The sequence below is a fragment of the Lotus japonicus genome, chromosome 3 (assembly GCF_012489685.1).
Source record: "Lotus japonicus ecotype B-129 chromosome 3, LjGifu_v1.2".
NCBI classification, from domain to species: domain Eukaryota; kingdom Viridiplantae; phylum Streptophyta; class Magnoliopsida; order Fabales; family Fabaceae; genus Lotus; species Lotus japonicus.
This window is the reverse complement of record NC_080043.1, coordinates 22,768,673-22,838,749: the sequence shown is the minus strand read 5'-3', so window position 1 is coordinate 22,838,749 and position 70,077 is coordinate 22,768,673. Positions and strand designations below refer to the sequence as shown.

The 70,077-nt window shown below is 37.6% G+C and overlaps 2 protein-coding genes across 3 annotated transcripts; both read right to left on the bottom strand.

Moving 5' to 3' along the window:
• Positions 1 to 32,853: 32,853 nt before the first annotated feature.
• On the bottom strand, positions 32,854 to 39,599 carry LOC130746953 (dolichol kinase EVAN). 2 transcript variants are annotated; one of them, XR_009022266.1, is made up of 14 exons: positions 39,146 to 39,599; positions 38,841 to 39,014; positions 38,643 to 38,747; positions 38,177 to 38,247; positions 38,013 to 38,093; positions 37,716 to 37,930; positions 36,851 to 37,040; positions 35,867 to 35,932; positions 35,116 to 35,204; positions 34,900 to 35,014; positions 34,236 to 34,287; positions 34,054 to 34,154; positions 33,408 to 33,610; positions 32,854 to 33,217 (listed from the first exon to the last, which is right to left on the bottom strand). XR_009022266.1 is itself a non-coding variant. In XM_057599758.1 (13 exons), exons 1-13 carry the CDS (start codon positions 39,438 to 39,440, stop codon positions 33,497 to 33,499), a joined length of 1,668 nt encoding a protein of 555 aa, XP_057455741.1. In that variant the 5' UTR covers positions 39,441 to 39,599; the 3' UTR covers positions 32,854 to 33,496. The 2 variants fall into 2 exon arrangements, 1 of the variants encoding a protein (XP_057455741.1); XM_057599758.1 differs by having other exon boundaries at positions 32,854 to 33,610.
• Positions 39,600 to 41,495: 1,896 nt separating this feature from the next.
• Positions 41,496 to 47,519, bottom strand: LOC130748203 (ABC transporter G family member 3). Its single transcript, XM_057601370.1, has 12 exons — positions 47,341 to 47,519; positions 45,957 to 46,586; positions 45,785 to 45,864; positions 45,101 to 45,387; positions 44,797 to 44,968; positions 44,425 to 44,538; positions 44,199 to 44,327; positions 43,643 to 43,834; positions 43,424 to 43,510; positions 42,627 to 42,899; positions 42,371 to 42,478; positions 41,496 to 41,863 (listed from the first exon to the last, which is right to left on the bottom strand). Exons 2-12 carry the CDS (start codon positions 46,432 to 46,434, stop codon positions 41,603 to 41,605), a joined length of 2,181 nt encoding a protein of 726 aa, XP_057457353.1. The 5' UTR covers positions 46,435 to 46,586; positions 47,341 to 47,519; the 3' UTR covers positions 41,496 to 41,602.
• Positions 47,520 to 70,077: the final 22,558 nt, after the last annotated feature.

Sequence of the window (70,077 nt, the reverse complement as noted above, 5' to 3'; positions counted from 1 at the left end):
GAAAAGGTCAAGATTGAACCTTCCTCTTCTAATCTTGATATCCCTAAAGGATGTCAACTTGAAAAAACCTCTTTTCAAACCTTTTTCAAAATCAGTAGCCGTTCCAGACACTCGGCTCAAACTCTTCGAGCAAAAAAGGAATCTGACAATGAGCTCCTCCAAAAGGTGGTAGAGCAACTTCAGCTTCTCAAACAAGTTATTCCTGAGACTCCGGAACCTCTGAGACTCCGGAACCTACTCCGGAAGCAGTTTCTAATCCCACTATTATTGCTCCCTCCTCTCCAAAAACTCGTACTTCTACTCGTAATACCTCTACTTCTTTAAATAATATTGAAGATGGTAAGGTTGAGTCTGATTCTGATATTCAATCTATGAAGTCTGACGTTCAATCTATCAAGAGTATTCCGGTCAATACTGTCATTCACAATTCTAAGAATCAGTGGAGAAAAGAAACCAAGCTCTACTATCCTAGAGCTACTGCTCCTGATCTTCTTTTAGAAGAATCTTCAAACTTCAAAAGCTTCAGTGCCAACAATGTCTATGAATGGAATATTGATGGTGGAAAACGAGTATGGCATCACCAAAATCCTCCAAAATATGACTATGGTAGCCACTGCCTATGTTACCGCCAACAATTGTCCTGAATCTCTTATCGTTGAAGTCTTGGTTGCTGGTTTCTGTGGCCAGCTCAAAGGTTGGTGGGATAATTATCTCACTCAAGATGAGAAGGATCAGATCTTGACCGCTGTCAAGACTGATGAAGAAGGTAATCCTATCATGGAAGATGGCAAATTCATCTCTGATGCTGTCAACTCCTTAATCTTTACCATAGCCCAACATTTTGTTGGAGATCCTTCCCTCATCAAGGACAGATCTGGTGATCTTTTGTCCAATCTGAAGTGCAAATCTTTGGGTGATTTCAGATGGTATAAGGATACCTTCCTGACCAGGGTTTACACCCGTGAAGACAGCCAACAAGCCTTCTGGAAAGAGAAATTCCTGGCCGGTCTTCCTAAATCTTTTGGCGACAAAGTTCGTGAGAAACTTAGAAGCCAAAATCCGGGGGGAGAAATCCCATATCACACCCTTAGTTATGGACAGCTCATAGCTATCATTCAAAGAGTTGCTCTCAAAATCTGTCAGGATGACAAAATCCAACAGCAACTCACTAAGGAGAAGTCTCAGAATCGCAGGGATTTGGGTACTTTCTGCGAACAATTCGGAATTCAAGGTTGTCCCAAGAAACCTAAACCCAGAAAGCAAGATCCTCCTCCCAAACAACAATGGAGAAAGAGATCTAGCAGGAATGATCATAGGAAACCCAAGCCTAGATCAAAACCCCAATCTTCGCAAATTCCAAAGAACCCTCCTGAGACTAGACCCTCTCAAGGAAAAGATGTTACCTGCTACAACTGCGGCAAGCCGGGCCATATTAGCAGGTATTGCAGACTCAAAAGGAGAATCTCTGAGCTTCATCTTGAACCTGAGATCGAGGACAAGATCAACAATCTCCTCATTCAAACTTCTGATGAAGAAGAATCTAATCCTTCGGATTCTGAGGTCTCTGAAGACCTAAATCAAATTCAGAATGATGATTCTCAATCATCATCTTCCGTCAATACCTTGTCCATCAACACTTTGACCAATGAACAAGATCTTCTCTTCAGGGCCATTAATTCTATCCCTGATCCTGAGGAAAAGAAAATCTATTTGGAACGCCTCAGGTCTACTCTTGAAGATAGGCCTCCCAAAAGTCCTATAACCACCAATAAATTCAATCTTAGAGATACTTTCAAGCGTCTTGAGAAATCTACGGTCAAACCCGTCACTATTCAAGACCTTCAATCTGAAGTCAATTCCCTCAAGACTGAGGTTAAAAGTCTCAAACAAATCCAAAATAGTCAGCAGCTTATCTTAGAAAAACTGACTAGAAATTATGAGGAAGATGATTCTTCTGTACCTGATTCCAATCCTGCTCCTAACAACAATTGCGAAGACTTTCTGGAGAATATTAACCAGGTCACCATTCAGAAATTCTTCATCCATGTCAAAATCCTCATAGGAGATTTTATTCTCGAAATCCCTGCCCTCTTTGACACAGGGGCAGATTCCAGTTGTATCTCGGAGGGACTCATTCCCACCAGATATTTTGAGAAAACTACTGAGAAGCTCAGCGCTGCTGAAGGATCTAGACTAAAGATCAAGTATAAAATCCCCTCAGCTATCATAAAAAATGGTAGTCTTGAAATCGAAACTCCATTTCTGTTAGTCAGAAATTTGAGTCAAAAAATCATTATAGGGACCCCTTTCATTAAGAAGCTCTTCCCCTATAATACTGACGAAAACGGCATCACTGTTCAGCATCTTGGACAGCCTATCTTGTTCAAATTCTCTGAACCTCCCATAGATAAGACTTTGAACGTTATATCCTACAAGGAGAAGCAGATCAACTTCCTCAGGGAAGAAATCTCTTACAGAACCATTGAGGATCAATTGCAACAACCTTCTGTTAAATCAAGGATTGAGAATATTTTGGAAAATATTCAATCCAGCATCTGTTCTGATCTACCCAACGCTTTTTGGGAAAGAAGAAGCCATATGGTGGAACTTCCTTATGAAAAAGATTTTTCAGACAAACAGATTCCAACCAAGGCTAGGCCTATTCAAATGAATGAAGAACTTCTTCATTTCTGCCAAAAGGAAATCAATGATCTCCTTGAAAAGAAACTTATTCGCAGGAGTAAGAGCCCTTGGTCCTGTGCAGCCTTCTATGTCAACAAACAAGCTGAGATAGAACGGGGAACCCCTAGGCTGGTTATTAACTACAAACCTCTCAATCAAGCCCTTTGTTGGATTAGATATCCTATCCCCAACAAGAAAGATCTCTTAGCCAGACTGCATGATGCTAAGGTCTTTTCAAAATTCGACATGAAATCTGGATTCTGGCAAATCCAATTGCAAGAGAAGGATAGGTATAAAACTGCTTTTACTGTTCCTTTTGGGCAGTATGAGTGGAACGTTATGCCTTTTGGGCTAAAGAACGCCCCATATGAATTCCAAAGGATTATGAACGAAATCTTCAATCCTTATTCCAAATTCACTATTGTCTACATTGACGATGTTCTAATCTTTTCCCAAACTTTAGATCAACATTTCAAACATCTCAATACGTTCATCTCTGTAATCAAAAGGAATGGCTTGGCTGTATCCAAGACAAAGGTCAGTTTGTTCCAAACCAAAATCAGATTTCTTGGTCACAACATCCACCAAGGAACCATCATTCCTATCAATAGAGCCATCGAGTTCACGGATAAATTCCCTGATCAAATCATTGACAAAACCCAACTACAAAGATTCCTGGGTTGTCTCAATTATGTTGCGGACTTCTGTCCTCAACTCAGTACCATAATCAAACCCCTTCATGATAGACTCAAGAAGGATCCTCCACCTTGGTCCGATATTCATACCAATGTGGTCAAACAAATCAAACTTCGTGTCAAGAATCTCCCTTGTCTTTATCTCCCTAATCCTCAAGCTTTCAAAATTATTGAAACTGATGCCTCTGATATTGGCTTTGGTGGTATTTTGAAACAAAAGGTTTTTGACAAGGAACAAATTATTGCTTTTACTTCAAAACATTGGAATCCTGCTCAACAGAATTATTCTACTGTCAAAAAAGAAGTTTTAGCAATCGTTTTATCTATTTCAAAATTTCAATCTGATTTGATTAATCAAAAATTCTTAGTCCGTGTAGACTGCAAATCTGCGAAAGAAATCTTACAAAAAGATGTCAAAAACTTAGCTTCAAAACATATCTTTGCCAGATGGCAAGCTATTTTAAGCGTTTTTGACTTCGATATTGAATATATAAAAGGATCTAACAATTCTCTCCCTGATTTCCTCACTCGTGAATATTTGCAGGGAAGATCATAAGATGTCCTCCAGAGGAGGATCCTCCTCCTCCCGAGGAAGAGGAAGAAACAAAGAAAAGAGCAAAGGTATTATAATCTCTGACTCTTTAATCTTATCTGGGCCCACTGCCCATCAATCTGGACCCACTGTCCAAAAATCTGAGCCCACTGCTCAAAGCCAATCTTCACAACCAAAACAAACCAAAGCTGATTATGCTTTATCAATTCCAACTCTCCTTGCCTTCAAACAAGCAGGCCTGGATAATGTTCCTCAGGGACTCATCAATTTACCAAATAAATCTTGGGCCAGCATCGCTGATAAAGATGATGACCTAGATCTCCAATCCCTCCAATCTTTTATTGAAAGAACAAAAAGCTTAGCAACTCATGATGGAAAGAAACCAGTTGTTGTTGCCCAATCTAGCCCAGTTACCCAATCTAACCCAAAATCGGAATATTTGACCAAAACTATCTCCAAATTCCAAACCATGATTGAACCAGAATGGTGGGACCATTCAGGAGGGAACCTCGCCAATAAAATTGGTACTAAACTTTTCCCTGGTTATCTTGATCCAATCCACCCAAACAAAACCCAGAGATTCTATGAGTTTATCTTGGTTGATACAAACAGTGTGGATATTAAGCATTTTAGGGATAAAAATGACAACTCCCTAATTACCCACTCCACACTCCAAATTCTCCGTGTCCTTCGTCCCACTGACTTTGGACCCAATCCAAACACCTACAGAAAATTTTCCCAGAATTTTGACCCTATAGGTTTTAATTATTGGGATTACATCAAAGCTTGGGAATTTACAATCCTTGGCCTGCAAAACCAAAATTTCAAGCATTCTTGGCTCATTTACTTCAAATGGACCAACAAATATTCCTTTCCAATTTGGTTCCATTCTTGGTGGAGCTTCTTTGGTCCAACTACTGAAATCTTTCCCCCTGAAGTTCTGGAGGGATACAATCTTTTCCTGAAACATTGGGACAAAGAGTTTAACAATTATCCTGATTGTTTAAACTTTTATACAATCTTTTCCCTTTCTTGGGTATTCTCTTGGAGGTACGGTCTTAAAGCCAAACCCCAACCAATTCTCAACAAACATGCCCTTATCAAGTGGTGGAAGGCTTTTGATGCTTCCAAAGCTCACAAGGATAAAGTAATTCAATGGTTCAAAAACAACCAGAAATATCTCAAGCATGCAAGTCCGCAAACCAGCCTCTTGCTAAATCAAAAGGCCCACATCACAGCGGCCAGAATACGTTGGAGATAAGGTGGATTGATGATCTTCATCACCCTTGTCATAGGTAGTCTTGACAGGAGTGGTATTGACATATCCAGCTAAATGGATAGTAGATCCGTCATGAGAGAGGGAAGGTCGAGCACTAGACTCAGGCTGGTTCCTTCTAGTCATAGAAAAAGATCTTCTAGACATGGCGGATTGGAAATCATTTGAGGACGTCCTAATAGATCTAGGGATAGAGAAGGAATTTCTCCTATCAAAGATGAGATCTACTTGGCCAGATTGGTGTTGGATGATTTCACGAAACTCAGGAGTTTCAGCAGGTTGGGCTGGAGTAGCCTTTTCCAAAGACCATTTTTCTGGAAGGGTGATATCACTCCATTGGATGGTTTTGGGCACAATAACATTGGCCTTATCATAATCTGTGAGGAAGAGGGTAGTTTCTCCAGATTTCTCACAATTGGTTCGCAAGAAATAAGATTTGATAGAGTTCATTACCTTGTATTGAACCCTGTAGATCAAAGAGATTGGAATGGAATCTTCTTTCATATCAAGGCCGTGAAGCTTGATATTTAGGAAGAGGACATCAAGGATGTTTTTATCTTCCAGACTAACAGTTAGATCTGGGAAGCAATTGAAAAAGATTGGTCCATTACTCAGGCTGGTTTCAACCGTTCCTAAGAGGGAGTCATGGAATTGATTATGTCTAACATCCCTAAGACAAAGGAGTACAGCGATGTCAAGAGATTTCCTGGTTAGGGGTTTAAGACCAACTTGAACACTACCTATATGAAGATAGTTGAAGTTCTTGCTGATATGTTCTTTGATGCTTTTCTCGGAAAGCAGATGGATTTCTTCATCATCAGATCTGAGCTTGTAGGTTTGCTCAACGGTTTTGATAATGAAATCTGATCGTTTGAAAAAGGATCCGTTTGGTTTGTAGATCTCAGCATGAGAAATTTTTGGAATTTCCCAGTTGTCAAGATCTTGATTGATATCTTCAAAATGAATTTCTTCTTTGAAGACAGATTTGGATAATTGATTGGATTGATGAGGATGATCGATAGAAGAAGGGGGTCGAAAGCAGAAGGAGGGGGATGAGAGAAGGATTAAGAGAAGTAGGACGCCACCACGGAGGGGCTTCTTGCAGAAAATTAAATTGCAGAAATTAAAAACAGGAATTAAAACAGGAGGCTCAGCCTTCCATAAACAGAAAAATAAAACTTGAATAATTAAAACAGGAGGCTCAGCCTTCCATAAACAGAAAAATAAAACTTGAACAAGATATATATTACATAAACATAGATTACAAAACTGAAACTTAAAAACTGAAAAACTGAAACTTAAAAACAGAAAAGATTGAAAGAAAGGAAAACTAAAGGAGAACTTTCAGAAGGAATTCTCTCAGTGTTTCTCTCTCTAAACTCTCTATCTAAGCTCTACCAAACTCTGCTTAACAAGGTTAAGAATGAGCCTATTTAAAGAAAAGATTGGGCACTGTTTGAATAGTTCCGGTTGAATAGTTCCGGTAGACGGTACTATTTGACTGGCACTATTTGCTACAGTAAAAAGTCAATTTTACTATTTGCTACAGTACAAAAATTGAATTATCACAGAATAAAAATGATTACAAGACGACAAACTTAGCAGAAGTCATCATCATCTGATTCTGTGGTTTGGACAAAATCTGACGACCCAAGAGAGGATGGCTGGGAGACTTTGTGTTGAGGGGCCTTTGAAGATGAGGCTTGCTTAATTGGTTCCTTCAATAATTGAAGAGCAGATTCAAGATTTCTTAGCAAGTCTTCTTCTGTTGAAGCTCCTGCAAGGGCCGCTGTGATGTGGGCCTTTTGATTTAGCAAGAGGCTGGTTTGCGGACTTGCATGCTTGAGATATTTCTGGTTGTTTTTGAACCATTGAATTACTTTATCCTTGTGAGCTTTGGAAGCATCAAAAGCCTTCCACCACTTGATAAGGGCATGTTTGTTGAGAATTGGTTGGGGTTTGGCTTTAAGACCGTACCTCCAAGAGAATACCCAAGAAAGGGAAAAGATTGTATAAAAGTTTAAACAATCAGGATAATTGTTAAACTCTTTGTCCCAATGTTTCAGGAAAAGATTGTATCCCTCCAGAACTTCAGGGGGAAAGATTTCAGTAGTTGGACCAAAGAAGCTCCACCAAGAATGGAACCAAATTGGAAAGGAATATTTGTTGGTCCATTTGAAGTAAATGAGCCAAGAATGCTTGAAATTTTGGTTTTGCAGGCCAAGGATTGTAAATTCCCAAGCTTTGATGTAATCCCAATAATTAAAACCTATAGGGTCAAAATTCTGGGAAAATTTTCTGTAGGTGTTTGGATTGGGTCCAAAGTCAGTGGGACGAAGGACACGGAGAATTTGGAGTGTGGAGTGGGTAATTAGGGAGTTGTCATTTTTATCCCTAAAATGCTTAATATCCACACTGTTTGTATCAACCAAGATAAACTCATAGAATCTCTGGGTTTTGTTTGGGTGGATTGGATCAAGATAACCAGGGAAAAGTTTAGTACCAATTTTATTGGCGAGGTTCCCTCCTGAATGGTCCCACCATTCTGGTTCAATCATGGTTTGGAATTTGGAGATAGTTTTGGTCAAATATTCCGATTTTGGGTTAGATTGGGTAACTGGGCTAGATTGGGCAACAACAACTGGTTTCTTTCCATCATGAGTTGCTAAGCTTTTTGTTCTTTCAATAAAAGATTGGAGGGATTGGAGATCTAGGTCATCATCTTTATCAGCGATGCTGGCCCAAGATTTATTTGGTAAATTGATGAGTCCCTGAGGAACATTATCCAGGCCTGCTTGTTTGAAGGCAAGGAGAGTTGGAATTGATAAAGCATAATCAGCTTTGGTTTGTTTTGGTTGTGAAGATTGGCTTTGAGCAGTGGGCTCAGATTTTTGGACAGTGGGTCCAGATTGATGGGCAGTGGGCCCAGATAAGATTAAAGAGTCAGAGATTATAATACCTTTGCTCTTTTCTTTGTTTCTTCCTCTTCCTCGGGAGGAGGAGGATCCTCCTCTGGAGGACATCTTATGATCTTCCCTGCAAATATTCACGAGTGAGGAAATCAGGGAGAGAATTGTTAGATCCTTTTATATATTCAATATCGAAGTCAAAAACGCTTAAAATAGCTTGCCATCTGGCAAAGATATGTTTTGAAGCTAAGTTTTTGACATCTTTTTGTAAGATTTCTTTCGCAGATTTGCAGTCTACACGGACTAAGAATTTTTGATTAATCAAATCAGATTGAAATTTTGAAATAGATAAAACGATTGCTAAAACTTCTTTTTTGACAGTAGAATAATTCTGTTGAGCAGGATTCCAATGTTTTGAAGTAAAAGCAATAATTTGTTCCTTGTCAAAAACCTTTTGTTTCAAAATACCACCAAAGCCAATATCAGAGGCATCAGTTTCAATAATTTTGAAAGCTTGAGGATTAGGGAGATAAAGACAAGGGAGATTCTTGACACGAAGTTTGATTTGTTTGACCACATTGGTATGAATATCGGACCAAGGTGGAGGATCCTTCTTGAGTCTATCATGAAGGGGTTTGATTATGGTACTGAGTTGAGGACAGAAGTCCGCAACATAATTGAGACAACCCAGGAATCTTTGTAGTTGGGTTTTGTCAATGATTTGATCAGGGAATTTATCCGTGAACTCGATGGCTCTATTGATAGGAATGATGGTTCCTTGGTGGATGTTGTGACCAAGAAATCTGATTTTGGTTTGGAACAAACTGACCTTTGTCTTGGATACAGCCAAGCCATTCCTTTTGATTACAGAGATGAACGTATTGAGATGTTTGAAATGTTGATCTAAAGTTTGGGAAAAGATTAGAACATCGTCAATGTAGACAATAGTGAATTTGGAATAAGGATTGAAGATTTCGTTCATAATCCTTTGGAATTCATATGGGGCGTTCTTTAGCCCAAAAGGCATAACGTTCCACTCATACTGCCCAAAAGGAACAGTAAAAGCAGTTTTATACCTATCCTTCTCTTGCAATTGGATTTGCCAGAATCCAGATTTCATGTCGAATTTTGAAAAGACCTTAGCATCATGCAGTCTGGCTAAGAGATCTTTCTTGTTGGGGATAGGATATCTAATCCAACAAAGGGCTTGATTGAGAGGTTTGTAGTTAATAACCAGCCTAGGGGTTCCCCGTTCTATCTCAGCTTGTTTGTTGACATAGAAGGCTGCACAGGACCAAGGGCTCTTACTCCTGCGAATAAGTTTCTTTTCAAGGAGATCATTGATTTCCTTTTGGCAGAAATGAAGAAGTTCTTCATTCATTTGAATAGGCCTAGCCTTGGTTGGAATCTGTTTGTCTGAAAAATCTTTTTCATAAGGAAGTTCCACCATATGGCTTCTTCTTTCCCAAAAAGCGTTGGGTAGATCAGAACAGATGCTGGATTGAATATTTTCCAAAATATTCTCAATCCTTGATTTAACAGAAGGTTGTTGCAATTGATCCTCAATGGTTCTGTAAGAGATTTCTTCCCTGAGGAAGTTGATCTGCTTCTCCTTGTAGGATATGACGTTCAAAGTCTTATCTATGGGAGGTTCAGAGAATTTGAACAAGATAGGCTGTCCAAGATGCTGAACAGTGATGCCGTTTTCGTCAGTATTATAGGGGAAGAGCTTCTTAATGAAAGGGGTCCCTATAATGATTTTTTGACTCAAATTTCTGACTAACAGAAATGGAGTTTCGATTTCAAGACTACCATTTTTGATGATAGCTGAGGGGATTTTATACTTGATCTTTAGTCTAGATCCTTCAGCAGCGCTGAGCTTCTCAGTAGTTTTCTCAAAATATCTGGTGGGAATGAGTCCCTCCGAGATACAACTGGAATCTGCCCCTGTGTCAAAGAGGGCAGGGATTTCGAGAATAAAATCTCCTATGAGGATTTTGACATGGATGAAGAATTTCTGAATGGTGACCTGGTTAATATTCTCCAGAAAGTCTTCGCAATTGTTGTTAGGAGCAGGATTGGAATCAGGTACAGAAGAATCATCTTCCTCATAATTTCTAGTCAGTTTTTCTAAGATAAGCTGCTGACTATTTTGGATTTGTTTGAGACTTTTAACCTCAGTCTTGAGGGAATTGACTTCAGATTGAAGGTCTTGAATAGTGACGGGTTTGACCGTAGATTTCTCAAGACGCTTGAAAGTATCTCTAAGATTGAATTTATTGGTGGTTATAGGACTTTTGGGAGGCCTATCTTCAAGAGTAGACCTGAGGCGTTCCAAATAGATTTTCTTTTCCTCAGGATCAGGGATAGAATTAATGGCCCTGAAGAGAAGATCTTGTTCATTGGTCAAAGTGTTGATGGACAAGGTATTGACGGAAGATGATGATTGAGAATCATCATTCTGAATTTGATTTAGGTCTTCAGAGACCTCAGAATCCGAAGGATTAGATTCTTCTTCATCAGAAGTTTGAATGAGGAGATTGTTGATCTTGTCCTCGATCTCAGGTTCAAGATGAAGCTCAGAGATTCTCCTTTTGAGTCTGCAATACCTGCTAATATGGCCCGGCTTGCCGCAGTTGTAGCAGGTAACATCTTTTCCTTGAGAGGGTCTAGTCTCAGGAGGGTTCTTTGGAATTTGCGAAGATTGGGGTTTTGATCTAGGCTTGGGTTTCCTATGATCATTCCTGCTAGATCTCTTTCTCCATTGTTGTTTGGGAGGAGGATCTTGCTTTCTGGGTTTAGGTTTCTTGGGACAACCTTGAATTCCGAATTGTTCGCAGAAAGTACCCAAATCCCTGCGATTCTGAGACTTCTCCTTAGTGAGTTGCTGTTGGATTTTGTCATCCTGACAGATTTTGAGAGCAACTCTTTGAATGATAGCTATGAGCTGTCCATAACTAAGGGTGTGATATGGGATTTCTCCCCCCGGATTTTGGCTTCTAAGTTTCTCACGAACTTTGTCGCCAAAAGATTTAGGAAGACCGGCCAGGAATTTCTCTTTCCAGAAGGCTTGTTGGCTGTCTTCACGGGTGTAAACCCTGGTCAGGAAGGTATCCTTATACCATCTGAAATCACCCAAAGATTTGCACTTCAGATTGGACAAAAGATCACCAGATCTGTCCTTGATGAGGGAAGGATCTCCAACAAAATGTTGGGCTATGGTAAAGATTAAGGAGTTGACAGCATCAGAGATGAATTTGCCATCTTCCATGATAGGATTACCTTCTTCATCAGTCTTGACAGCGGTCAAGATCTGATCCTTCTCGTCTTGAGTGAGATAATTATCCCACCAACCTTTGAGCTGGCCACAGAAACCAGCAACCAAGACTTCAACGATAAGAGATTCAGGACAATTGTTGGCGGTAACATAGGCAGTGGCTACCATAGTCATATTTTGGAGGATTTTGGTGATGCCATACTCGTTTTCACCATCAATATTCCATTCATAGACATTGTTGGCACTGAAGCTTTTGAAGTTTGAAGATTCTTCTAAAAGAAGATCAGGAGCAGTAGCTCTAGGATAGTAGAGCTTGGTTTCTTTTCTCCACTGATTCTTAGAATTGTGAATGACAGTATTGACCGGAATACTCTTGATAGATTGAACGTCAGACTTCATAGATTGAATATCAGAATCAGACTCAACCTTACCATCTTCAATATTATTTAAAGAAGTAGAGGTATTACGAGTAGAAGTACGAGTTTTTGGAGGAGGAGGAGCAATAATAGTGGGATTAGAAACTGCTTCCGGAGTAGGTTCCGGAGTCTCAGGAGGTTCCGGAGTCTCAGGAATAACTTGTTTGAGAAGCTGAAGTTGCTCTACCACCTTTTGGAGGAGCTCATTGTCAGATTCCTTTTTTGCTCGAAGAGTTTGAGCCGAGTGTCTGGAACGGCTACTGATTTGAAAAGGTTTGAAAAGAGGTTTTTCAAGTTGACATCCTTTAGGGATATCAAGATTAGAAGAGGAAGGTTCAATCTTGACCTTTTCTTTTCCTTTCCTGGAAGAGGAATCCTGCACTTGGGATTCTCCAAGAATTTGAAGATACATATTGGTATAATTGGATTGTTCCATGAGGTCTTTGATGTCTTTACCAGTGACATCACCTTCTTCTTTCCTAGTCTTGAAGGGAGAAGCTAGGACAGGTGTAGATTGAGCTCCTTTAAGAAGGAAAGGAGTTTTAGGTGGCAGGTTAGAAAGGGTTTCTTTTCCATCCTTATGCTGCCATTTAACCATGTCAATTTGGAAGGGGTAAGATTTCCAATTCTTGTTGGCATAATCTTGAAACCATTCAAAAAAGAAGATGTTTTGCTGGGTTTTCTCAAGGAACCCATAGAATTTTTCTTGGATCTTCTTTCTCTTTTCACCCTGATACTTTGCAAAGAACCATTTTCTTTGCTGAGTCCATCGGTCAGAGTAGAAATCTGCCTTGATACTTCCTTTGTCGATGACGAATTCAGTAGTGATTGCTCCAATGAAATCAGAAGTTTCTCCAGGGGTTTCTAGAGAAGAATACGTTGGAGATAAGGTGGATTGATGATCTTCATCACCCTTGTCATAGGTAGTCTTGACAGGAGTGGTATTGACATATCCAGCTAAATGGATAGTAGATCCGTCATGAGAGAGGGAAGGTCGAGCACTAGACTCAGGCTGGTTCCTTCTAGTCATAGAAAAAGATCTTCTAGACATGGCGGATTGGAAATCATTTGAGGACGTCCTAATAGATCTAGGGATAGAGAAGGAATTTCTCCTATCAAAGATGAGATCTACTTGGCCAGATTGGTGTTGGATGATTTCACGAAACTCAGGAGTTTCAGCAGGTTGGGCTGGAGTAGCCTTTTCCAAAGACCATTTTTCTGGAAGGGTGATATCACTCCATTGGATGGTTTTGGGCACAATAACATTGGCCTTATCATAATCTGTGAGGAAGAGGGTAGTTTCTCCAGATTTCTCACAATTGGTTCGCAAGAAATAAGATTTGATAGAGTTCATTACCTTGTATTGAACCCTGTAGATCAAAGAGATTGGAATGGAATCTTCTTTCATATCAAGGCCGTGAAGCTTGATATTTAGGAAGAGGACATCAAGGATGTTTTTATCTTCCAGACTAACAGTTAGATCTGGGAAGCAATTGAAAAAGATTGGTCCATTACTCAGGCTGGTTTCAACCGTTCCTAAGAGGGAGTCATGGAATTGATTATGTCTAACATCCCTAAGACAAAGGAGTACAGCGATGTCAAGAGATTTCCTGGTTAGGGGTTTAAGACCAACTTGAACACTACCTATATGAAGATAGTTGAAGTTCTTGCTGATATGTTCTTTGATGCTTTTCTCGGAAAGCAGATGGATTTCTTCATCATCAGATCTGAGCTTGTAGGTTTGCTCAACGGTTTTGATAATGAAATCTGATCGTTTGAAAAAGGATCCGTTTGGTTTGTAGATCTCAGCATGAGAAATTTTTGGAATTTCCCAGTTGTCAAGATCTTGATTGATATCTTCAAAATGAATTTCTTCTTTGAAGACAGATTTGGATAATTGATTGGATTGATGAGGATGATCGATAGAAGAAGAAGAGGGTTGGGAAGATCTGAAAGAAAGCTTAGAAGAGAAAGAGCGAAGCATCATGAAAGATAGATCTTCCTCACCCGTAAGTATCATCGCCATCACCTGGTTCTATAGAAACAGATAAATAAATTAGAATTATAAGTTATGTTCTGTATTGTTCTTAATAGTTGAGCAGTATAGATCTGGATCAGACTTAAGCCACCACAAAAAGAAACTAAACAAGGACATTAAAAATATTTAGAACTTAATAACATGTCTGTAGTATGGCCAATATAGACTTACTGCCACACAGGGACTTACTGCCTTCAACGCCTCCGCTGCAGAGATGATCATAAGTCTGAATAGTAATAATCCTAGAAGATGTTCAAAAGAGCTTTCATTTTAGTTTAGTTCAAAGTGTACTACCAGTCCAGATCCCGACCATAGTGCTTAATTATATAAGAACAGAACAGAGAAATAACTTATATCTAACATATTTAGCATGTTCCTACTTCCCCATCTAGAAACCCCTGGAGAAACTTCTGATTTCATTGGAGCAATCACTACTGAATTCGTCATCGACAAAGGAAGTATCAAGGCAGATTTCTACTCTGACCGATGGACTCAGCAAAGAAAATGGTTCTTTGCAAAGTATCAGGGTGAAAAGAGAAAGAAGATCCAAGAAAAATTCTATGGGTTCCTTGAGAAAACCCAGCAAAACATCTTCTTTTTTGAATGGTTTCAAGATTATGCCAACAAGAATTGGAAATCTTACCCCTTCCAAATTGACATGGTTAAATGGCAGCATAAGGATGGAAAAGAAACCCTTTCTAACCTGCCACCTAAAACTCCTTTCCTTCTTAGAATCGCAGGGATTTGGGTACTTTCTGCGAACAATTCGGAATTCAAGGTTGTCCCAAGAAACCTAAACCCAGAAAGCAAGATCCTCCTCCCAAACAACAATGGAGAAAGAGATCTAGCAGGAATGATCATAGGAAACCCAAGCCTAGATCAAAACCCCAATCTTCGCAAATTCCAAAGAACCCTCCTGAGACTAGACCCTCTCAAGGAAAAGATGTTACCTGCTACAACTGCGGCAAGCCGGGCCATATTAGCAGGTATTGCAGACTCAAAAAGAGAATCTCTGAGCTTCATCTTGAACCTGAGATCGAGGACAAGATCAACAATCTCCTCATTCAAACTTCTGATGAAGAAGAATCTAATCCTTCGGATTCTGAGGTCTCTGAAGACCTAAATCAAATTCAGAATGATGATTCTCAATCATCATCTTCCGTCAATACCTTGTCCATCAACACTTTGACCAATGAACAAGATCGATAATTATCCCACCAACCTTTGAGCTGGCCACAGAAACCAGCAACCAAGACTTCAACGATAAGAGATTCAGGACAATTGTTGGCGGTAACATAGGCAGTGGCTACCATAGTCATATTTTGGAGGATTTTGGTGATGCCATACTCGTTTTCACCATCAATATTCCATTCATAGACATTGTTGGCACTGAAGCTTTTGAAGTTTGAAGATTCTTCTAAAAGAAGATCAGGAGCAGTAGCTCTAGGATAGTAGAGCTTGGTTTCTTTTCTCCACTGATTCTTAGAATTGTGAATGACAGTATTGACCGGAATACTCTTGATATATATATATATATAAGAGCCTGCAGATTCATGAGATGAGGACTAAGGTTTAGGGCGGCTGTTCGTGGCAACTTCTATGTCGGGAGAAGGTGTAGGGCTTTAGGTTTTGAAGTTATTTGATATATTTATTTATTGTGAATTATTAAATACACTCTTAGTCCATCGGTAAAATAGTCCACTCTATAATTACTCATAACTTTGAATTTCAACGCATACTTCTAATATGATTTCGATCCTTGTATTTTTCTCATCTCTTTTTTATTTCTTCCAATTTTGCATGTTCGGAGTGCGTATAACACCATTAACACACATGTATCTAGTAGCGAGTCTCGCTATATAATTATTTATACTGATTTTTAGTAAATAAATAAGAGAATCCAAAGATCAATTTGAGGATTAAATGAGTCCTCTTAGGTTCTTTGGTTTTTTTTATAGGCAAATGTTAATTGTTATAAATGTTAGTAAATTAATCTCTCCTCCGGGTTTGAACCCTAGACCCTTCACCCTTCATCTCACTCAACCCTTATGTCCCTAGCTCTTACCACTTGAGCTATCCTTCGGGGACCTCTTAGGTTATTTGGTAAAAACAATAAGTTTCAATTATAAATTTGAGTATAAAACTGATTTGAAATGACGACAAATCGCAAAATAAATAATTTAAAAGAAGCAAATGAAACAAGAAATAAAGATAATGTTTATACAATCTTCAAATAAATAAAGTTTAACAAAAGATTCATAATCTTTTCCTCCTTGAATGCTTGTTGTCTTCATTTTCGACTTAAGCGTTTTAGAGTTAATTATAGCAAACTGATTGTGAACCCTAAATGGAACATGCTAAAAATACCTATTTAAAGGCTTAAATCCTAACTACTATCCAACAGACAAATAACTAGAATGAAACACATGTTCTTTGACTTGCTTTGAGTTCCACATGCGTCCTTTAAACTGTAACTTCCATAACCTCTATATTTGTTAAGTCGAAGAATGAATCTTCCGAGATCAACAAATAATGATATTTTCCACTTTTAGATTCAACAAGAAATCGAAAATTGACTTTGTTCTGTTAGAACAACAACACGAATACAAATCAAAGTAGAGAGAAACATACAAAAGCTTTGTTCACGCAGTTCGGCCAAAATGCCTACCTCTACGACTATAGAGCACCTATAGTTCTGTTTATTTATTCACTTCTGAATACAATCACTCAGCAATTGCAATTTCTCTCAATTGCACTAGTGCCTCTTGTGTTTTACGGTTACATTGTTATCCTATTTATAGTAGATTCTATTGATCTCTATTTTACAATAAAATCCTAATAAATCCTATAACAATCCCTTAAAACCTTTTACAATAAGCATTAAATCAAATCCTAATAAACTAAATATTTTAGTCCAAAATATAATGAGTCAAATGTCAACAATCGCCACCTTGGCGAATTCTGAACTCCCCTATGAAGATCTGCTGCTTTAGCTTCCTGATTCTGATTTCTGGGATTGTGAGCCCCCTCTACTTAACACTGGAGAACATGCAACAAGTTCAAGCAATACTTAAACTTGTCATTGGTGGCTGGCTTGGTCACCATGTCCGCTGCATTCTCTGATGTGTGAACCTTGTGAAGTAATATCTGTCTGGACGCCAACAGCTCCCTGATCTTGTGGAACCTCACATCAATATGCTTGGTTCTAGCATGATACACCTAATTGTTCGCTAAATAGATAGCACTCACACTATCACAATGCAATTGAACTCCACCTTGCTCAACACCCAACTTTTTCACTAACCTTCTAAGCCACAATGCTTCCTTGGCAGCTTCAACTACTGCCATGTATTCTGCCTTAGTTGTAGACATAGCTACTATAGATTGAACTGATTAATTCCAACATATAGGTCCCCCTGCAAGAGTAAAGACATATCCTGTTGTAGACCTCCTATATTCCAGATCACCTGCATAGTCAGAATCCATATATCCCACAACTGATGGAACAACACCTTGCTCTCTACAGAACATGATACCGCAACCCGTTGTACCCTTCAAGTACCTTAGGATCAACTTGACTGCTTCCCAATGGTGCTTCCCTGGCTTGGATATGAACTTGCACACTTGACTAACTGCTAGTGCCAAATTCGGTCTAGTGCAAAATATAGCATATATCAAACAACCAACTGCACTGGCATAAGGAATCTTAGACATACCTTCAATCTCTGAGTCAGTCTTCGGACATTATGCCAAAGAAAGCTTAAAATGATTCTCCAATGGAGTACTCACATTATTTTCCTTGCTCAAGTCAAATCTGCTCAAAATGCCTTCAGCATAGCTCTTCTAAGACAACCATAATTTTTAGCGTCTCTGTCCCTGTGAATTTCCATCCCAAGAATCTTCTTTGCAGCACCCAGATCCTTCATGTCAAACTCCTTACCCAACTTGGTCTTCAACTCATTTACATCATGTAAATGGTTGGCAGCAACCAGCATATCATCAATAAAGTAACAGGAAAATAAAAGAGTCATCATCAAGGCTCCTCACATAAACACAGCAATCATAGTCACACCTTCTATAGCCAATCCGGAGCATGTATGAATCAAAACGCTTGTACCACTGCCTTGGAGGCTGCTTCAAGCCATACAAAGACCTCTTAAATTTGCAAACAAGTCTGTCATCTCCAGTTTCACTGGATCACTCTGGCTGCTCCATGTAATTGCTCCTCTAAATTACCATGGAGGAAGGTTGTTTTCACATCCATCTACTCTAAGTGCATATCCCTGCTGGCTACCAAAGCTAATATTGCCTTGATAGAAGTTTGTCTAACCACCGAGCTGAAAATCTCATCATAATCAATCCCCTTCTGCTGTGAATACCCCTTTGCAACTAGGCGAGCCTTGAACTTTTCCTCTTTTTTTTATGTTACTGCTGGCTTTTTCTTGTACACCCACTTGCAACCAATAGCTCTCTTTTCATTTGGCAACTGAACAAGATCTCATGTCTCATTCTTTTTCAAGGACTCCATCTCCTCCATCATAGCAGTCATCCACTTATCTTTCTCCTGGCTAGCCATAGCCTCAGGATAAGTAGAGGGGTCTCCTGAGCTGGTAAGAAGGGAATATGCTGCTAAGTCTTCAAACCCATATCTCATTGGAGGTGTAATACGACGAGGCTCCCTATCACGCACAAGTGTACTCCACCTGAATCTGAGCCTGGTTCACTCTGCTGTTGGGCTACAATCTCCCTAGGACTCACTGGTGTCTCCTCAATGTCCATCTGAATCTTGTCCTGACTAGAATTTTCTACCTCAGTATCTGGCACAACTGTCACATCTGACTGTTTCAACATTGACTGCTCATCAAATACAATATCTATATTGACAACCACCTTCCTCTTGACTTGATCCCACAACTTGTATCCCTTCACACCTTTATTACAATCAGTAAAGATGCACTATTTTGACTTTGGGTCAAGTTTAGACCAATCCTCACTTGAAATATGCACATATGCTGGACACCCAAAAATCCTCAAATTACTGAGATCAATGGGGTTACCTGTCCACATCTCATCTGCAACTTTTCCATCCAAAGAAGCTCGTGGTGACGTGTTGGCTAGATAGCATGTCATATTGATTGTTGCTGTCCAGAAACCTTTTGAAAGACCAGCCTTCAACCGAAGGCACCTTGCCTTCTCTGTCAGAGTCATGTTCTCCTCACATAAATGCATGAAGTTCTTGTTGGTGTATTCAGTTCCATTATCAGACTGCAAATAATTTATTTTTCTCCCTGTCTGATTCTCAACCTCTGCTTTCCACAATTTGAACTTGGCAAAGACCTCAGATTTATATTTCATAAAATAAACCCAGACCTTACGAGAAAAATCATCAGTAAATGTCACAAAGTACCTGAAACCTCCAACGGAGAACTCTTTTGTAGGCCCCCAGACATCAGAATGGACATAGTCTAAGATTCCCTTGGTCTTGTGCTGCCAGGTCTTGGAACGAACTCTACATTGTTTCCCAAGAACACAATACTTGCACAATCCAACTGTGCAACTGCGAACACCCTTCAGCAAAATCCTCTTATGTAGTTCCATCATCCCACATTCACTGAGATGACCCAAGCGCATGTGCCACAGTTTGGTTGCATGATCATCAGTTACAACAGATGCTACATCACTCATAACTATGCCTCCCAAAAACTTATAAATGTTGCTTGCAGTCCTCTTTGCTCTCATCATTGTCATTGCACCCTTGCTAACCCTTAAGATGTCTCTATTCCCCTAAGACTTGAATGAATACCCATTTGCCTGAAGAGTTCCCAGAGAAATCAAGTTCTTTGTCACCTCTAGAACATAACGCACCTGAATCAACGTGCGCACGCCACCATCATCCAAAGCAATTTTAACTTGTCTCATTCCCTTGATGATACAAGGTTTATCATTACCTAAATAGACATAACCAAAATCACCTAATTTAAATGAGTTGAATCACTCCCAGTGCGGCGTCATATGATAGGAGCATCCAGAATCAAGAACCCATGCATCAGTGCACTTTACAGATGTAACACAAAGCAAATCATCCTCACTGCAAGAACCATCAGACTGAACTACATTTGCTGAACTGATGTTGCCTGACTTGCTGACTTGTTTGGACAGTCCCTCTTCCAATGCCCAATTTGCTTGCAACCATAACATTCTGCTATTTTTCTGTCCTTGGACTTTAATATCTTCTTTTTTCCAGAATCCACTGCTTTACCCTTACCTCTTCCGCGATCTTGAACTCCCTTCACAAACAGACCTTCACCTGAACTTCCTCCACCTTCTTCGACACTATGGCGGCGTTGTGTGTGTTGCAAAAGTGTAGAAGAAATAGAATCCAACGTGATTGAGTCCTTCCCGTAGGTGAGAGTGGTCACTAAGTGATCGTAAGAGCCTGGTAAAGAGCACAACAAAATAATAGCCTTATCCTCATCGTCCACTATCACACCAAGCCGTGCCAGATCGGCGAGGATGCTGTTGAAAGCGTAGACATGAGCCTGCAAATCTCATCCTTCCTGCATCTTCAGGTTGTAGAGACGCTGCTTCACAAAAAATTTGTTCATGAGTGTCTTCGACAGGTTCAAACTTTCCAATTTTTCTCAGACATCCTTCGGAGTTGTGAGATCCAGGATATGATTCATCACGTCATCAGAAACGCAAAGTCTTATCAAACCTGCAACCTTCTCCTTCATATCGTTCCAATCAAGAGTTGCGAAGTTCGCCGGTTTCTCATCGCGCAACGCCTTCTGTAAACTTTGCTGAGCCAACAAATCCTTAACCTTCCTCTGCCATAGTCCGAAATTGCCGGTTCCATCGTACCGCTTCGCACCTCCAGGGTTAGTCGTCATCTGATACCAATTGTTAGAACAACAACACGAATACATATCAGAGTATAGAGAAACACACAAAAGTTTTGTTCACGCAGTTCGGCTAAATTGCCTACCTCTGCGACTATAGAGCACCTATAGTTCCGTTTATTTATTCGCTTCTGAATACAATCACTCAGCAATTGTAATTTCTCTCAATTGCACTAGTGCCTCTTGTGTTTTAGGGTTACATTGTTATCCTATTTATAGTGGATTCTATTGATCTCTATTTTACAATAAAATCATAATAAATCCTATAACAATCTCTTAAAACCTTTTACAATCCACATTAAATCAAATCCTAATAAACTAAACATTTTAGCCCAAAATATAATGAGTCAAATCTCAACATGTTCGAATCCCATCTCAATCTTATTTTTGAGCCTTCAATCGATAAACATGTCTACAACTCTTCGACTCTATCTTCGAGTGTCAAACCCCAAATATTTTAGTCGAAGTTCCTCTTCCAATCTAATTAGAATTCAACTAAAATTTTTAAGGTAACAATAATATATATGTACGCAAGATGGAAAATGCGAGACCACATGATGATATTGATACCTCTGTATTTATGGATTTACCTTTAGATTCTTACTTTGGATTTTTTTTTCTAAAGAAAATTCGCAAGAAGACATCTCGGAAAAATCCTCATAAAATCATATTTGCGACAAATTTTTACTACCAAAAAATTAACAGCCCCAGATTTTTGTACTAGGGGTCTAAAGGTGGTGTTGCAAATGCCTTGGTGTTATCCTCTTCACCTTGTGATCTTTGTGAAGCTGTCATTGCATGCGTGTTAATTGGATATGTCATTTATCGGTTATGGGAATTTCATTTAAATCTTAGTGAATCTAGCTCCACACTCTGAGAGTGTTCAGTGAAATCTTGTGTATAAAGCTGATCCAGTAATAAAGAATACATTGACTAATGTTTAAAATGTGAAATATTTTCCCATGTCCATTAATTTTAGATATGTTTAAACTTTAATGCATGTATTGTTGCTATACATATATGCAAGTTGTTTCCGCGTGTACCATTCAGCTTACTCACTAGCTGGCCCTCCATGGATTCTCTTCATCTGGATTAATTATTTAATTTGACTGTACGCGTGTGTTATGTGTAGTGCTAGTACTGTGAGGAAGTTTCATCCAAATCAATGTCGTCACGGATTGAAATCTTATACGTATCCAATCCCTTAATCGTTTTTTTTTTCTTACCAATAAATTTTTTAACTCGTATGTTTATACTTTATACCAGTTTCACACATTTTACTTTTGGCCAAAATTTCATTGTTGAAACAGAAAATAAAATTGAGACACTATTTATTTGAGATCAAAAGTTTATAATTCTGGTCGCATAACTACAATGTTCAAGAAATGCCACAGTCATTCATTATTCTTAAGAAAGAGTTTTGTTTTAGGCTTAATTGCACTTTTGGTCCCTGATCTATCATGATTGTGTGATTTGACTCCCTCATGTTTAAAACGAGCGATTTTGATCCCTCAAGTTCTAATTTGTGAAAATTGTGTCCCTCCGTTAAATAGCCGTCCAAATTTGGACGGAAGTTGCCACCTGGCACTATTATTTACACCACCATGACGTGTATCTGCTAATTACACCACCATCCAAATTTAAAAATCTTAACTTATTTAATTTTAATCCTAATCAAATTATTAATCTCTAATCTTCCTCCATCTTCATCTCCATCTCCAAGCAATCTATAACATCAACAAAAAAAACAAATCCAAAAACGAACAAAAAACACAAATCCAGAAAAGGAACGAGTAAAGGAATCCATTGAACCATTGCTTTTCGTATCATGGAAATCTCAACTTTCTAGACACACATTTGATATATTCTTCATTCATCACACTAAATAAAATCAATCTTCATTCATCTGACTGGAAAAAAAATCAATTTTTAACCCTAATTTATCTAGAGCACGGGTGAAAGGATGCAAATGGCCAATTATTTGACCCAGATCTGCTTTTCACCCAAAAATTGTAATTGTTTTCTTCCCTGAACAAATTGGCAGCCGCTCAAAGAGAAAGAGAGAACGATTTGAGAGAAAAGAAAAAAACAGAGAAGAAAGGAAGAGGGAGAGAGCGATCGAAAAACGAGATGGAGAGAGCCAGGATTTGCCTTTGGTTTAAGGATCGATATGGATCTATTTGGGTTTGCCCCATCGGTGACAAACCCACACCCCCCACATTCGAATCCGACCCAAATCAAACAACAAAATCCCAACATGAATCTGTTAATCATCAAACCCAGCAACTAGTTTTTTTCTTTTCTATTTTGCAGAGTGAAATTCACATTGATGTAAATCTAGTTTGTCTCATTTTGGATTTCTGAGTTTTGGATTTTTTTTTTCTAGGTTGGGTTCTGGGTTTGATGATGGAGATTGGGTCTTCTGAAAAATGTTGGTGTCTTCTGAAAAATGAAGAACAGATGAGAGGTATGGAGAAGCTGAGGAAGAACGTGATAGATTTTAATTTCATTTTTTGAATTTTTTAATTTTAATTTTTTATATACTGAAGTGGCACCCAGGTGGCGTACTTAGCATAGCCACGCCATTAATGAATGCCAACTGAGCAACTTCCGTCCAAATTTGGACGGTTATTTAACGGAGGGACACAATTTTCACAAATTGGAACTTGAGGGATCAAAATCGCTCGTTTTAAACATGAGGGAGTCAAATCACACAACCATGATAGATCAGGGACCAAAAGTGCAATTAAGCAAATGAAGTGCAACTTGATGTCCTAGCTAGAAATCTAGAATAGGGTAGGGAAGAGAAGGACGATTAATATCTACTCGCTAGCTAAGAGCCAGAAAACTTTCAGATGAAGCATATCAATGACAATTATATTGATTATTATTTTATGTATTGAAAATGTGTTAGGTATACCCAAAAATATCTATGGAGATTCGAGAGTGTATTACATATTGTGTTAGTATCCTACAACATGTGTTGAGAAATATTATATTTAATCAATTATATGGGCCGCGATGTTGGCTCTTCAGAGAAAGCGGTGTTTGGGTTTATTTCTAGGTTTTTGGCATCCCCGAGCTTCCTGTCCTTTTCTTTCATCGGTGTTGGCGAGCTCGCTAAGGCTATGGTCACCTTCCAGCCTCGACGCTTTCTTTCCTTCTTGCTGGTGTTGATGAGTTTCTTCCCGAAGAATGCTGGGTCAGGAGGTGGACAAGAGACAGTCCTGACAATTGGTGTCTGTGCTTTGCTCGATAGTCCTCTTTGCTTTTTCTTTGGTTTCTTTTGGTTTTACTCTATCTCTTTTGGTTTCGTAGGCTTTGTTCTTAGCTCTATGGCGTTCTTGGGTTCTGTTGTTCGGTGGGTTTTTGGTGTTAAAGCATACTTGTATGAATTTCTGAAAAGTTATCATCTTTAACCTGTGGGCATGTGGGGTCTGAGATTCTAACGCTAAACTCAAGAGTAGATTAATCAATTTCCTTTGTCTGATCAGCTTTGCATTAATCTCTCTGCTGTTTTCATGAATGATTTTGATGGGAGAGAAACTTTCTGGAATTCATTTATGAGCTAATAGTACTAAGCAATGAGGTTGCTTCTTTTGCTAAGAATCCTGAAATTGAGATAGGTGCTTTTGATGAGTTCGCCATGCTGGTTGAGAAATTCGCACCTATCTTCATTGATTTGTGGGACAAAAGCACAATCTTGGATAAGTCAGCTATTAGAAAGTCGTTGGAATCTATTGAGAATGAGCTTTACTGTGTTAAAGCTTTGATCAGAAGTCCTTATTTGAAAGAGCCAGTTAAACAAATTGAGGACATAACTCATGATCTTGGTGATCATTTGGTTTCTTAGGCTTTGTTCTGAGCTCTATGCCATTCTTGGGTTATTAGATCTATACTTGTATGTTTGTGGTTTTTTTAGAGGTTATTGGGAGGGTTTTGCTATAGAGGTTGAGCTTGTAGTCAGCTTTTGTTGATGTAGTAACTGTACCCATGTTGAGAGGAGATGTTTCTCAACACTCTATCCTTATTTATATAATCATATTTATCTTTAAAAAAAAATCAATTATATGAATGTATTAACTTTAAAATTATTTATTTTACTCTCAAAATTAAATCAAAGTTATCAACCTCGAGATCCTACAAACTCATTTAAAGTAATTAGTAGACTCGACTCTAACCTTGTAAGAGAGTTTAAGTAAACATGTCATGGAGCTAGTACAATGATGATTTATATTGGACCATCAAAGATGCATTAACCTCCGTTCAAAAAAGTTTGTGTCGGATTTAGGACCAATTTTAATATTCATGGCGTGTTAGTGTCGGCTTTGGTGGGTAAGTTTGTAGAAAAAATGGGTTGGTCGAATATGAGGTCAATTTTAGGGTTCATATTGGGTTCTGGGACGATTTTAGGGTTCATGTCGAGTTTATGTCTGATTTTAGGGTTCAGGGTGTATCAGCGTCAGGTCGAGAAGGTCGGGATGAGTTGGCAGGAAAAATGGGTGGGTCAATTTTAGTGCTTATTTTAGGGTTCAGGTCGGGTTTAGAGTTTTGGACTGCATTTAAGGTTTAGGGCGATTCGTATTGGGTTGGTTAGTTTGACACCGAGTTGGCGACAAGTTAGTAGGAAAATTCGAACAAGTCGAGTTTAGGGTTTAGGATCGATCTTAGGGTTCAAGGCGTATCGGCACCGAGTCTGACGAGTTTGTTTAATCGGTGCCGGGTCTGGAGGTCGGTGCCGAGTCAATTCGGAATTAGGGTTTAGGAGTAAAATTTGGCTACTACTTTCTTTAACTTTGTTTCCCGTTCATTAAATTTTTTTAATTTTTTAATCAACTAGTCCTTTTGTTCCTATATATAAGTCCATTTTTATGGAAAAAATTGTTCTTAAATATAAGTCCTTTTACAATCAATGGAGCATTAATTTTTTTTCCAAAACTATCATCATATTTAATATGAAATATATAATGAGATTTTGAAATAATAACTTGGAAAGAGAAATTCATAAGAAATTAAATAAGGGTAATTTAGGAAAGTGGATAAATTTTTATACAAAATTTTTGTTTGTAACTAGTTTTCTTAATCTAAGAAAAGTAGGTAAAATGGACTTATATATAGGAACAGAGGGAATATTAAAATGATCGGATGTTGGTTTGCCTTGTCGTAGCCCATATCACCAATGGATTGTAAAGGGCCAATGCTAAAATGTCGCGGGGCTTTGTGAGCTAAAAAAGTTAGCATCACAATAAGGGGTTTGGCGAGCTAGCCCTAGAGCCATGAGCCAAGTTATGCATATTGAGAAATGACTCTCCATTATGGGCCAATACAGTAACATACAGTATCTTTCACCCACCTTTTTAAGCCAAGCATACACGTACAATAGAAATCAACTCCAAAAAGGTTTGCAACTTCATAAAGTGTCACCTCTTCTTTCCTTTTTCACTATCTGATCGGGGAGGCCGGCCAAGACTACCCTAGGGTGAGAAGGGGACGGTGAAGTGTCGGGTTGAGGGGAGCTTTGTGGAAAGGGGGGTTGGGGGTTCTTTTGACTGGGGCTAGGTAGGTGTGCGGTCCGGACACCGTGAAAGCACTTGGCTGTGAAAGCTCTAAGTGTTAGAATGAGTAAAAAACCTACCTTGGCTCCTGCGGAGGGAGCCTTTTGTACCTGATCGAGGAGTTAGAGTAGCTTCAGGCAGGGTCATTAATGCCTAGGCCCTAGGAGGTATCCCACTGTGAGATCTCATTGAGGCTTCTGCTGTCCTCAGAGTTCCAAGGGTCAGGGGTTCCTAGTAACCAGTGGCTAGGCCTCGAGCCTCATTCCTAGCCTTCTGTGTTGGGGCATAGGGTCCTCGATGGGATGGCTGAGGTGATTCACACCTTATTCTCAGTTGGTGGTAAATATCTATTAAGTGATTGGTCCCTCTCGTGTCCAACGATGAGTTGATCGTCCCCACTAGCTGGCCGAGTGCATCATCTAACCGAGGGGTGTGGTCGCTCGTGACGCTTCCTAAAACACTATCATTTTTTACAGTAATGATTCATTTCATTTCTAAATTCATCTCTAATCTTCTACATTTTAAAAGGGCAAAGAAGTCTCTCACTTAACTTAGGAAACATATCAAGCAATGAATGTTGTAATTTGTGCGTTTTCCAAGAGATAGATGATTTCTCTTGTTCCTTCATTTTGTAATTCGTGTTTTATTCTCGAAGAGACTAAGCTGCACGAGCATTTTCTATCCTAAGGAATTAATTCTAGTTTAGAAAGTGCTATCACCAAATAAACATATTCAACCATTCTTGTCTCAATGCCATTTAGGACAAAAAAGCCCTTTTAACTATTGCAGTTACTGTTGTTAGGGGCATTAAAGTAACTTAGTAACTTTTAAAGCAAATACATCAATAGGTTTAGAGAAAAAAATGATAATATTATAGCAATAGTGAAATTTGTATTTAATGTGCAAAGCCTATCACTGAGAGGGAGGGTCGTGTACATGCCTAGGTTAATTAGGCAATTGCCTAATGCCTCCAAAAATATTTAGGACTAAAAAATTAACACGTATATGATATACTACTGAAATTTAAGAGAGGTAGTAAAATAATGAAAAATTAGGTAATATTAATAGCAATATAGAAAATGCAACGTGGAAACTTAGAAGTACAATTTCAGTAATTTGTAATAGTATTTTATATTAGCAAATTTACATTTTCCAAAAAAATAAAGAAATAAAATATCCGTTATTTTTACCTCAAAATTGAAAATTTTAATTTGTGTTGCTCATAATAGTTAGTTTTTTTATAACTTATGTATCTATATTCTATAGTATTGTACAAGTTTGCTCTTCACTCATTGTTTATTATACGTTGAAGTGAATTATCAAATGAGATATTTGACATCAAATTGTTGTAAAATCTCACATTGTTTCATTCATTGTATTTCTGGTTTTATTATATTGTTTATAATTTTTATATTTATTTTGCAATATAAAACTCTTACAAATGATTTCGCAGCTCAAAAAACTAGAAGATTAATATAAAAATTGATAATTTATATGATATGTCAAGTCTCTTTAAGATTCTTATTAAAATAAAAAATTACTTCAATATTTTTACCTTAAACCCCAACATCTCTATACACAACCGTGCTGCTGAGAATAGCCAACACATGCAACTATTCAGTGAGGATGAAAGAAATACTATTACATAAGTTATAGGACTAGACTTTGGGTCAATTAGGACGATGACTTCCGTGGGTCAATTACAAAATGAACCACCATAGTGCAGTTCAATTATTTTATTGTGAAGACATAAATACCCCTAGTTCTTATAAAAATTCCATTCTTTTTCCTTTATCCTTTCCCCTCCGTAGTTACAACCGCTCCATCCAAAACCTTAATGTGCTCTGCCACATATAATCCAGAACCCACCCATATTCACTAGATTGGATAACTTGAATTCACCTGAAAATCCAGAGTTTCTCTTGTGATTTTTACCATGACCACTAGTTCTTGATTTTGAATAATTACCTCCAGTCTTGTTTACAAAGCCCTTTAACTTCTTAACAAGCTCCACCCCCCCCAAACCCCAAGGCCTTCCCTCCATTTCCAACCTCGGCATTTTAATTTTCTCTCTGCCTTACCACCTGGCATCAGGGAGTGAATATATAGCTTTAAGTCATAACCTGGGAAACAAAACAGCAACAACAAAAAATGATGGCTCTAATAATCTGAACAAGTGAACATGCAACCTTTCTATGCTTCCCTCCTCCACCTTTCCCATTAACTGCCTTCCTCTTTTATCTCTTCCTTTCCTTTTCTATTTCTGGCATCAAACCGGTGGTGTTTCTGATCCTTGAGGAAGAGAGAGAGAGAGAAACACAAGGAGAGAGAGAGCCCAGAAGAGAGAGAGGAGGGGTTGTTGATTGGAAATAGATTCAAGGATGTTTTGGTAAATTTAGATTTTTATTAACTTTAATCTCAACCTTTTAATTTAAAATTAATATATCCAATAGTTGTAAATGAACTGAACCACGGTGTGACAGTTTTTAAGTGTACCACCGAAGCCAACACCTTCAATTAGTGAGAACAAAAGAATTAAGTAGAGTTGTAATCCTACATAAAGTGAGGATTCCCGGCCCCACTTTCTAAAACATGCGTCTGTCTCTCAGTTGGGCATCACAATACCCATAACAACAAAAGGTTAGCACATGTCTCACAATCACAAGAAATTCGGCATTGAAACAATGAAAGTTAGGGGTCATAAAAAGGTTCTATTATATTATCTGATCGTTTGGGATGAGTACCCTTTGTACTCCCTATTAATATAATTTTGCTTATCTAAAAAAAATATTATTTGATCGTTTGGCTTCTATTATATCATTTTAGCATATAAAAATATTAAAATAATCACAATTTTCAACAATTTTTTTATCATGAATAATTTAAAATTATCAATGATTAAAATAATACTTATTTTCTATAAAAATGAGATTGTTCAATTCTTCTTGCCTCCGACGATGGCTTAGTTTGACTGAGCTGCGTCGACATGGTTGATGGTGGGTCTGCACAAATACATTTCGACACTTAAAACAGTGAGAGCAAAAAGAAAATTCAAAAAATTCAAAATTTTGCATAATGAGTTAAGTGTGTTCTAAATTTGAAGTCTATCATAGTGGTCAAGTTGTTAAGAAGCCTTGTATATGGTCTTATGAGACCTTGCTTGTTAGTTATTAAATGTGTCGTCATTCGATCTTAGTCAGGAAGAAATTCCTCTATTAAGTCATTGAATCCACCCGTACAATACTTAGTTACGAGACTTTGGTCGGTATGACTTGAATAACTAAGACTCATTATGCCGTTATCTAAAATTTATTTTAATATTATAAACATTTGGCTTAATTGCACTTTTGGTCCCCCAACTTTGGCCTTCCTGCGAAAATCGTCCTGGAACTTTAAAATTAGCAAAAAAGGACCCTGAAGTTTACACACGATTGCACTTTTGGTTTTCCGTCCAACTTCCGTCCAAAACCTAACAGATTGTTGGAAAATAAAAAAAAAATCAAAATCCCAGGTATTGATTGGTTCTTCATCTTTTTCAAACTTCTTCATCATTAAATCTTATAAAACCCAGAATATTCATCTTCTTGAAACAAAACCCAAAATTATTTTTTTAAAAAAAAATCTTCAAAGTCATTTTCTTTATCATTTTGGAATCAAAACAAAACCACAAGAATAAAACAAAATGCCCCAAAGAAAAGCACAAATAAAGCCAAAAACTGATTTGGATTTTCTTTTCTAAACGTAGAAAAATAATAGGGGCATTGCAATCTGCAACGAGATTCGCTCAACCAAGATTTTGCTTGTCATAAAGATTCGCTCAACCAAAAGGTGAATTCACAGGAGAAGAAAGAAAGCACAGAGCTTTTTTCACACAAACCCAAGCTCTTTTTTTTTCACACAGACCCCATCCTTTTATACACAAACACATGGGTTCCAAAAGCTTCTGGATCGGTGGCGCGGAGGCTCTGATCTAGTGCGTTTTGCACGATAATCATTCCCAGCCCATCAAAATCAGTTCCTCTGCAGCTGTATCAAAAGAAAGGGGAACCCAGAAGCAAAAACCGGAAGAGGAAGATGAAAAGGCAAAACCTTTGTCTTAGTCAATTAGCTTCTTCTTCTTCTCTTCTCCCTCATTCCTCCACACCCTTAACTCCAATTTCGATCCTCTCAATCTCAATTGAGGGGTTAGGGTTTCAACAGCTTTGCATATGGGTTTTTGTGAAGCTTTGGTGCGGTGGTGGCTGGGGGTTTTTTGTGTTGATGCTGGTTGGGGGGTGCGGTGGTGTTGACAAAATAGTAGAGGGGGATTAGAGAGAAAGATCAAATGAATGCCATAGTTCAATCCCTGCAAATCTAAAAAATTTCATGGTTATAGAGTGGGGGACTAAAAATGCAACTGACTAAATGTTATTTAATTAAAAAATTATTTTTTCAGTTAAAATTAATTTAGAAATGCCATGTCATCATTTTCAATTAGATTTTGGACGGAAGTTGGACAGAAAACCAATTTTGCAACCAGTTGTAAACTTCAGGGACGTTTTTTTTGCTAATTTTGAAGTTTGAGGACGATTTTCGCAAGAAGGTCAAAGTTGGGGGACCAAAAGTGCAATTAAGCCTAAATATTTTAACAAAAAGGATTGGTGAATATTGAAATAGTGCAAACAATTTTTTAACACCTCATTTTTGTGACGATTTTAAGAGCACTGACCATAAGAAAACTATCATAAAAGTGGGGCGTTTAAATGTAGTTTGCACTCTTTTGGTACTTGTGTACCATTGCTGATATTTTAAATATCAGATTGATGTTTCTAAAAGAAAAGCTAAAGGGGGGCTATAAAACTAGGGAAAATCAAATTTAAGATTTGACACGTATTAGTTTCGCGTGTGAAAAGTAAGCTCTAATTGTTGTTTTGGCTATGTTGTTTGGACTACACGGGCACGTACGGATGAAAAGTTGCGGATTGAATTTGATGTAAGGAAGGAGAAGATGAAGAACGACAAACGGCAACGAGATTGAAATGTGTCTCTCACAACGACAATGATACAGCTACCACATGCTAGCTCCTTTTCTATGTCCATTATTAAGAGTTTGCTATGGAAAAAATTTCATAAACACATATTGAGTTTCTTTTATCCCAAAATTATTATATACGAGTCGAAAATACATAGTTTCTTTTCCCAATGAGAAAACCTGATATAAGATGAGTCAAACATGTACAATAATCAATCATGAGAGGTAATAAAAATAAAAGATGTGAAAGGTGTTTTAATGTGATAAAAAGGACAAACAAAAAATAATGAAGAAATAAAGATATTTTCAGATAACTTTTAACTATTCATTTTTTTTCACAAGAGGAATTAATTTTTTTAGTTATAAACGAAAGTAAACAACAACAGAAGAACTAAACAATTACATCCTGACAACTAATGAAGAAGGTGTGATTCTCCTACTATGAATAATGAAAGTTAAAATATAAAATTACGCACACGTGATATTTTGAAGTTATTATAGAATAATTAAATAATTTGTTATCTTGATCATCCATATATAATTGCATACATGTTTTGATACACGATGAATAACTACTGTGCGTTAAAATCACGATAAGCAGAAATAAATTTTCTCACTTTTATAACTATCGTTTTTCATTGTGATTTTGGTTTTACTATAGTTTTTCTATTGCATATCTAAATAAATATATATAGTGTATAAATATGTTGTGACTATATTTTTTGGGGCCTTTAATATGTGATATGTCTTATCCCAACCACAATGCCTTTACAGGTACCAGTCTAGTGTACGTTTGAATGCCCAAGTTGGCAATTGACGCTTATTTAGTCCCTCTCAGGCTCTCGCGTTCAGATAGACATTGGGAGACAGTAAACAAAAAGTTTCAATTATGATGCCAATGGGAGAACATGCTTAGCTAAACGCAATCTAACGTTGGATTTTGATCAACTACGCAACTCTAACGTTGGGAGAAAATGCAAGTCTTCTAAGAGATATTATTTTTCCTTTGGTAGTACACCTAATACTCATCTCCAGCTGGCTAAGATATTTTATTAAAAAATGTTAAGTGCTGCCTCAAAATAACTATATGTTCAATAATGAATATTCATTTGTCTTTTAGAAGCTAATTATTATTATTTCTATTTTCTACAGAGTCGTTCGTGGGGTATGTGGAAGTGATGAATTAAACTCTTAAAAAGCTTGAATATTGGTTTACTTTGCTGATGAAGGCTTCGTATGGATGATGTGTCACTGTAAAAAAACTGTTTTGAGGTCTTCCAAATGTAGGGTTTACAAGAGCTTGTTTAACCATATTTTCAGTAAACATGAGACTATTCCACGTCCACAAGGATGGACTTCTAAAGTATTAAGTCTGCACATGATTGGCTATTTGACATTGACTCAATAATTGAGTTAGGTTCACTCAATTAAAGCTTTTATCATCTATTTTTTTTAATGCAAGTCTCACTTGTCTATTGTCAACACAGACAATCAAGTTAGTGTTGGCGAAAAAAAGTGAAATACAAGTATACACATAAACAATACTCGGTAAAACTGCATCTTTTGTTCCTGTATATCCTGTATAAGTATGCATGGATAACACATAAGATTCCACATTTGATACAACAAGACAAGTACAGTGTTTAACGTTTGATCCTTTCCTCACAGGGAGGGGGGTCCTGGGGGGATGCTATAGCATCAGTGACAGAGTACAGAGGCAATATGTACATAAAACCACCTCGTCCTACTTAATGACATATTTTCAACTTTCAACAGTTTCCTACCCTGCTAGCTTCTCATAAATGATTCCCTTGTACGAGGCTTCAACCGACATGTAACAATGCGCGTGAAAAAATCAAGACATCGGAAACTTCTTCATGGAGTCCACTAGCTTTCCTCTCAGTGGCTTTGCAAATTAAATATTTCATAAAAAATGGAAAATTGTCATTCCTCAGGACTATGTTGTGTGTAGGGAGGGTATAAACCCTTTTTATGAAAATTCGTATACCTATCATTTCTGTAGAGAGATACAATCAAATGTATATATACCAAACCTAGCTGTCATGTATCATAGCGTTGGTTAATAGTTATCTGACCTCTGCCAAAACAATGTGCCACAAGGCACATTTGAAGAAACCCGTCATTTCTCATCAAGGTAAATTATTTCCGGAAGAGCATGCTTTGGCTACAAACAGAGCAGACTATAGAAAAAAAGTGGTATAAACGCGTTGTCAAGTTGCGCCGTGTAGGCCTCTAACAAACCACTTACAGTCACAGCTAGAAGTAGTGAGAACCAATGCTGCAAAAAGTTGTCCACAAATGTATCAAAAAAGAACTCAATTGTCCAAAGAACAAATATTCTAGGATGGCAGACTAAATTAGTTCCTAAGTGCAAAAAAGAAATTGTTCTAGGTCAATCAGCAAAAACAAAATTACTATAAGCCTTGGTACTTATTTAGGAAGCAGGGTCATGTGGAACAAGAATGACTTGACACTCGTCTACTTAAGGTGTGAAAGAAGATCTAAAGAACAGAATTGAGATATCTTTAAATTGTCAAGGATAAACAACCTCAATCAGAATGACCTGCCTATCAGTTTTGCATGCAAATCAAGTTCCTTTGATATGTCATCAATTTCATTACTAGTGAGTTTACTAACTTCCACACTTACCCAAACCCTCCCCACCCCCCTAACACAAATACACACACTAACGAGCAGAGAAAGAGAGAAGAGAGAGAGGACCTGAGTGAGAATGTATCCAGTTGACGCGAAGAGTGGAAGGAGTAAAGAGCAAGCAGCTAGCACAGATGTTATACCAGCTGCAGTACCTTCAACTGTTTTCTCTGGTAAGAGAGAAAGCTACACATTCAAATCATGCAATGGAAGCCCCACGAAAAAAAAATCATGATAAAGAAAATACTTACTGCCAGTTTTACTCCACCTCAATACACCATACTTGTGCCCAACCATTGATGCCTAGACAATAATTAGAAAATCAATCACTAAAAAGCAGAAAAATATATATGAACTATTGAGAAAAGTTACTATTAAGTATTAACAACTTAAAGTGTTTCTGAAAAAACAAAATATAAGAGAAGAGAGACACATTGTTTAACGCTTTTCTACAGTCTGTGATTTGTCCACCAGATAAATGGTTTTCACATCATCATCATTGTTAGAGATCAATCAGTCTACTTCTACATGGAAAACTACTGACAACTAAAGCAAGAAGTCAAATTTCTTGCTTAAAAATTAGATTAGATAATGAAAAGTCATCTTGAATCCTGGGAGTATCTTCCTTGCTCCAGAATTATTGCAAGCTTGCAGTATTGAATTTCCAGACTGATTTGGGCTCTTGCATTTTATGGTTTAACCATGCACCCCATTTGACATTGTGCATTGTGATTTTTCTTACAGTTTTTTGACTTTTTCATTTTTCATAGAAGACACACTTCACCTTTTGACATTGCATAAATGTAGAAGTCCATGTTGGTTACTTGCAAAGGCCCCAAAGTTCAGCGGGTGTGTGCAATTATGCATCTCTTCTCCTTCCTAAGAAGAAGAAAAAAGAGGGGAAAGGGATCTTACCATCGTATCTCCAATTCCGAGACTCAATATCCCAGCAAAAGGAGCAAGAGGTCGATCATTGTACCCAGAAGACATCCAAATAGGGAGCGCACAACCCAGCAAGAGAGAGAAATGGCTGAGCAAAATAAATATCATCATAAAAGGGAACTAAATGCAACTATATGCATAATGCATCATATACAGTATGCTCTAGAGCTAATAGAAAGTGCACAATACCTGACAATAAGTAGATCAGAGTCACGGTGATCAGTGAATGCATTCATAAATTGATTTATTGGTTGTCCTAAGGGCCAGATTCTCCATACCTAGACCAAACAATGTTGCAAAATCAACCAAAAAAGCTTAGAGTTGTATTATTGTATACCAATCAGCCTGCTTCAAATCATTCGAGTAAACTAGGACACAATGTGTGGCCAGTAATATGAGAAATTTAACCTTGGGAGAATAAGAAAAAAAGTCTCAGGTTGCAAAGTTGAGACATTCCAAATTTTTAATCCACTTAGGTCAGAACTGAGCAAGAAATAATATGTGCTACATGTACGACAGCTTTCAATAGTTGCAATAAGAAATAAAACTACAATTCTTTGGGTAACATTGCCCAATCCTATTCTTGAGTTTAAAAACTCGCATTCATATACTCATGATTTTTAAAGGGTTCAAAAAAAATTCATGAAATCTAGAACTCCAATATAATGACATATCTTTATGAAACTTTTTGCAGCAAAAGCGTTTTATTCTTACTCATTTCCCCTTGCCCTTTCCTTTTCTTATCAACACATGCACAATACATCTTGACCACATAAGATAGTATTTAAATGGTATGCTGTTTCTTTCTTTGCAGTTTTTTCAAATTTTAAGTATCTTGAATTAGTATTGACATAATCAACAATAAAAAGTAAAACACACGGGATCCTTTTCAAAATATGATATCACTACTATTATGTCTGATGCAGTTCAAGATACTTACTCGAATAATTTCCAATATCAAGAAAACCGCCAAGGCTGCACCAAAAGCTAGATCAAGAAATTTTGGCTGAAAGCAATAGAACAGTATGTGTTATAGCTGATAAACAGTAGTATCATTGGCCAACAAAAACAAACAACTTATACCCAAAGTAGTAGTAGCCCCTATAGAAAAGGTACAAGAAATCATGATAATTATGTTTTTAAACACAATATAGAATGATCATTTTGTCCCTTTAATATTTCTTAATCGTGAATGAAAACAAACTTATCATATTAAAAAAAATCGTTAGAAGAAGGAGCCTGGGCCTCTGGGGTTAGAGAGATTTTTGATAAATATGAGAGTAAGTTTTTTTTTTCGGGGGGAGGGGGGATCTAATATTGAGGGGGAAATACATAGCTAACCCCTGAACTTACCTCCCTTTGAAGGGTTCACCTTAAATTTATAGGATTTGTGTAACATTTGATTAGAAAAATAGTTGTTAAGATATTAACAACTACATAATTTATCACACACTTGCATGCATTTTATCACAATCTTGATTGTTGATTTTCTTGTCACTAATTTATCAAAGATCAGTTATCAAATAACTTGCATGTGTTAAATAATTCTTACAAAATCTCTCATTTGTCCTCACTTTTTAATATATTTTAAAAATCCACTTCATATACAAAAAAAAAATTAGAGACTATTGAATAACTTACTCAAAAAATTAGAATGAAAAATTCATTTAAAAAAATATGGACAGGTTGAAGAATTCACATGTCTTAATCAATTAGTGGAAGTAATTTGATTAATGGTTTCCATTTAACATACAAATGGAAGGGTCTGTTGGCAAATTATAGGGAGTTTTGTAAATTATCCCCTACTTTCCAATTATATTGAAAACAAGGCACACAAAAATTCTATGAAAAAGAAAATGGATAATGGATACCAAGTGGCAGAACCCCTTTTCTATAATAGTGTAAAGAACAAGTCCAAAATTACCTGGAAGATAAGGGCAGGCGAAAACATCAAGACAGCCATCAGGTGGTAGTATTTCCGCAAAAGAATTCTCTCAATCTTACTGTTCTTGGAGATGTTATAGAATCGCAAAACAGAAACACATATTATGCAAACCCAATAGATACATAACGACAGCCTCTTGGATGGCTCTGAGAAAACAAAAGAAAGAACCCTGCAAGTAAAAGTTTCAAATATTAAAATATAGCCATCTAGCAAAAATAGCTAGTGTAATGATAAAGTGAAAAACAGTTGTTTTACACAAACTAATTTGAACCTGAGTCTACTATCATAGAATTGTATTTTAACAAGCCTAAACAAGGCTTAACAACTGAAATGCCAGGAATCCTAAATCTAGTTGAATTAGACTCGGTGTCTGCAATGACTAATTTCTATCTTCATAAATGAAATTTATTCATGAATCACGATACAGAGGGATAAAAGTAAAACTCAGGCTTCGTGTACAGCCAGCATTAGTAATTACATGATTTCGGAATTGTGTTCAGCTTAGTTAAGATACTCACATTGATAAATAAATAAAAATTAAAAACAATAGTCTACATTAGGTGTCAATTTGTGTGAATGCAGTGGAATCAGATGCTTACTATAACAATATTCTCCATGCCACAGTTTCTGGCAGAATTAGTAGCTTACGTGGCTTTATCCCACATATAAGCATGCATCAGAGCTGCCAGTATGGCATATTAGATCATGCTCAATTCGTAGTCAACAAAACTACTTTCCAAGCATCCTATTATTACCACTTTCATATTATATCAGATGACATCTGGAAACATCAGTAACATGTAGCTAACAAAATAATACAGCAAATTAGATATTCATGTCATACCAGAAAAAAGGATGCGTGTGAAACTGCTTCACCAACTGCATCCAAGATGGTACAATCACAATCAGGACAAATCCAAGGGAAGCAATAAATATAAGAGATCTCCCAAACTCATAGTATCTTCTTGATTCAGCAGAAGCTGTATTTATAGACCATTCCCATATTTGGAAGATATATTTCAAAACTATTGGATACAGCAGCAGACCAAGCACAAGCCCCTGCAGGAACAGTAGACAACTTTAACTAATCTACCTATACCAATCAATAATAAACTTCATACATTAAGGACCAAACCAATACCTGGATTATAATGCTTATCTCACTTCGACTTATTTTATATTCTGCAGTAACCAACTCTGATGACTCCAATAGTCCACATAGCTGTTAAAACGATGAAATCACCAATTACACATATACACAGGTGATGATTTTCTAGAAACAATATCACATTAAAAAGCACCAACCTTTCTGATAGTAAGCAATAACATGTCACCAAAATAGAGAACGATGCCCGCTGCCACCAAAAATGCTTCCCCTGGTATCAGGGGAAACTATGATTAATAATAGACCAGACAAATTGAAGATCCTAATCCACCATGCAATTAGGCTGAGATAAGATATGATCACCTACTGGCAGTAACGCATCATCTATACATATTTCAGATAAAGGGGGAAAACAAACACAGCAATTGACAAGTCTGCACGGATCAGAATTGGTAAAATGGAAAGTGCACTCATCTTACTTAGTTAAGGAATAAATTCATAACCTCAAGTGTCTATTTGCTACTTGGAACAACAATCGGCAAACACTAATCGCATTTTGCACCTAGATTTCTTTTTTTTAACTTTTGATCCTATGTCAGTTGTGGCAAGATTGAAATCCCTAAACACCTAGAAGAATAGTTTAAAGACCATGGATATGAAACATACCAATGGAAGCACAAGATGGGAAAATTCTGAGGAAATGCTGAATCAGCTTCACGGAGGCGAATCCATGGCAAAATACCCATGAAAGCTTCAGCACCGGGTGCAGTCCTGCAAAGGAAGAATCAGCAACAAAAAAAACAGTTAAACCAAAAAAACGCACATTCTCTCCCTAAACCCTACACAATCCAACACAACACCTACCAATTTGAGATGTTGTAGCAAGCGCCGCAATGCAGAAGACACCTTGAAAGAAAACAAAGCACAAGCTCAACCTAACACCCCAATGACCACGGCGCATCGCGAAAGCGAGGAACAAAAGCACAGTGAAGACGCTGGCAGATGTGGCCCAGTATTGCAATGTCAGATATTGAATCTCTATACATTAAAATTTCATTCACAATCACAATCACGAGTTGTTGTTGCAATTCAGTAATCAGAAAAAACAAACCAAACCAAACCCTAGGAAATGAATGCGAAAGCGAAAGCGAAAGCGGAAGTAGCAGAACCTTGGGGTTGAATTTGAGCGAGGGAGAAACCACGCGACGACTGAACGAGCTTGGAGAGGATGAGGGAAGGGAGTGTGACGGCGCCGAGGAGGATGCCGGAGGAGGCGGCGGGGCGGGTGCGGAAAGCGAAGGGGGAATTTGCGGAGTCGACGGCGATTTCGAGGAAGAAGGAGGAGAGGGCGAGGAGAGAGAGAGCGACGCCATGGGTGAGGAGAGAGAGAGGGAGAGAGTAGAGGATCTTGGAGATGAAGAAGAGGACGACGATTCTCTCGCCGGTGAAAAACGACGTCGTCATGAACGGGAAATTGGGGTTTTACGCGGGAATTTGAGGAAGAAGAGGAGATCTGTGTGAAGGAAAGGAAAGGAAAGGAAAGGGGTTTGTATTTCCTTTCCTATTCCTTTCTCAGTTTTTCTCATATCTTCTTCAAAGTCATTTCTGTGTGTGTTTAACAGTCAAATTACGCGGTATCTATTACCATTTTATTATTAATTTGTTAATTAAGATTATTGAACATTTTAATTTTTGTTGTGATGTTAAATTGCTTAGAAATTAGGTGGTGGTTTACCAAAAATAAGAACTTTGTGGAACTTTGAATGAGAATAGGAATATGAATATGGTGCGACTTCTTCTTCTCATGTTCTTATGTTGAATCTTTGTTCTTAATATGCGGCTTCACACATGATTGGGCAAAATACTAGACGAGGACTAGTAACACTCACTTTTAACACTCTTTTGTTGATTGGTTGAAATTTATGTGAGTCTCATTAAATCAAGAGTGAGACTCATTTTTTTAGTAGATCTCATAAGAGTTTCGACAAAGTATCCAAAAGACGGCACTGAAGTGAGTGTTTGCTAGCATTTTTCAAACTATTACATCATTCTCTTACTTATCTCTAATCCCCACCATTAGTGACTATCTTGTTCCATCCAATAGGTTAGAGGGCACTGGAGCACTTACTAGGGTCTAGAATTCGTAGTGAGTGAAGATATCTTAGATGTTGGGTCAGAACTCTTATAAAGACTCACTTTGTCCCTTAGTTTGTTAAGGGTTTCTGACGGTTTTATGGCACATTAGCGATGTCATTCAATCATCACGATTAGCCTATTAAATGAATCTGTGCCATTAATTTAGATGGAGGAGGGTTATGGCGGCCCCCATTATTGGAGGAGGGGGTATGGTCTGCGCATGACTCCCTTTTAATGTCGAAGGAGAGGCAATGTTAGACCCAAGTCGGGTTTGGGATGGTCAAGGTACATGTAGCCGGGATTGAGCAGTAAAACATGATATGTACATAATCCTTCAAGTTCTAATCATCTAGTTTAATGTACTTGAATGGTCGAGATAGGGTGGCGAAATTGGCAAGTACACAGCTCCAAGTCCTAAGCGTCTAGCTTAATGAACTTGAATGACCAAGCTAGAATGGTGAAATCCGCTATGCAGATAACCCCAATGCAAAGCGTCTAACTTAAGGACTTGAATGAGTGAGCAGAAAGAAACATGTATGCACACCATCTTTTCTCTCCTTCAAATCCTCACTTTTGAAGATGAGGCATAATTGTCAATGTAGAGATTTTAGCTTCCATCATTCCCCTTCACCCTCTTAAAAAAAAAATTGAACTAAATAAGATAATATTTAAAATCTCTTTCCTCCTCTCATTCATTTTCCTCCAATCAAACATTAAGCTAATCTACCTTCTTCTAAAATAAAACCTGCTATCTTTCAAAAAAATAACATACCAAGAGAATAATAAGGTTCCCTCCCATACTAATTTTTCCAGTAAATGCTACTCATAATTGTTTCATTCCTTAATTTCCACGTGACCACAGTGCTAACGTATAAAATTGTCCATGTTCCAAGTCAAGTCACAATCCTAATCTAACAAACCACGCTTACCTAACACGTCATAAAAATAAAAATGGGTGCACACCCGAGCTTGGATCAAAGCACCTCAAGTTATAGGTAAATTGATTTTATCTAATTTATAAACCAAGAAAAATAACACTAAAATATTTTCTACGACGAAACTTTGACCATGGTATAATAACATTCACTAGGTATTAATTAGTAGCCGCGTAAACAGAAAAAGTGGACAAAAATTCTGCAGAGGACCATGCCCCTTCAACCTAGTTTCAATGCAGTTGGATTCAGCTACGTCACAAACCAATTATTTATTTATCACAACAAACACGTTGCTTTCAGAACAACTTGCCTCAGCTGTCACCATGATCAAATTAAATAAAGAACCACATGACATAAGGAAGGAAACTGATCTAAGTTTACCCAATTTACTACTTTGATAATATAATCCTAATTACATTACTAATCTGAGTAGAGAACAAGACAAGAGTTTAAATCAAATATTTGCTCTTTCATTAGGCAAGTTCACAGAACCAGAGTTGACAGACAAAACTTGATCAAAAGGAATAATACAATGTGAATAGCTGAACAAATTTCCTATGAGCTAGTAGTTGTTGAATCCCTATTACACTTGAAACTTTTAAGCAGGGATATTTTTCTCCCTGTGAAGAAACACAATAAAATGAACACGAAAATGCGATAGCCTAGTGCCATGAGAAACAGAACCAACAAATTTGTCCACTTCGAATTATTGTTAGAGGAGATACTGTATATGTTTTGGATAGCTTGATACCCAGATATGGTCCTCACCTGCCCAACTGCAAAGGAGGTGTCTAGGTACTCATTTTCCAATAGCCCCTAAGACATAAAGACAAGTAAATGCATCAATAAATAGTAAATACCCATCCAAGGAAAAAAGATTGGATAGTTTCCAAATTTTAGAAATCAATGATTAATACTTGATCCTCTTAATTTTGGAAATTAGGATTTGGGGTCCCTACAGTCAAGGATAACATGCATTCACGCAGCCACTCAATTTGAGTCGTTGGATGAAGATCAGTCGGTTCATATATTTCATCAAGATCTGACGGTAGATGTAAATTGAAAATTTGAGCCGACCGATCTTGATCGAACGTCTCGGATTGTGTAGCTGCATGAATGTAGGGATTCCCTAACTGCATGGAATCCATTTCCCCAACAGCTGATAGCGTGTTTGGATTGGTGGTGGCACACAATCATAAGCACAGTAACTCCAGAAACGACACTTTGTAGCTTCTCCCCAGAAGTGAGCATAGGGCCTCCCACCAAAAAGCCAAACACACTTTGAGCCACAATTATAGAAGACACAAAGGGAATGTTTGTTACCTGAATAGAGTAAGTGTGAAAAGCTATATAGGACACTGGATACATCCACACTGGTCCTGGCAAAGCATCTCGAATTCTTAAGTAGCCAGCCGAAAGCATCATGACCATCTGAAAGCATGTGCAACAGTAGTTAGTTCAGGAAACACATAACCTCTTGTGTAATCATGGAGATGTAGAGAAAATATAGACTGTTAGTTGAGAGGCATGTGAATTTGTTGACATTTTATATCTAAAATAGTTGTGCAGCGGAACTCACATGTGTGCACAAAAGTGTCAAGACACTCCAAAAGACATCCTGCCATAAAGTAGCCACAACTAGCATGATTCCTTCATTCAGCAACAGAGTCATGAAAAAATTCAGCACAAAGTACATTAACAAGCTGAACTGATCTTGCAGCCCCACGAGGAAGTAGAATACTAGACTTGTTGAAATGGAGATGAGGAATAGAAATGGGATGCTTGACAAGAGCTGCGCAAGTAAAAATACGAATGTACTAGAATGCTGGTTTGATTCTTCACAGGAATATATCTGCAAAAAAGCAAATTATTTAACTTCCTCAACCTTACTGCAGTGAATACATCCTTAAAAATTGATATGTCTATTACTATGAATAATATATTTAACCATGTCAATTGCATTATTTTTCTCTTGGAGACAATTGAGAAGTGCTTGTTCCACCAAACAGTCAAAAGAAAACACAAACAATAGCACAAACATTCTACATTTTGCGCAAAAATATCTACAACAATCCGCTCTATGTTTTACGTGTTTGAATTTGAGGAGTACCGAATGCTTGTGTCTGCGTTGAACTTATAATACTTCAGAAGCTCATGCATATAAACTTTTCAGAGTTAGTAAAATCATCAAATGAAGTAAGGCGTTATATTCTGTGGTTGAGGACTTATAAACCGGAGTATCATTCAGAAGAATCAACAATAGAAAACAAGTTATAAATACTTGCCAAATGAGCAAATTATACTTCATTGTTTGCATATTAAGCACATCCAGGCAATATGATAAATTTTCTAAAGTTAAACAGACATAAAAATTACCTTGATTTCTTTAATAAGGGCTGGCACCCTAGCAATGCTTAGAAGGGAGCAGAATGATACAAATACAAAAATTGCTGCAACTCTTGTCTGCAATTTAAGAAAAAATTAATTCATAAGCATTATGAGTGTGTCTGGAGTTGTTTGCATATATAAATGCAGATACAAACTATAAGAAATTCAAATTGAAAGATGATAAGCAATCAACATGGCAAAACTTACCCCAACAGATGACAGAGAATGCCCCAGACCAGAAAAAACAGTACCAATACATAGCGTGAGAAGCATGTAAAGAATAAGATGCAGCCAGTAATATTTCCACTCCCTTGACACGACTAATAAAGATCTCCATGTCAAGACTGCTATCCGGGTAGCATTGCTCGCTTTACCTTTGCTTTTGAGGGCTGGACCTTCCTGGGAATAAAAAGACTCCAAAAGTTAACATCCCATTTCCCAACACTGACTGCCCTTGAATGCAAGAGCTGAGCAAAATAAAGCTTGAAATAAATCTTTAAGGAGGCAATAATGAGAAGTGACAACCCCAAACTTCAACAACATAAATAAGCAAGTCAATCACCGATAAGATTAAATCATCTATCAGAGCAAGTCCTTTCCAACGGTTTTCAGTGGAACACCTTCCACTATCTCTAATTACCCATCAGCATAAGCCGAAGGTCTCAGATTACAAATTTCAAAACTCCCAGTCCACATTTTTAGAAGATGTAGCTCATAATTTAAGAAGTTGCCAATGTTTTCCTCTGCAGAAGCTATAACATACCTTTTCAGTGAGCTTCAGAATCATTGTTTCAACAGCAGCTGCATCTGCAGATGACTTATAAGTTGCTTCCAGTGTGCGTATAGCAACAGCAGTGTCCATGTTTACAGAAGAAAAATCCCCGTTGTCATCCTATTGTGACGAAGATGTTAATATCTTAAAAAAATCCAATCTGTAATGTTAACAATGCAAGGAGCACATCAACCATCAATCCAATAGAAACAGTTACCTGCCAGTTCTTACACATTGAAATTATCCTGTCAAAATCTGTATTAATTGCACGTAGAAAGTGATCAGAAGGACTTTGCATGATTGGGCAAGGGAATCCAGCATTTGAGAAGTGCTTCATCAACATAAAATTAAAGCAGTCAGTGACAAGATATGCAATTCCATTCACTAGCAGAGAAGGTTAGGGGAAAAAACAAAATTATTGACAATCTTGCAACACACTCATCTTCCAACCATCGCTTTTCATTAATTAACCGCAGGAAGCATAAACAATTAAAGATCAATGCCCCTAATATTATTTAACTTGTGTAGAAAATAGGACCCTTAATCATATTTCATGTATAAGAGACAGAAAGTATGGATGGTAAGTTACCTGCAAGCAAGCCAATGTTTCTCCAAAGAACAGGGTATTCCCATTTGAAAGAAGACATATACGGTCAAAAAGGCCAAAAACTTCTGTGCTGCTCTGATATATAGTTACGAAAAGAGTGCAACCAGTGCTTGCCAGTCTTTTCAATGTAACCATCATTAAAAGTGCCGAGACACTTGAGGGGAAAAAAGAAGACAAATTAGTGAAAAAGGATGTTAACAAAAAAAGGCTCTAAATATGGAATCCAATCAAACAACTGATAGAGATTGTTAAAAACTATTAAAAGGAATTAAAAAGTAATAAACACCTGTCCAAATGATAAAGAGGCTCATCTATAAATAAAATGCGGGGTCTCATAACAAGCTCCCTTGCAATGCTAACAAGTCTTCTCTCCCCGCTAGGAAGTCCCTTCATATAACAATGTCCACCTATAAGTTTATTTGCATGGTCACCTAACGACATAGCGTGTATAGCATCCTCTACCACACTCTTCTTCTGACAAAAGAAACCAGGAAGTTGAAGTAGGGCTGAATAATACAGAAACTCCCGCACAGTGAGGGATCCAATCAAAGTGGATTCTCTCTCTACATAACCCTGCAAATTGAGAAATAAATTTCAAAATACATGTAAAGTTGTGCAACCTAACAATAACAATTATAAATCAGTTAATGAACAAACCACAGACATTAACAATCAGGTAGTGATCCCAAAATAAAAAACCAAAACTTAGTACCCGTGGTTCCAATAAACTTCCATAGTTGATTGAGAAATGCAAATAATCTAAGATTCTAAGTTATTAAGAAGTGCGCCAAAGTTCACTTGTTAACAATCAGAAATAGAAAGTGCCAAACTCTGAAAGACAAGTATTAAAAGACACGTTTAAGCTTACACATTCATTCCTCAATAAAGATTCTCACCTAGAAATCAAATTGACCACTATAAACAATATGGAAATTCAAATATTAAACAGCCAATGAGACACTGAACTCACATATGATCCATAGGGCATGTGAGATTTTGCTCCATTCACAAACACTTCACCATACATCCGGGCTGAAGGATGCAATCTTCCTGAGATAAAAGGAAAATTCCATTTTAGCTTTGACTATTCAAATAACATGAAATGTTTAACAAGAAAGGACAAAGGCGACGTGTTTAAAGACCTGCAATCGCTCGTAATAAGGTAGATTTCCCCGATTTAGCAGGCCCCATAATTACAGTCATCGTCCCTGGTAATGCATAACCAGTTGAACTCTTAATAACCTTATCAGAGTACTTCCTTTTCCCCTTTATTGTAATGGTCAAATCTTTCCAGGCAACAGAAGCCCCAGCAATTTTCCGAGGAATAACCGCACCCTCGGGTAGTTGCGGGGACGGGGATGGCAGGGACCCGCTGTTGAGCTTTGAAAGGGAAGGGGAAACCGGTGTTGTTGCAGCATTAATAGAGTCAACTCCTTCCTCAACTCTAACATCAAGATCAGTATCTTCCCACTCAGGTGAATCCTCAAATGAGATCGGCTGCCTGAGTGAACCAGGTTTACGCAGGTAGAAAAAGTTACTTGATGGCACCCTACTCGCCGGGCTGCTTGCTGATGATGATGAAGACCTATAATTATCTGACTGAGACTGTATTTCTTCCATGATCTTTTTTTTTTCTTATATCAAATTTTATGCATCATTAAAAGCGGCAAAATACTCCTTCTGGAATACTAGTTCAAATGTGCAGTCACAATGTTAGCATCACACATGTACAATATTTTCTGCCCTAGAGAACAACACTGTCTTTCAACAACCTGCCATGCAAATCGCAAAACAAAATTAAAAACCATATGAAAATAAAAGACAAGATTTAAGGCCAAATTACAAATTTCATCCAATCTCATGTATGAAACATAACTGATCATATAACCAAACTTGGATAGGATTAGATATGATATAGTCTTGTACAGTTGTAATAAAGTCTAAATGATAGTAGACAGGTTGGAGACACCAAATGGCAATCTGGGCAATGCAATGAACAACATGACTCACTAACTTCACAAATTTCATTAGCAATTAGGATTAGAAACTTACAACTAATATGACCAATAATGCAAGGCCAACAAGTGAAACAACAGTGCAAAAAAAAGGGCTTTTAAAAAAAAGAATAAAAATTTAAAAGCCATGACCTTAACAAGAGGGCTATCGAGGAATGCACAAAACCCACATTTGTTTCCCATTGAAAAGTTGAACAAATAACTGAAAAATCAAATCTTGCAGCTGGGATTTCTCATTGAGACACCTCTTTCATTCGTTTATCAGTTTGTGGAACCAAAAACAAAACTTTAACTGATAAACCTCACTAAAAATCTATAAAGACAGGAAAAAACAAAGAGGGTAAGAAAAATGAGGTCTCATTTTGCTATTCTTCTATTGCTAAGTTAAAGTGAGCAACCAACAAAAAAAAAACCCATAAAAGCTTGAACCCAAAAGCAAGCTATTGAGCATGAACTAGGCCAAATGAATGCAAAAATAGCACAAATAGAGAGGAAAAACCATGGGGCATACCTGGATCTAAGGAAAGAAGATTGAAAGAATGAAGAAAACAAAAAGAAACAAGAGAGAGTGTGTGAAAGCAGCTGAATGAAGGACAATGAGTGTGATTTGACCCGCCGAACCCGGGTTTTTTTGTAGTATTGGTTTGGTTTGGTTTGCTTCTTTCGTCACAGACACAGTTTTTGCATCTCAGTGTTTCACACAACACTCTCTCACTTTATCTTCTGCTTCTTTCTTTTTTTCTTTTTTGGCCCTCCTCTTTTTCTTTTTTTCTATTTCTTACCCTTCTTGTCTTTTCTTTTATAGTGTGGCTTGTATTTTGAGTACTTCTTTTTGCTTTTTATGAAGGCAAAGTGTAAATGTGTATTGTGTAATGATGTTGGCTTCAATATGTGCCAGCTCGTTCCAGCTTCAACATCATCCTCTTGACATTATTTGATCAAATCACTGCATTAATCATGAGTTTTTAGCACAATTGCCATGAATTTAGTCTACTATAGCACTTTCCCTTCATCATGTTTATGCAAGTTATTCATAATTTATTAACCTTGTTCATCTCATAAAAATAAATGACTAATATTCTTAACAAGAAAAATCAATGTTTTTTTTTTGAAAGAAAGAAAAATCAATGTTTAGTGTCAAAGTTGTGTAAGTTCACCGGTGGTTAATTTAAATGGTGCATAATTGATTTCTTTTTTAAAAAATATATAGAGTTTGAGTCTTGGCGAAAATTCTTGTTGGGAGATAATTCTACCAAAATATAAATATTTTCTGTTTGAATATAATTGTCTATGTGTAGAATAAATAATGCAAAAATTATGTAATTAATTTTTTTTTTTATGTGTGTGTGTGTTTTTCTTTTTACCTCAGGTATCCTCCTTATAAGTGAGAAAATCTAATCTTTCAGTCTGTCAGATACAATTAGAAGCAAAATGAATTGCATAAATCACTTTTAATAAATACGAGATATAATTATTATAATATCATATTGTTTAGTAATATTTTTACATCTATTATGAGCTAGAATTTTCCTTAACATGTTACTAAATCAGCTAAAATGAGCTGATTTTACCTCATATTTCTTTTTATCATGATTTAGCCCTGATATAAAATTTCATTCCTATGGTGTCCGAATCGCGAATCACATGTTTTAAAAACTTGTATAATTAACATTATTTTTCGTTCAAAAAAAAACATTATTTTAAAATTATGCTAATTTAATTAATCAGGTCACGAGTGGATTGCATTCTAATCCAAATGTTTTTTTTTTTGAACGAATCCAAATGTTATTAATTTGGTGAAAATGTAGTTATATATAGCTTTAAATTTAACTCATTAATCAAACTCTATTTAAAAAAAAAAAAAAGGAAAGATACACCGTCACATTGAACTCTTTAAAAAATGCTATCAATGCAAAATCCGAATGCCCCACTAATGTCAATAATATGCAGTAAAACCATGCATACAGATACAGTCTTCTCTTATACACAAGATCGAAGTCACTTTCATTTTTCATTTTTTAAGGTAACAAAAACCGTGGGCCCTTTGGAGAAATCAAACTCCATTGAAAGCGAATACTTAAAATAAACAGAAAAGAATGATATCACCTTTGGTTTTTATGAAATAAAATACTTTAGATGAATCGCACTATCTTACTTGTTTTCACTAACATGATTTGTTGGACCAATACTATAGAATGCTCAAACTGATACGAAGCCTATAGGCATAAGCGGATCCACTTCATATTCATTCAGGTGGTTCATCTGAACCCCCTGAGTTTAGATGAACCCCTTAAAAAAAATAAAATTGCATTTACCCCCTTATATAAATTTTTTAACCCCTTGAAAATTTAAACTATACTAATAGATCAAGTTTTGCACTTATTTGTACCAAAGACTCATACTCACTTACTTCTCTCGCTCTCACACACACATGCATTAGCCACTCACCCTCTTTCTCTTGCTAGCCTAAGTCCCACCCAACTAAGAAGTGAGAATTGACCCAAAACAAGCACGCACACCACGCACCCATCGGAGGCCGGCCACCACCAGTCCACCACGCACCACATGCGCTGCTCAGCCAGCCGCGCTTGAAGCCAAATCCAAATCCAAAAAACCTGATTCGAAGCCCGCAAAGCAGCAGCAACAGTAACAAGGTAATCTACAATTCACATTGCTCTAATGTTCGTTCCTGCATGGTTTTCGCGTTTCACGGTTTAGCTCTTAACAACGGCGACGACGCTTTGCAGGTGGTGAGAAGAAGAAGGAGGTGAAGAAAGAGACTGTTAGGGCTCACCGCTCACATCGGAAAGCTGAAAACTTTGAAGAGGGTATTCCGAGGTATTTTTCCCCCTAATTATCATTTTGACCTGATCTGTGTTTGGTCAACATTGCTAATTTCGATATGATTGTTCTTTGTTGTTTGACTTTGGTTTTTGCCTCTTTGGTGCAACTATTTCAATGTTTATTTTTTTCCTAATTCTTATGTGTAGCTTGATTGATTTTCTTCTAATTGGGTGTGCATTTAAGCTGGTTTCTTTCCTGGTTGTGTGATTACTTCTTTGCTGAGTGATGGTGTTTTGAATTTTTTTTTTTTGGTATAGTGAAGTTGAGTCTGTTTTTAATTTTAGGAAGGTCATGGACAAATTCTTAGTTAAGACAGCAAGGTCATGAAGTTGGTTGAAAAAGAAACACAAGTTGTTTATCTATAAGTTTATCTTCTTTTGAAATTGACAGTGATTTTGTCTGTTACAACATCAACGGTAGAAAGAATTTTCTCTACTATGAATATTGTGAAGAATAGACTGCGTAACCGAATTGGAGATACATGGATTAACGATTGTTTAATTACTTACATTGAGAGTGATGTATTCAATATCATTGACTCTAAGTTTATTGTTCAACGATTTCATAATATGAAATCACGTAGAGGAAAACTATGACTTTTATAATTTCTGATGTATAAGCATATTTAAGTTGTTTTTAATTATATTTTTACCGATGTGTTCATTTGAAAAATTTGAACCCCTGATCTCGGGTCCTGGATCCGCCACTGCCTATAGGGTTTCCAGTTTTTTCTCCTTCCATCGCTTTCATTCTTTTCTATTTGCATTCAGTGTGCACAAGGTTGTTGAACCATGAGTATTAGCGGAAGGACTGGAAAAATTCTCAAACAATAGATAGGTCGTGGCATTACATATGTGTGTGTAACTGCGAGTTATTGGGTGTGTCAATTAGAATTTGAAATTGTAGGATGTGTCTTACCAATGAAGCTTTTATGGGAACATATATATACTTTCTTTGTAAGGGAAAATTATGAAAAGATAGCAATGATTGATATACATGATGTTAACATGGACATTGATAATGATTTAAGATCATGCAAGCAAGTAAAATTAACTTATATATCTTTTACTTTTTTCTATTTAGTAATGAATTTCTTTCAGAAACTATTTTGCAAGTTTAACTTAGTACAAACACACTTTTGCTTATTCAAGTGTCACCTATAATTTAAACAAATAATGAAAGGAAAAAACTGTAGTATGTTTTTTGTGGATAATGCAAAAGCGATGGACTAAAGCTAAAGCCCAAACCCAAGCCTAAAAAGTAAAAACTATACATGCTTCGTCCCATCACTTATTATATGATGTTTCTTCGGGAAAAAATATGAATAAGCAAGGATTACCATACTACTATTGAGCCAAGTTGGCCTCCTGGAGCACTAGGCTCAACCCTCTCATATGGACGCCCCTTATACTCCTTATATATATTGTTAGAAAGGAAAAATAACAACAAACAAATTATGTTAAGAGTATTCTCACAGGATGAAGCAACCACGCTAAACAACGAAACTTTCATATGCATCGGGGTGAATTCTCTCAAGAAGTTTGATGGGCCAACCAATCAACTGTGTTATTTCTACATATAGAAATATGTTTAAGAGTGGCATTCTAATCCCAAATCAATATAGCTCGTAACCTTTGAATAGCAACTCTAGCCCAAAATGCGTGAGCATCATTTTGCCTCTGAAGGATCTAAACCGCATTGATACTATACAATCTGGAACGCGAGTAAAATCCTTGAACTCAAGATCTCAAGCATGTTTTAAACATTCTCCACGGCTAGAAGCTCGGCTAAGAATGTGTTCCCATGCCCAAAACTCGTAGATATCATAGAAATCCAATGTCCTGATGCATCAAGGACTCATCCAGTGTCCTTATTCTCACCCCCTATATAAGAGTAACTTCTCTTGTAATGCACTGATAAAAAAAACTCTTGTAATCCACAACTTAGAATTCATTTGTATTGTTTGAGTTTAGTCTCTCCTTTAAGTTTTCTCCAAATGAACCTATTAATGAGTTATCAAGTGTTCACGTATGTAGCTTCTCACCATTGCTTTCTAATCACTCTTCAAGGGTTGATTGTGCTGCCATCATTCTATGAATGTGGGGCCTCTCCCTTTCCTTTTCCTCCTCCATTTTTTATTTTTATTCTCCTTTGGTTCTTGTTCTCATCGGGTTCTAGTTACTAACTAAGCCTCATAACCTAGGTGATTGAGGGTGATGGCAGGGATGGCAGTGGTAGTGGTGGTGGTGGTAGCAACAAGGAATGACAACGGGTCGGGTTGGGCTCAAGTTTTGCCTTTCCCAAACTCAAACTCTCATTATTTACTCAGACCCACGTCCTAACCTAATTTGATGCATATATTTTTTTGTAAAACAAAACGCAATTTATATTATTCTATTGTGAAAAAATCGTTTTATATCATTTTTGCAAAAATATGGTATCTTGTTGTTCAAATATGACCAAATTGTTAACAAATCAAGTTGTTAACATGGTATATATACGAGTAATTTTGTAATTTCATATATATTGTTCGGGCTTGAGTGCAGATTTCATCAATATCAACTCAATCCCAAACTCAATCATATCAGGTTTTACCTATCAAATCGGGTTGGGTTCAGGCGCATACCCACAAGTTCGGGTTATATTACCATCCCTAATGATGTGAAAATGAAAACAAGAAGAAAAAAGAACTTACTTTAATATTTTTAGAAAATAAAAATGAAAAATGACCATGACAATAAACAATTCTCTCACACAAATCACACCACCGCACAAACACGCCCCTCATACTGTTAACTTTAACAGCACAAACACGCAAAAAACATGAGCGCACACAATAACACACCGATTTTTTGGTCTTAACTTTCTCTCGACATGTTTCACTTTCAAGTTCAATAGAGAGAAAATGCTATCTGAAAACATGAGCGCACACAATAACACACCGATTTTTTGGTCTTAACTTTCTCTCGACATGTTTCACTTTCAAGTTCAATAGAGAGAAAATGCTATCTGAAAACATGAGCGCACACAATAACACACCGATTTTTTGGTCTTAACTTTCTCTCGACATGTTTCACTTTCAAGTTCAATAGAGAGAAAATGCTATCTGAATTCAAGCACAAACTTGAGCTACAGCTCTTTGGCATCACCACCAGCTGCTTCTACAGAAGCAAAAATGTAGGCAAAATTAACTCATAATATAGCTATATTTTGGAAGACAAATAGTCTTCCACGATCTGTAGATTCACTCTCATAACTTTTCTGTTGAAGTTTCAGATTATGGTTAAATTAATCTAAACTCTTCCATGTGAATGGTTTACTTATGCAGCTTGGAGGGTGACAAACACGTACGTTATCATCATTCTGCAGTCCATTGGAGCATCTGATTTTTTTTCCAACTGATGAATCTTTTGGCCAGTGACCAATTCTTAACCAAAGGCAAGTAATTGTTAAGTGCCACTTGCTTTCCTTACTCTTAGGTATGGAATTAGATATTGTTTAATTGTGAGTTAAGCTACCGAGTTTAACAAGGCATGTTAAGTTTGTAAATGTATCATTTGATTATGCAGGATTATGGAATGTATTTTTGTTATTGGGCGTCTTTTCCTCCATTCATTAATATGTTTAGGTTAAGCAAAAGGTTTGATTTGATTAAGATGTTTTTGGTGTTTCACCAAATATATGAAGTGAATGAGTGGGGATAAAACAGACTTTTGTTCCTTTTATGGTTTTCAAATTGTCTTGTCAAAATAGAATTTCATGAGCATGAAATCCATAGGATAGATCATGTAAGTAAATGAATTTTTGAAATTTTAAATTCTGTTGTAAAAATCATGCTGGTATGTGATTAATTTACTGCATAAGATGACGTAAAAAAAATTTACTGCATGATTACTTTGAATTTCCCACTTTGGTTAAACTTTGAGCTATAAATTGGATACAAGAATGTGATACAAGATTGAAAAAATAGTTTTGGATCTTTTATTTATAGTAGGTTTGAGCTATGAAGCACCGATAGAGACACGATTAACATTCAAAAAGTAGGACACTAACATACCGCTTGTATGACTAAATCAGAGAGAATTCACACAGATTGCAGAACAAAATGAACTCAGAGAATTAGACACAGAAAGGGAAATCTCCATTAAGATCGAGAGACTTGCAAAGATTATAGTAACTTCCACAATCCCTTTCAGTTGTGGAAGTTACTATAGTTCTCTCTAACTCTCTTCTCAGTTCTTAGTAATGGAGATTTCCCTTTTTGTTTTGATTCCCTGATTTGAAATCTGTATGAATACTCTCTGTTTTACTACGAGAGTACACTCGTATCAGAGCACCGATCGGGTACCTTAGAACCACGAAATTCCATAGATGCGTACGAAGACCAGGAGAATGGCGCAACTATAGAGGACTGAGAACATGAACGTGAGGAGATGTGAACCAGATAGGAATTTGCGGAAGCTCTCGCAAGAAGATCAGATCGCAGATATTGTGACCGCCAGACTCGCGATGGAAGCTATTTTGAGGGATTCAACACTAGTGGGACTCGCGAGGAAAAAAAATCGGAGAGGAACGTGCCGCAAGCTGAATCCAATTTTTTTGGGTGAGGATGCGGTTGATTGGACCCAAGAATTGGAGAGATATTTCCAATTGAAAGAGGTGACATACAAGAAAAAGTAGTGATAGTGGCATGGAAGGAAAAGCTCTGGCTTGGTATCAATAGCGGGAAAGCTCCACCGTGCCAGATTGCTTTAGAGAGAGAAAGGATTCTGGATCATTGAAGGCTGAAACCTGAAAATTGATGCGAATTTGAACCATTAATACCAACTTAGAGCTTTTACTTCTAGCATTGTTGCCTGCATTTCCTCCTCTTTTGTCACCTCTTTCAAAATAGTGCTCCAATCGTTGGGTCCAACCAACCGCATCCTCACCCGAAATAATCAGAATTTCTAGCTTGCACCACCTTCCTCTTCGATTTTCTTTCTCGCAAGTTTCACGAATCCCTTCAAGCTTAGCCACAATATCTGTGATCTGATCTTCGTGCTTCTTGGCGAGAGCTTCCGCAAATTCCAATCTGGTTAGCATCTCCTCGCGTCCTTGCTCTAAATCCTCTACAATTCGCGCCATTCTCCTTGTCTTCATACGCGCCGATGGAATTTCGAGGTTCTCAGGCACCAGATCGGTGCAGTGTGTTGGGTTTTTGGCTCATTAGAAAGAGAAAAAATCAGAAAGATTTGTTTCAGTTTTATTTTGGGTTAAATCTGTTCAGTTTATTAGGATTTGATTTAAGGGGATTGTGTTTGGGTTTAAAAGATTTTATCATGTTTTAATAAGGTTAGTAGTATCCTAGCTATAACTTACTCTATAGCCGCAGAGGTAGACAATTTGGCCGAACTGCATGACCAAAGATGATGTGTGTTGTAAGTGAGAGAGTTTATAAGGAGATGGACCCATAACAAGTGGTATCAGAGCCAATGGTTCAAGAGAGGCTTGTTAGGGAGAGTCACAGCGATGACCCATGGGTCAAGGCCGAGGGAAACACCAAGGAGATATTGCCTTAAGGTTTATGGGTCCATCTCCTTATAAGCTATCCACCTCTGTACCGCCGTTTGCTTCTCAACGGAACCCGCCGCCTTGCCACACTGTTAGGAAGACTTTCGACACAAGGAGCCGTTACCATGGTCCCACAGACCATCGGCTCTAATACCACTTGTTATGGGTCCATCTCCTTATAAACTCTCACACTTACCTTGGCTTCTCCTACGTGGGAGTTGACTTCAACACTTGATTCCAACACACTAATAACCCTCGTAGTAAAATAGAGTATTCACACAAATTGTAAAAGAAGATGAACTCAGAGAATCAGAACAGAAAGGGAAATCTCCATTACTGATAAGAGAGAATTACAGTAACTTCCACAACTGAATCGGGTGCATACATACACTCTGTGATGATGTGCGCATTGCTTGATTTTAAAATCTGTTGGGGGTATTTTGTTCTGTATTTGCAGTGGCTAAAGTGTTATCCTTGTGGTTTCATTCATGGTTTGAAATCACCAGAATTGTACTATATACTATGATAATTCCAGTATAAGTGAAGTTTAGTTACCTGCATGTCTCTTCTATTGTAATGTTTATATCCCTTATCAGGTTTGCAATGATGCTTTTTTGAGAGAATTGCACATGATACTCATCGGTATGTTTTGCTGCCTTGATGTTGAAGTTCTGAATTCTATGGCAGTCACAAATGAGCATTTCCACACTGCACTAGGAACAAGCAACCCATCAGCTTTACGTGAAAGTTTTTATTACCCCTATATTTATGTATCATCATTCTATTGATTGATGAGGCTTTGCTTCGTGGTTTGTCTACTTAATACATGTCTTTGTCTGTAGGTTGTTGAGATTCCTAATGTCAGCTAGGATTGACGCAGACAGGCTTGCTGCGCGTTTTGATGAAGATGTTGCGCGTGTTTCGTCTGATGCAGGAGCAATTAATTAGGAAGTTATTATTTTTAGTATTTCTAAATAAATTTAGAATTTATTATGTTTTTTTTAATTAAGTTAGAATCTTTATGATCTTACTTATTTTTTGTTAGGAACTTATTTATTTTCAATTAGGATCTTTTATTTTTTAATTAGGATCTTTTAGGATATTATTTATTTTTCTGTTAGGATATTTTCTTTTCCTATTTAAGCACTTGTAAGGCATAGCCTATTTCAGTTTATTATTGACAATCAAAAAAACGAGAATTTTCTCAAATCCTGGTGGATTCCAGTTTTCTGTTACTTAGGGCTTTGTGTTTGCAAACCCTTATGCGTTCCGCTGTGTCAAGTGGTAATCAAAGCAGACCATATCCTGTCTTTTTGCAACCTGATCAATGGCAGACGAACAACCAGCAAGTAAGGGCGATATGGAGAGGGTCGCCACCTCCATAGAAGCACTCACGCAACAGATGGGGGCGCTGGGTAATTCGATGAATACCTTGGTGAACCTTATGACGACACGAGTACAGGACGAACCTCAAAGGAGAATCCCACGTCCAGGCAACAATAACCATACTGCCGCCGCGGAGGATTCTAGTTCTGACGAAGAGGTATTCGCAGAGGAAGAAGCCAACGAACAGGGAGGCAGAAACAACCATGATTATCGTATTAAAGCAGATATTCTATTCTTTTATGGAAACATGACCGTAGAGGAGTTCATGGATTGGCAGATTAGCGTCGATCGTTTCTTCGACATCATGGATATCCCTGAGAACAAACAGGTGAAGATGGTGGCCATCAAATTGAAGAGCACTGCTGTTGTATGGTGGGATAGATTGGTTGCTCAGAGGCAGCGACAGGGGAAATCAGCAGTTAGATCATGGCGCAGGATGAAGCAATTAATGACAGAGCGTTTTTTGCCAGAAGATTATGAGCAAATTCTGTACAAAAAATACATTGATTGCGAGCAGGGCAAGCAAAGTGTAGCAGAATACACCACTGATTTCGTACGCCTCTCTGAGCGTAACGAATTGACCGAGTCTGAACCCCAGAAGGTGGCGCATTTCATGAGCGGGTTGAAAGGTTCCTTGCAGGCCAAGATGGGTCTGCAGAAAGTGTGGACTGTGGCTGAAGCCTCTAATTTGGCACAGAAGGCTGAGTTGCTGGAGAAATCCCCTAGGAATTTCTCCTCTTTTCGCAACAGATTTTCTCCTCCGAGAAATTTTGATACAGCAGGTGCAGGTGATAAAGAGAAGAGTCTAGCCGCGAAAGATTTTGGCAACTCAAGCGGCGTGCAGCCCAACAAAGCGCCGAACCAGAAATCAGCCAACCAGGGACAAGTGCTACCGATGTGGTGGACAGGGTCATCGCTCCAATGTTTGTCCTTCGAGGAGGACTACTGCCGCCATTATGTATGATGACACTGACGGGGAAGAGGAAGATAATGAGTTTGCAGGGGCTGAATTTGCTAAAGAGGAGTCCGGAGATAGAGTCAACTTTGTGCTCCAACGAATTTTACTGTCATCCAAGGACCACAACCAAAGGAAGAATTTATTCCGTGCTCACTGTTCTATCAAGACAAAGTATGTAACCTGATCCTGGATAATGGCAGCACTGAAAATCTGGTTTCTCAAAAACTGGTGGATTACTTGAATCTGCCAACAGAACCTCATGACAAACCATACACCCTGGGATGGGTGAACAAAGGCACAGAAGTGAAGGTTTCCAGGATGTGCAAGGTACCAATCTCCATGGGAAAGCATTACCAAGAGGAGGTGTTGTGTGATGTCGTGAGCATGGATGTTTGTCACGTGTTACTAGGACGTCCCTGGCAGTATGACAAAGACATTACCTACAGAGGAAAGGCTAATGTGACGTTGTTCAATTGGGGCGATCACAAGATTGCCATAGCTTATGTTCTGCATTTCAATCAGAGTTCAGAAGAGAAAAGACTAACTTCCTAGTGCTGAATGGGAAGGATTTTGATGGCGCTGTGAAAGAAATTAAATATTTCTGCCCAGTTGTGATTAAAGGCGTGCTGAATGCTGTGAAGGAGGAGGAGACAATCCCAGCAGAGGTACTAGAAGTGTTGGAGGATTTCAAGGAGCTAACTGCAGAGGAGCTGCCTAATGAGCTGCCTCCCATGCGCGACATCCAGCACCAAATAGACCTGATTCCAGGTGCTGTCCTGCCAAACCTTCCCCATTACCGCATGAGTCCCAAGGAGAATGAGATCTTGAGGGAGCAGATTGAAGATTTGTTGAAGAAAGGCTTTATTCGTGCCAGCATGAGCCCATGTGCTGTACCTGTGCTCCTTGTCCCTAAGAAAGGAGGTCAGTGGCGAATGTGTGTGGATAGTAGAGCCATCAACAAGATCACCATCAAGTATCGCTTCCCAATCCCACGCTTGGAAGACATGCTTGATGAGCTGGCTGGTTCTAAGGTGTTTACCAAAATAGATCTGCGCAGTGGCTACCATCAGATCATAATCAGACCTGGAGATGAGTGGAAGACAGCTTTCAAGAGCAAAGATGGGCTTTATGAATGGCTGGTGATGCCTTTCGGGTTGTCAAACGCCCCTAGCAATTTTATGCGGCTGATGAACCAGGTTCTTCGTCCCTTCATTGGTTCTTTCGTTGTAGTTTATTTTGATGATATTCTGATTTACAGTAAAACAAAGAAAGAGCATTTAGAGCATGTGAAGCAGGTTTTGCAAGTCTTACAGGAGAACCAGCTGTACATTAATCTAAAAAAATGTACGTTCAACAGCGACAAATTGCTTTTTCTAGGCTTCATTGTTGGAGCTGAGGGGATCCATGTTGATGAAGAGAAAATTCGTGCAATCAGAGATTGGCCCACACCCAAGTCAATGACTGAAGTCCGCAGCTTTCATGGATTGGCTACCTTCTACAGGAGGTTCATCAGAGATTTCAGCACCATCACTGCCCCTATCACTGAATGTTTGAAGAAAGGAAAGTTTCATTGGGGTTATGAGCAAGAGCAGAGTTTTATTCGAATCAAGGAGAAGTTATGCACCACACCAGTGCTGGCCCTCCCTGATTTTGACAAGGTGTTCCAGGTTGAATGTGACGCTAGTGGTGTTGGCATTGGGGCTGTTCTGTCCCAAGAGAAAAGGCATGTTGCATTTTTCAGCGAAAAATTGAGTGATGCACGCCAGAAGTGGAGCACTTATGATCAGGAATTCTATGCAGTTTTTAGAGCCCTCCGTCAATGGGAACATTACCTGATTCAGAGGGAGTTTATTTTGTTCACTGATCACCAAGCTTTGAAGTTCTTGCACAGCCAGAAAGTTATCAACAAGATGCATGCTCGGTGGGTGAGTTTCTTGCAGAAATTCCCTTTCATTATTCAGCACAAATCGGGTGTCCTCAACAAAGTGGCAGATGCATTAAGTAGGAGAGCTTCTTTGCTTATTACTTTATCGCAGGAGATTGTAGGCTTTGAGTGCCTAAAGGAGCTGTATGAGGGTGATGCCGATTTCAAGGAATTATGGGCCAAGTGCAGTATTATGCATCCCTCTGCTGATTTTCATATCCGTGATGGCTACCTTTTTAAAGGTGATCTATTGTGTATCCCTCATTCTTCTTTGAGGGAGAAGCTGATTCGTGATTTACATGGTGGAGGTCTCAGCGGTCATTTGGGGAGAGACAAGACCATTGCCAGCCTAGAGGGAAGGTATTTCTGGCCTCACTTGAGGAGGGACACCGGGACTATAGTCAAGAGGTGCTAAATTTGTCAGACTTCCAAAGGTCAGTCACAAAATACTGGTCTTTATATGCCTTTACCTGCCCTTGATGATATCTGGCAAGATCTGGCCATGGATTTTGTGCTGGGTTTGCCTCGCACACAGCGCGGGGTGGATTCTGTTTTTGTGGTGGTGGACAGATTCTCCAAGATGACACATTTCATTGCCTGCAAGAAGACTGATGATGCAAGCAACATAGCCAAATTGTTTTTCAAGGAGGTTGTGCGCCTTCATGGAGTTCCCCTGACGATTACTTCAGATAGGGATACCAAATTTCTCAGCCACTTTTGGATCACTCTTTGGAGGATGTTTGGCACGCAGTAAAATCGCAGTTCTACTGCTCATCCGCAGACTGATGGCCAAACTGAAGTCACCAACAGGACCTTGGGGAATATGATTCGGAGCATATGTGGTGATAAGCCAAAACAGTGGGATGTGGCACTTTCTCAGGTGGAGTTCGCTTATAACAGTGCTGTACACTCAGCTATCGGAAGGTCCCCTTTTTCTGTAGTTTATACTGCTGTTCCAAGGCATGTGGTGGATTTACTAAAGCTTCCTAAGGCACCAGGCGTTAGTGCATCAGCCGAGACCATGGCCAAGGAGGTTGTTGCTGTTAAGGAATCTGTGAAGGCTAGCATAGAGGCTGCTGGGAAGAGGAACAAGGCTGCTGCTGATAAACATCGGAGGGCTAAGGTCTTCAATGAGGGAGATGATGTTATGGTGTTTTTGCGCAAGGAGCGGTTCCCAGTAGGTACTTTCTACAAGCTGCAGGCGCGCAAGTACGGGCCATTCAAGGTGACTCGGAAGATCAATGATAATGCTTATGTGGTGGATCTCCCGGATCATATGAATATCTCTAAATCTTTCAATGTGGCTGATATTCACGAGTACCAGTCAGACAAGGCTCTTTATCAAGAAGATAACTAGGGTCGAGTTCTTTACGGGTGGAGGAGACTGACGCAGACAGGCTTGCTGCGCGTTTTGATGAAGATGTTGCGCGTGTTTCCGTCTGATGCAGGAGCAATTAATTAGGAAGTTATTATTTTTAGTATTTCTAAATAAATTTAGGATTTATTGTGTTTTTTTTAATTAAGTTAGAATCTTTATGATCTTACTTATTTTTTGTTAGGAACTTATTTATTTTCAATTAGGATCTTTTATTTTTTAATTAGGATCTTTTAGCATATTATTTATTTTTCTGTTAGGATATTTTCTTTTCCTATTTAAGCACTTGTAAGGCATAGCCTATTTCAGTTTATTATTGACAATCAAAAAAATGAGAATTTTCTCAAATCCTGGTGGATTCCAGTTTTCTGTTACTTAGGGTTTTGTGTTTGCAAACCCTTGTGCGTTCCGCTGTGTCAAGGATGATATTGGAGGAGAATGTCAAGAGTGAAATCCAAGAAGTTGTAAATCTTTCCTAATACTCTATTTACAACTCTAATTTAATTTGTAATCTTGTCTGATTTTTGTTTATGTGGGCTTAGACCGTTCAATATCCTGTTGAGCACCCAGAAAAGTTTGAGAAGTTTGGCATGTCACCATCCTCTTCTATGGTCCTTCCGGATGTGGGAGAACTTTGTTAGCCAAAGAAATTACTAATGAATGTCAAGCTAATTTCATCCGTGTGAAAGACCCAAAATTGCTTACAATGTGGTTTGGTGAAAGTGAAGCCAATGTTCGAGAATTTAATTGCTGCTGCTAGTTAATTCATTCTCCTTGTTTGCTATGCTACTATGCTTTAATCATGATTGATGCTAAAGTGAGTTTGTATACGTATCTTGTTGGAGATGTTATTATTGCTTGTACTTCTTTAGAAAAAAATCTGCAAATTTGAGTCTCATAACTTTTTTGGGTTCACAATTGTTTGCTTCTTTTTAATTTGTTATTCTCAGCCTGTACTTGAATATATGTCATTGTGTCCTTCCTGAAGAGAGGAAGTAGTGTTGGGAGTGCTGCTGCTGCGCATAGAGTTTTAAATCAACTTATGACTGAACTGAAATGGATAACATGTCGGCTAAAAAGATTGTGTTCATAATTGGGGAAACTAGCAGACTAGACATTATTGATTGTGTTGTTCTTCGAATAGACTGAATGGATCAACTGTCTATTTTACTCATGAGACATGAACATGATGATCGCTCATAAGGAAAATAGATCAGTTGATCCAGACAGCGTCATCGAAGAAGTGCTGGGTCAATGATCGATGTCAAGTGTGTTAGTTGCCACAGTTATAAACACAATATTTGTAGTCTGCAAATCTGAGCAAACACCTACCTGGTATTTGCGTATATTAACATCACGAAAACTCCTACGTTTACAACAATCTAGGGGTTTGCAAGTGAGTTTAGGTTTCCAGAGGCTTGAAATAGGACTAATGGATCTGATCCCTTTTGCAACCTTATGCGGCTGATGAAGATGATCTTGATAGTTAGGTTTCAGTAACGATATACATAAAATCGCATCTCATAAGATGTTTCTGTATACTTTCCCTCAAATGGTTAACCTTGAAGGTTGTCGATATTTTCCTTTCCATGTACTAAATAGTTAACATAACTTTATACATGGTATGTTCATATTATATATGAATGATTTTCTTGTTATTTTAGAAAGTGTTTGAGCATGTCATGCATTTTTGGACAGTCTCATCCTTCGATGTTCTATTCGTGGTGGATGTTTTATTGAACAGTTTATGTGCTTACAATTTTTGGCAAACCATTTGTACCTTGTAGGCAGATAGTACACACGATTTGGCATAGACAAAACTCATGTTGGCTCCTGATGTTGAAGGGGTGTTCATAACCGAACCAATCCAAACAAAACCGATAAACCGATCCAAAAAAACCGAAATCCAATCAAACCGAAAACCGAACGGACTGAAAATTGAAAAAACCGAAATTATTTATTGGATTGGATCGGATTTCGGATTTGATTTCCAAAACTGAACCAATCCAATCCAAACCGAACATTCACAAATATGTATACTTTTAGTTATACATATATCATTCCATTTACACTTACATAGTACATATTTATTGTATATATATTGATTATATCACACATGCATCAAAGTTTACTATATACATGCATCAAAGTAAACAATTATAATCATAATTTTAAAATAGGTTGACTATGTTATAATTTATGAATGTTATATTAATGTTATAAATTATGTATCATTGTATTTATCATATATTATATATTTTTAAAATTTATACAACACAATTTCAAAGTATAAAAAAGTGAAACAAAAACCGAACAATCCAATCCAATCCAAACCGCTATAGATTGAATCGGATTGGTTCGGATTTAAATTTAGTAAAAAATCCATTGGATGACAAAATCATAAAACCGATGAGATCGGATCGGATGATATTTCTCCTCAAAACCGATCCAATCCAATCCGCGAATACCCCCTATGTTGAAGTTACTTGCACCTGCTATAGGTCTATATAGAAGAGATAAGAACCTACTTTGTTTCCAGTGTTGACATTAGTTTATCCAATTTTGGTGATGTTAGCAGATATTTACACACATTTCAAAATAAAAAGTACAAAAAATTTATTATGATCACCTAAAAACTTGTGTAAAGTTAGAGTTTAATGGATATGCACTGACAGTGTAAAATAGTTTTACACAGACATCCAATTGAATTTCGCCAAATCAGAAAATATATTATTCTTTTAATTAAAATTAAAGTCAAATGTAATTATCTCTCCTATATGGCATACTTTGATTGGATGACTGTGTAAAACTATTTTACACTGTCAGTGCATATCCATTAAACTCGTAAAGTTATATCAAACCATTTTGACCCACTATAATAGGTTTAAAAAAAAATCAAAATAAATATTTTTTTAATTAAACATTTATCTTTAACTAATTTTTAAAAAACATTTATCCTTAATTTTAAACTTACCCCAACACCCTCATTCAATTAATTCAAAGTTTTGATTTTTTTCCCAAATCCACAAGATCCGCATAGCTGCCCCCAAATTTTACTAACCACTCAAATCCCAACCCAAAAATTCATCCAACAACCCAAACCCAAACCCAAACCCAAACCCAAACCCAGAAAATTATCTTTCCTGCAATGTCGTTCACAATCACAAACAACACACCATCACTTATGTGAGCCTTATCTGCTTGCCACATTTCAATTGAATTTTCTCCTCCCCTTCGTAATGAAGGACTTCACAAAGATGATAACAAATTCAAAAGAAATAAAGAAAAAAAAAATAAGAATTCATCATCTTCTTCATGGGTAGTTTTCAAATCACATATTTCTTGAACATTAAAAACTAAATAGAAGCCACTTCGAGAGTGTAATTTTGAATTTCTTCAAACATGTTGTTCATCAAGCTCTTCAAACCCAGAAACAACAAAGCCCCAGAAAATCAAACCCCCAAAACCCAAAAAGATTGCTACTTTTATCCTTTTCATGAGTTCAATGGCTGAAACAGCGAGGGAAGGCACCGTCGTTGACGACGCAGAGATCGAACAAGATCCAGATGAAACGGACCCATATCGAGCAATACCCACCACTGACAACCCAGATCAAGACAGATTGAGATTAGACGGCGCACCACCATGGCCGCCGCTCTGCCTAGGGAGAGTGGATTCCTAGCAGAGCAAGAAGAAGAAGGGTCGCTCATACAGGAGATGAAGAATGGATTGAGAATGGATTTTTGGGTTAAGTTTCCCCTCATCTCTCCTGTGTAAAGGCCACCATGCACTCATCCCTGTAAGGACTTCTCTGAGATGCCGCCAGAACGCACACAAGCCCCTGCCGGAAAAACATCCTTCACCACCACTCCCTTCTCAACCACCTCAACCCATAAATCCCGAAAATCACAAAACCCAAAACCCAGATCGATGTCTCTCATGCTGTGTCGCTCCATTTTTTGCCCGCGGATGGATTTTCCTGGTATGGCAGGGTTTCAGATCTGGCAAGGAGGAGGATAATCAGTGGTGCTGGGTTTCTGATGGGGTGGGAGAAGATGATGGGTTGAGGAAGGAGGATGATAATTTATTCACTAATTAACCTAATCATTCATTAACTAATTTACTACTCCCTCCGTTCCAAAACTATTATAGTTTTAACTTTTTTTTCTTTGTTCCAAAATTATTGTTGTTTTGTATATCCAAAGCACTTTATCATGCTTTCTTCCCTTTATACCCTTTATTAAATAAATACTCCACAATAATATCCCATGATAATTATCACCTATTATTGAACCAATTTCTTAGTGTTCCACCGTCTAATTAATTGAGCCATCACTTCTTATGTTTTCAAGGACCAGACGTAAATAGACATAAAGAAGGAATATTGATCAACATGATAATCACTTCAACATAAAGGAAAACCAAGAGTTAACTCTAGCAATTTAGCGGGAAAAACAAAAGCTGGAGTATTGTCAAATGAGTATTGGAAAAACAATATGGTTACGTTGAACCATTTAATGGAAAAACAAAAGCTGGAGTATGAAGAGTCACTTTTGTTTGTGAGGGTGTATGGAACAAATGAATACGTTAAATGCTTTTGTTAAATGTGTTGAGTAATTAGAGGATGTTTTTTGTGGAAAATTATGCAAGTATAAGTGATGTACACAAAGATAAATAAGGGCATTTGAGTCAAAATATTTACCTAATGATGAGTTCTTAAACTGTGTGAAAAAATCAAAACTGCAATAGATAGTTTTGGAACGGAAGGAGTAATATATATGTTTTTTGACTTTCTTTTAAAAACCTGCTAAACCTGCTACTGCAGGTCAAAATAGCATGGGTGTAACCTTACACAAATTTTTAGGTGATCATAATAAATTCACATAAAAAGTAAATGAAATGGAACTCTTCTTACATATTAAATTAAAAGTTCATACACACTCAATTAGTATCCGGCCACAGTTCTTTTGGCATGCCTTAAATTAGTGTTGCCTCAAGAATATTTTGCAACGACTCTATGCACTAGTCTCAGTCTATCAGATATTCAGATATAACTCTACTCAACGAAGTAATTACCTTACCTTACTGAACATTACCTATGGCTACTAAGGTTCCCAGTGAATACCCCTTTAATTTGAATCTCAAATTACTAGTGGTCCAAGATTTTATTCAAGATAAGACACATCGCAGTTAAAATAAACTACATATAAATATATTATAGTAAGTGTTTGGGTAAACAACTTAATTAAACGCTTATGGTAATTAACGTTAAATCACATAAGCACTTGTTCCTAAGTTTATTTGTGAAATTTATTGAAGGCTTAATTGCAACTTTGGTCCTCGACGTTTACCAATGCCACGATTTTGGTCCCCCACCTAATTTAATTACATGGATGGTCCCCGACGTTGTAGGTCGTGTGCAACGTTAGTCCTACCGTTTATTTCTTAATGGAGGAGACTTACGTGAACGTTTAGTTGGAGAGAAAAATGAGGTATGAGGAGAGAGGGAAGCACGTGAGTATAATGTGAACCTTATATGAACCCATTATACCCAAATCTGAAACCCTAGGGATCTAAATCGTGTTACCTTCTTCGTTCTAGGGAGGTCAGGGGTTTGAGTATAATGGGTTCAGATAAGGGTCACGTGATACTCACGTGCTTCCCTCTCTCCTCATATCTCCTTTCTCTCTCCAATTGGACGTCCACGTAAGCCTCCTCCATTAAGAAATAAACGGTAGGACTAACGTTGCACACGACCTACAACGTCGGGGACCATCCATGTAATTAAATTAGGTTGGGGACCAAAATCGTGGTATTGGTAAACGTCGGGGACCAAAGTTGCAATTAAGCCTTTATTGAAATTAGCTGAAATAGGTTATGAATATTGGGAGTTCTTATTCATAAGCTAATATGAACAACTTATGAAACTAAGCTCGAAAAGCTTAGAGGTAGGTCTTAACTATTTACATAAGCTCTCACGAATCACTTATACTTAGAAGATGAGCTCAAATAACTTCAGCACTACTATAACCAGAGTAGTTGGTTACTATTTGTAGCAGATTACTTATTTGTTACTAGTGCAACCATAGATTTTCTTCAAAAAAACAATGGAATCAATCAAATATACCATATTTCTTTCTCAAACATTTGGCTAATGTCTCACGCATTAGCATTACACATATAAAATATCAGGAAAAGGTCACTACTAAGTACTAAGTTTCCTTACATGTAGTTCAAAATTGTAATTGGCAATCTATCAACCACAGTCACACTAAGCAAAGTTAAAAACATATTGATCTCCTCATCTTTCAACCGCTCATGATCTTGAAGTCATATACAAACAAGAGGGGGGAAGAAAGAAACTTGATCAAGGTTTCTCTGATGAATGGATTCTAGAACAGCCACCAGAGCCTTGTGTGTTATAGTTGACAAATCTGCTTGGAGCAGAGTTATGCCTAACACTTTTTGGCAAGCAACCCTTCACTTCTCTTCCTTGGAAAACTCTCTGTCTGTGATGATGATCCAACTGTGGCTTCACATAAGTTTCAACTTCTGATGAAACAAGTGGCCTTGTAACTGTGCTTGGAGCACTTGGGGGAATGATCCTTCCAGCCAAGGCTATGTCAAGAGAATTTAGTGAAAGAAGGAGGCAAATGGCAAGAAGGGAAAAATGTGTAGTAGTAGACATTGCAATATTTTGAACTTGTGCTCTCTGTTTTTGCTTTGAGGGTGTGAAAGGAGGAGAGGTTTATAAGAGGTTTTATTATGATGCAAAGGGTGTGACACTAAGTGCCTTAAATAGGCTCGTGAATATTCAGAGTTCATGGGTAGTACGATATATTACTTACTAATGGGGTTGTGGTGGTGATGGTGAGTTGGCAGGGTGGGTGCACCTTTTGTCTGTGCAGGTAAGTGAGGAAGCTCGTGAGTTCTTGTTATTGCACTCATCCAAATATTTTCAAAATCTAACTTTTTATCTGCAAATGCCACATGGCATAGGAGAAAGAAACCTTCTAATTTATGAGCCTAAGAAATGGGAAAAATCTAGCAGCCACTCTGCTTTAGTGTAAAAATTCATGATTTTGGATGCCTTTGATAAACCGTTGAATTGAACTTTTATGTTAATAATAATTACCTTAACTCATAAAAAAATAAATAAAAAGGGGATATAGGTAGTATATCAGTTTAATCATAAGTCAATTTAGATAATCCACTTGTCTTCAATATCATTAGTCCATTAGGCTTGAGTAAAATTATTTTATGAGTGATTTAGACTACCCAAAACTTATGCAATTGTTTGGATAATTTTATAAAAGTAGTAGCTTATAGCTTTAAAGTAGAGCTTATAGCATATTCATAAACTTCTTTAAATAAACATTTCCAATGATAAACATTTAATTAATGTCATGAGCATTTAGTTAAGTTATTTACTCAAGTGCAACGTTAGAAGGTTATCAAAATCAGCTTAAAACATTAAGCATACCACATATAAACTAATACAAACAAAGATTCATGTAAGTTTTTATGCTAGAAGATAAATTCATATAAACTCATCCAAACAATAAACATACCAATTGTCAAGCGAATGGGGAGCTCATTTAATAATCTAGTTACGGGCTTTGTGTGTTTTTCTTCAGGGCAGTTGATTAGCCATTATAAGAATTCAAGACAATTACTAACAAGTTCCAATCACCGACTTTAACCATAGTCTTTAATTACCTCTCATTAAATAGGTTGGTAACGCTATAAAATGAGCAACATCTATCTTTCTTTTAGGCTGGCAGCTTTGCTCCCCAACCACAAATTGTGAAAAAGCTCCCCTTATATTAACAACACCCTCATCCACAAAGTTTCCATTTAATACTTGATTACTTAGTAGGGAGCCAACACTTCATAGATGTGACACGTTCAAATTCAATGAGGATTCAATTTCAACTGCAACTTACAAGTGAGCATACTATCTTTGAAAATCTGTTGGTGTCAATGTAAATAAATATTAACATGCATTTGAAGATAAAAGTTAATGAAACACTTCTTATGAATTGTGATTAAAGTCTAAAATGTAAAGTTAAGTTAAAACTAGAGAGAGAAAGAGAGAAATTTTTACAGAAAAATATATAAGAAATAAACATTTTAGATTGAAAAATAATTGTGTACGGAATAAATTTTATGTGGTGGACGTGGCGGTGAAAGAACGATAGTGTTTAGGGAAGCATCTTGGAGGATTAAAAAATAAATTATGTGAGGACAAGTTCTCTTGGATGTTCGCGGTTGGAAATGTAGGCATATGACCAATGCAATCTCCCCTGCGCTTCATTCGACAAGCAGCAATGGAAGCACAAGTGGGGGAGGAGCCATGGTGATGCAAGTGTTTACATATAGGAGCTGGAATCTAGGGACTAACTGTATGAGATGCGCTGCGGTGGTATTGGATGTTACAGGTCAATGGATCTCAGGTGTCTCCGTAAGCTACGGGCATGAGAACGCTTTTTTTAGCAGAGCTTTTGGCAGTGGAAGCAAGTTTGAAGCATGGTTGAGACTTGGGGCTTCAAAACAATGTGTGCTCTTTTGATTGTACCGACATGATGTAGGTCTTTCAAAACCAAGTTGATGTGCGAACGTTTTAGGCACAATATACTATAACAAGAATCTCGACTATGCTTGATTGGGATTGGACCGTGTCCTTCACAAAGCATTGGCAAACAGGGACAAAAATCACATGCAGCCGATCTATTTGCTCGCAGAGCCTCTCATGAACGTTCACCCTTGTCGCATCTGGAGGATTCATCATTTAGAGGTTGTTGTCGTGTTGTGCCATGGTGCTTTAGAGTAGTTTTTGCTTCGTTTTTACTTTCCTATGTAACAAAAAAAAAAAATTAAATATTGTTCTAGTAGGAAATTGCTAGACTGGAATAAGGACGCATGACAATGTCAAAGGGATGCTTCATTAGGGCTTTCTTCTTTTTATTATTTTTGTCCGGCTATGTGTACACCATCCCTGCAATAAAAACAAATAAAATAAGAGACGACGAGGTGGACGAGCTCCAAGCAGTAATCCATATGAATTAGCAGAAAGCTATGCAGAAAGGAGGAGGGCGTTAAAACTGAAAGGATTCAGAATAATTAGTTGATAAAAGATAAAATATATTAACTCATATTTATGGTTAGACTCATAATTCTTGTTAAATAAGGAAACTAATTGATTCTC

What these genes read in the sequence shown, in the direction of transcription:
- LOC130748203 (XM_057601370.1), bottom strand. Translation starts at nt 46,434, where the DNA reads ATGGAAGAAATACAGTCTCAGTCAGATAATTATAGGTCTTCATCATCA. An exon ending in ACATGCCCTATGGATCATAT is followed by an intron (nt 45,388 to 45,784) that starts GTGAGTTCAGTG and finishes CTCAATTTGCAG; the next exon opens with GGTTATGTAGAGAGAGAATC. An exon ending in TTCACACTTACTCTATTCAG is followed by an intron (nt 41,864 to 42,370) that starts GTAACAAACATT and finishes TTTATGTCTTAG; the next exon opens with GGGCTATTGGAAAATGAGTA.
- LOC130746953 (XM_057599758.1), bottom strand. Translation starts at nt 39,440, where the DNA reads ATGACGACGTCGTTTTTCACCGGCGAGAGAATCGTCGTCCTCTTCTTC. An exon ending in CACACGCATCCTTTTTTCTG is followed by an intron (nt 37,041 to 37,715) that starts GTATGACATGAA and finishes TTTTACTTGCAG; the next exon opens with GGTTCTTTCTTTTGTTTTCT. An exon ending in CTGGATACATTCTCACTCAG is followed by an intron (nt 33,611 to 34,053) that starts GTCCTCTCTCTC and finishes AACTTTTTGCAG; the next exon opens with CATTGGTTCTCACTACTTCT.